At 44.8% G+C, this 72,089-nt stretch overlaps 1 protein-coding gene across 1 annotated transcript; it reads right to left on the bottom strand.

Moving 5' to 3' along the window:
• Nucleotides 1–7,305: 7,305 nt before the first annotated feature.
• LOC112251866 (serine/arginine repetitive matrix protein 4-like) lies at nt 7,306–52,073 on the bottom strand. Its single transcript, XM_024422795.2, has 11 exons — nt 51,930–52,073; nt 42,877–42,969; nt 38,894–38,986; nt 36,612–36,689; nt 24,170–24,256; nt 16,130–16,295; nt 12,959–13,290; nt 12,572–12,778; nt 12,366–12,458; nt 12,050–12,208; nt 7,306–9,759 (listed from the first exon to the last, which is right to left on the bottom strand). The coding sequence occupies exons 1-11, from the start codon at nt 51,968–51,970 to the stop codon at nt 9,477–9,479; spliced, it is 1,632 nt and encodes a 543-aa protein (XP_024278563.2). The 5' UTR covers nt 51,971–52,073; the 3' UTR covers nt 7,306–9,476.
• Nucleotides 52,074–72,089: the final 20,016 nt, after the last annotated feature.

Genomic DNA, 72,089 nt, shown 5'->3' on the forward strand with positions numbered 1-72,089 from the left:
AAATGTCTACCAAGTAATGTTTTGTTATGCTAACAAGCTAGAAAGAGGTTGAATAGCAACAGAATCAACTTGCGGTAGACAGGCGTAGCGCTAGTACGCTCAACTGAAATGATACCGTTCGTTTACAGTATACTAAAATGAACTAATAGTATATACTCATTAACTATGTAGTATACAGTATGAAAGTATGGGTATTTGAACACAGCTCGTTTGGACAATCTCACAGATAAATATGGCACAGAAACCTGAAGATTTATGTCAAACTGCAATCAAGATTAAAGACCAGTAAACTGGGGAACAGCATCTCTCCCGTGTCTCCGGAGCACAAACTCTGTATCTTTGCCTAATTACACCAGTGATAATTACCTGAGATTCTCAATCCCTTTAACACACCATCACAGTCTGGGATTCAAGGCTGCAAGTTCCTTTACACTACGATCAATAATCCTATCAGATTTCGGAACCAGTCATATTGGACTCCTATGGGGTTCTATCCTATAGGATAGGTTCCAAAATCCGTGTCACGCCTTGGTCTTAGTATTTTGTGTTTTCTTTATTTATTTGGTCAGGCCAGGGTGTGACATGTGTTTATTTTGTGGTGTGTTTTTGTATTGGGGTTTTAGTAGGTATTGGGATTGTGGTTGAGTAGGGTTGTCTAGGGAAGTCTATGGCTTCCTGAGGCGGTTCTCAATCAGAGTCAGGTGATTATCGTTGTCTCTGATTGGGAACCATATTTAGGTAGCCCGGGTTTCACTGTGTGGTCGTGGGTGATTGTTCATGTCTCTGTGTGTGTTAGCACAAGATAGACTGTTTAGGTTTTCACGTTACGTTTGTTGTTTTTGTTTTGTTCATTTTTTCTTCGCTATTAAATATGTATCTAACTTACCACGCTGCATTTTGGTCCGACTCTCTTTCGACGGAAGAAAACCGTTACAGAATCACCCACCACACCAGGACCAAGCAGCGTGGTGACAGGCAGCGACAGCAGAAGCAGCGAAAGGAGGAATGGACATGGGAAGAAGTTTTGGATGGCAAGGGTTGTTACACTTGGGAGGAGATACTGGCTGGAAGAGATCGCCTCCCATGGGAACAGGTGGAGGAACTTGGCAAGGAACACGGTTGGCAAGGAAGCCCGAAAGTCAGCCCCAAAAATGTATTGGGGGGGGGGGCTCAGCGAGAGTGTGGCAGAGTCAGGGTTCAGACCTGAGCCAACTCCCCCTGTTTATCGTGAGGAGCAGCGATCACAGGACTTCTGGACTTGGGAGGAAATATTGGACGGAAAAGGACCCTGGGCACAGCCTGGTGAATATCGACGCCCCAAAGAAGAACTGGAGGCGGCGAAAGCGGAGAGGCACTGGTATGAAGAGGCAGCACGGCGACGCAGATGGAAGCCCGAGAGTCAGCCCCAAAAATGTATTGGGGGGGGGGCTCACAGGGAGTATGGCTACGCCAGGTAGGAGACCTGAGCAAACTTCCTGTGCTTACCGGGGGGCTAAAGAGACCGGGCAGGCACCGTGTTATGCTGTGGAGCGCACGGTGTCTCCAGTGCGGGTGCATAGCCCGGTGCGGTACATACCAGCTCTTCGTATTGGCCGGGCTAGAGTGGGCATCGAGCCAGGTAAGGTTGGGCAGGCTCGGTGCTCAAGAGCTCCAGTGCGCCTGCACGGTCCGGTCTATCCAGTGCCACCTCCACACACCAGTCCTCCGGTGGCAGCTCCCCGCACCAGGCTTCCTGTGCATGTCCTCGGCCCAGTACCACCAGTTGCAGCACCACGCACCAGGCCTTCAGTGCGCCTCGCCTGTTCAGCGCTGCCAGAGCCTTTCTCCTCTCCAGCGCTGTCGGAGTCTCCCGCCTGTTTAGCGCTGCCAGGGCCTTCCTCCTCTCCAGCGCTGCCGGAGTCTCCCGCCTGTTCAGCGCAGCCAGAGCCTTCCTCCTCTACAGCGCTGCCGGAGTCTCCCGCCTGTCTAGCGCTATCAGAGTCTTCCTCCTCTCCAGCGCTGCCGGAGTCTCCCGCCTGTTTAACGCTGCCAGAGCCTTCCTCCTCTCCAGCACTGCCAGAGTCTCCTGCCTGTTCAGCACAGCCAGAGCTGCCAGTCTGCATGGAGCAGCCAGAGCTGCGAGTCTGCATGGAGCAGCCAGAGCTGCCAGTCTGCATGGAGCAGTCAGAGCTGCCAGTCTGCATGGAGCAGCCAGAGCTGCCAGTCTGCATGGAGCAGCCAGAGCTGCCAGTCTGCATGGAGCTGCTAGAGATGCCAGTCTGCATAGAGCAGCCAGAGCCGCCAGTCTGCATGGAGCAGCCAGAGCTGCCAGTCTGCATGGAGCAGCCAGTCTGTATGGAGCAGCCAGAGCTGCCAGTCTGCATGCAGCAGCCAGAGCTGCCAGTCTGCATGGAGCAGCCAGAGCTGCCAGTCTGCATGGAGCAGCCAGAGCTGCCAGTCTGCATGGAGCAGCCAGAGCTGCCAGTCTGCATGGAGCTGCCAGAGACGCCAGTCTGCATGGATCAGCCAGAGCTGTCAGTCTGCATGGAGCAGCCAGAGCAGCCAGAGCCACCAGTCAGCCAGGATCCGCCAGTCAGCCATGATCTTCCAAATCTGCCAGTCAGCCAGGATCTTCCAGATCCGCCAGTCAGCCAGGATTCGCCAGTCAGCCAGGATCTGCCAGAACCACCAGCTAGCCAGGATCTGCCAGAGCCTACTACCTGCCTGAGCTTCCTCTCAGTACTGGGCTTCCTCTCAGTACTGGGCTTCCTCTCAGTGCTGGGCTTCCCCTCAGTGCTGAGCTTCCCCTCAGTGCTGGGCTTCCCCTCAGTGCTGAGCTTCCCCTCAGTGCTGGGCTTCCCCTCAGTGCTGAGCTTCCCCTCAGTGCTGGGCTTCCCCTCAGTGCTGAGCTTCCCCTCAGTTCTGAGCTACCCCTCAGTCCCGAGCTACCCCTCAGTCCCGAGCTACCCCTCAGTCCCGAGCTACCCCTCAGTCCCGAGCTACCCCTCAGTCCCGAGCTTCCCCTCATTCCCGAGCTTCCACCTCAGTCCCGAGCTGCCCCTCAGTCCAGTGGGGTCCTTGGTGAGGGTTATTAGGCCAAGGTCGGCGGCGAGGGTCGCCAATCAAAGGACGCGTTACAGGGGGACTAAGACTTGGTTGGAGTGGGGTCCACGTCCCGAGCCGGAGCCGCCACCGTGGACAGACGCCCACCCGGACCCTTTTGACTAAAGGGCCCAACAGTATCACGTTTAAAAATTAAAATGAAAAATGATACTTTATGGAATTAAACTTTAAAAGGACAATCAGCAGTTGCGACATAGTTTTTCTTCGACACATAAAAAAATATATATATGTTTCACCTTTATTTAACCAGGTAGGCCAGTTGAGAACAAGTTCTCATTTACAACTGTGACCTGGCCAAGATAAAGCAAAGCAGTGCGACACAAACAACACAGAGTTACACATGGAATAAACATACGTACAGTCAATAACACAATAGAAAATATCTAGATACAGTGTGTGAAAATGTAGTATGATTAGGGAGGTAAAGGCAATAAATAGGCCATAGTGGCAAAAAATAAAAATTCAGCAATTAAACACTGGGGTGATAGATTTGCAGAAGATGAATGTGCAAGTAGAGATACTGGGGTGCAAAGGAGCAAAAAAATAAATAACAATATGGGGATGAGGTAGTTGGGTGGGCTATTTACAGATGGGCTATGTACAGGTACAGTGATCGGTAAGCTGCTCCGACAGATGATGCTTAAAGTTAGTGAGGGAGTTTTAAGACTCCAGCTTCAGTGATTTTTACAATTCGTTCCAGTCATTGGCAGCAGAGAACTGGAAGGAAAGGTGGCCAAAGGTGGAGTTGGCTTTGGGGATGACCAGTGAGATATATCTGCTGGAGTGCGTGCTATGGGTGGATGCTGCTATGCTGACCAGTGAGCTGAGATAAGGCGGGGCTTTACCTAGCAGAGACTTATAGATGACCTGGAGCCAGTGGGTTTGGTGACGAATATGAAGCATACATGTTGCAGTGGTGGGTAGTATCTGGGGCTTTGGTGACAAAACGGATGGCACATCCAATTTGCTGAGTAGAGTGCTGGAGGCTATTTTGTAAATGACATTGCCGAAGTCAAGGTTCAGTAGGATAGTCAGTTTTACTAGGGTATGTTTGGCAGCATGAGTGAAGGATGTTTTGTTGCGAAATAGGAAGCCAATTCTAGATTTAAGTTTGGATTGGAGATGCTTAATGTGAGTCTGGAAGGAGAGTTTACAGTCTAACCAGACACCTAGGTATTTGTGGTTGTCCACATATTCTAAGTCAGAACCGTCCAGAATAGTGATGCTAGTCGGGCGGGTGGGTACAGGCAGCGATCGGTTGAAGAGCGTGCATTTCGTTTTACTGGGATTTAAGAGCAGTTGGAGGCTGAGTGTTGTATGGCATAGAATGATATGTACCCATTGATTCTTATAGAGTCTAACTTATAAATGAATTATATGTACCCATTGATTCTTGAATGATATGTACCCTATTGATTCTTGAAGAGTATAAATTATAAATGCCTCATGAGCTTAGCTCAACTGTCTAACCACATCAGAACCCAACACATAAGCTTGTTTTACTCCAATGTTTGTAAACAAAGTAAATGTAAACAAATAATGTATATCCTCAAAACATGGTTAAAACTATACTTTTGATATCATGGATGGTCAGTCCTTGCATCCACATCTCTGTCTGTGAATCTGAGAGTGGTTACATTTCTCCAGCCCCGTCCCTCAGCTTTCTACCCAAACGATGGCGGGAAAACAGTTTGTTATTGTTTCTACTGCTGATTACCGCTTAAAGGAATTTGTATTTTTTATTTTTGTTTAGCTCACATAATAAAATGTAAAAGTATGTCTGTAAAGTGTCTGTAATATAATAAACATGTCAAAAACAAATGTACTGTAGACATTAATACATGCATTTCTATAGATTCCAGAATATTTCGTACAATGGTGGGGGAGTGCCAAGATGGAGGCATGGTGGCTTCTAAACAGCGCCTCCCTGTCAGTCATCTATTGTATATATAAATAATTGCTCACAATATATGGGAAGAGGGATAAGGGTTTATTTTAAGGGTTCAAGGGGAGGACAATCCGATTTCAACTGAAGCATTACAACAAGTCAAGCTCACACTGACACCCTGCTGTGTGCCAGTGGGAAAACGCATCCTAGCTCTCCATCTCCACATTATTGCTCGTTCACAGAGAAAATGAGAGACTGAATCATTTAACACACTGGAGCATCAGTCTTATCATGTGCCTTGTTATTTAACTTTCTGTTTTCAACATAATCAGGGATGGAGTTCAAACACAAAGACCTTTATAACCCACTGATATAGTTTCCAATATTTCTCAATTCCCCCCCAGTTTCCCAAATGTTTTCTTGGCTCGCTGTCACACCCTGATCTGTTTCAACTGTTCTCGTTATTGTCTCCACCCCCTCCAGGTGTCGCTTATTTTCCCCAGCGTATTTATCCCTGTGAATCCTGTCTCTCTTTGCTATTCTCCTTTTTCTAGTCTTCACGGTTTTGACCCTTGCCTGTTTCTGGACTCTGTACCCGCCTGCCTGACCATTCTGCCTGCCTTGACCACGAGCCTGCCTGCCACTCTGTACCCGCCTGCCTGACCATTCTGTCTGCCTTGACCACGAGCCTGCCTGACCATTCTGCCTGCCTTGACCACGAGCCTGCCTGACCATTCTGCCTGCCTTGACCACGAGCCTGTCTGCCACTCTGTACCCGCCTGCCTGACCATTCTGTCTGCCTTGACACGAGCCTGCCTGACCATTCTGCCTGCCTTGACCACGAGCCTGCCTGACCATTCTGCCTGCCTTGACCACGAGCCTGCCTGACCATTCTGCCTGCCTTGACCACGAGCCTGCCTGACCATTCTGCCTGCCTTGACCACGAGCCTGTCTGCCACTCTGTACCCGCCTGCCTGACCATTCTGTCTGCCTTGACACGAGCCTGCCTGACCATTCTGCCTGCCTTGACCACAAGCCTGCCTGACCATTCTGTCTGCCTTGACCACGAGCCTGCCTGACCATTCTGTCTGCCTTGACCACGAGCCTGTCTGCCACTCTGTACCTCTTTGACTCTGATCTGGTTTTGAACCTTTTTGCCTGTCCACGACCATTCTCTTGCCTACTCCTTTTGGATGAATAAACATTGTAAGACTCCAACCATCTTCCTCCTGTGTCTGCATCTGGGTCTCGCCTTGTGCCTTGTGCCTTGATACTCTATTATTTCTCTTTCAGAACTAGTTCAATGGCCATTATAGAAACACATCATATAATGTGATGGAAAATCAAAGAGCTTACAGCTGAGTTGACAACAGTGAGGCAGTGTATCTACACACAGTACATGTGAGAAAGTTTACCATACCAATACATGTGTAGATGCATTGATCATTTGATTGACTATTCCACAAATTCTAAATGAATTATACTTCATCCCTCATGTAATAAAGGTATACAGTGCCGATGCATATTTACACCACAGTAATTACATATTCATATACATTTCACAGTTTACACTTCACCTCATGGAATGGTATATTAGGGCCACGAGGGAGAGTGGTTCACCTCATGGAATGGTATATTAGGGCCACGAGGGAGAGTGGTTCACCTCATGGAATGGTATATTAGGGCCACGAGGGAGAGTGGTTCACCTCATGGAATGGTACATTAGGGCCACGAGGGAGAGTGGTTCACCTCATGGAATGGTATATTAGGGCCACGAGGGAGAGTGGTTCACCTCATGGAATGGTATATTAGGGCCACGAGGGAGAGTGGTTCACCTCAAAAGCATAATTACTATGTAAAACACTTGTCATCTTCCTCCCAATATCTCTATACTTTTGGACAAGTCGTTGAACATTCAGATAAAGGACCTCAGATGATTATACAGTACAATGCATAGAGAACAGACCCTCTTGCCTGGCGCACATACTGAACGAAGATATACAAGGTGACAGATTAGACATAATGCAGAAATAAAACCATACCATACCATAGATACTAATGTTATTCAAACAGTGCACTACGAGCCCACATAATATATCTTTTAAGAAATGCAGTAGACTATTCATTGAGGCTAAAAGTCATGGTTGGGGTTGTCTTCTCTGACACACAAGCTTTTACTTTCCTCTTTCTTCTTCCTGTCTCGGTTGTGGCTTTTTATAGGACATCCTCTGAAGAAAATAGCATTCCCTCAAAAGAGAAGAGGGGGATAGTTGAAAGTAACATTTCAAAAAAAGTGAAGTAGTATTGTCTGAATCTATATGCCATTACATTGTTTATTGTAGCCTGGTCCCAGATCTGTTTGGTCTCTTGCCAACTCCATTACTTTCAATGGGTGACATTGAGTTGGCGTGAAAGCACAAACAGACTGGCATTCAGACTGTCCATTGTAGAGTTTAAACTGGAACTTCTTCATTCAGACCCTAACATTACATCATAGACATAGTAGAACCCCAGTGGCATAATGGTGTTACATAGAAACAAACAGATACCATTACCGAGAGGTGACACAAATGCAGAAATATGATTGTAAACACGTTACAAGTATGCATGACACAAACATTTGTTTTATATTGTCCTTCGGACAGACAACAAAACAAGACTGAAGAGGTTCTGAAATACCAAACTCATTCAATTCAAGCAAATTATGTTACAGTGCTATTTCAGACCGTTAAAATAGTAGATTCATCCAATGTTTAATTTCCTCTCGGTCAAAAGGAAAAGTAAAACATTTCAACACTGTCTCTTATTCAAGTTTTAGTCAAAGGAATTGAACTCATAGAACACATAGAACACATAGAACCCATAGAACTTATTGAACTCATATAACTCATAGAACACATAGAACACATAGAACTCATAGAACTTACAGAACTCATAGAACACATAGAAGTTATTGAACTCATATAACTCATAGAACACATAGAACACATAAAGATCAACCATAAATAAATACATGAGTAGATAACCACCAAGATGAATGAAAAAAATATGACAACCTACATATTAATCAGTGTTTAATTAAATGGTCATTTAACCCCTACCCCAGGTGTTGCAATTTAGATATCCAAATTGTTCAGTGTCATTTGGGGTTGTTAGGGAAAATAATGCTTTCCTGGACATTTTCAGGATTTCTGGATCATGACAAAGCCATTTCTCAGTCTTGGCCTTCTGCAGAGTGATATGTTAATTCACCATCATTTTCCAAGGAATGACATTTCAAATGGTTTCCACTTGATCAGAGGATAAATAAAACTGGCATTTGAGCTGACAAGCAGTTTGTTTGCCACCGGGACCACCGACCACCTCCTCCTACCTCCTCCTACCTCCTCCTCCTCCTCCTCCTCCTCCATTTCTCAGAGGAGGAATGTTTGTGTTCTACATTCTGAAGAGCTGGGATCAGAGAAGGAACACACCTTTTCCTACTCTTCCTGAAAAACACGCCCTTTGAAAATACACACATTCACAAACCTACTGAAATTGTCCCAAAATACCTTTCTAGTGCACATCCCAGATCATAAATTAAACGTAAGAGTTGTTATGAAATGAAGAGTTGATCAGAGGGTAAAAATGAACGGTGCTCCTTCATCCTTCATTTCACTCATGGGCGTCAGAGGAAGAGAGTCACAAGACAAAACTGTCTCTGGACATTACAAATCCACTGGGGATGGACCAAACTGTCTCTGGACATTACAAATCCACTGGGGATGGACCAAACTGTCTCTGGACATTACAAATCCACTGGGGATGGACCAAACTGTCTCTGGACATTACAAATCCACTGGGGATGGACCAAACTGTCTCTGGACATTACAAATCCACTGGGGATGGACCAAACTGTCTCTGGACATTACAAATCCACTGGGGATGGACCAAACTGTCTCTGGACATTACAAATCCACTGGGGATGGACCAAACTGTCTCTGGACATTACAAATCCACTGGGGATGGATAAAACTGTCTCTGGACATTACAAATCCACTGGGGATGGACCAAACTGTCTCTGGACATTACAAATCCACTGGGGATGGATAAAACTGTCTCTGGACATTACAAATCCACTGGGGATGGACAAAAATGAACGAAAGACAAAATTCAATCAATCTATTTCCAGTGGTTTCTGTCTGGGTAATGTGAACAGCACTGCTACAATTCAAATGGTAATTCATCTGCCAAGCAATTCAATGTATGGTAAAAACAATTGCTTGAAGGTTCTGGCTCAGAGATCTAACATGGAATGATGCAAAGAGAGGAAAACATGTCCCCATACTTTCACTGTTCTCCTGTTGACTTGGGGAACCATAGTGCAGTCTCCTCCTCAGTCTGTTGATAACTCAGTCTGTTGCTAACTCAGTCTGTTGATAAGTCAGTTTCCTCTTCCTCAGTCTGTTGATAAGTCAGTCTCCTCTTCCTCAGTCTGTTTTATAACTCAGCGCCGGTTCTTGTTCTTGCTGTAACCATCCAACGAGTCATAGCTCCGACTCCGGCTTCGACTCCCAAAGATGGAGTTCCAAGACGAGCTGCGACTGTAGCTCCTGTAGGAGGAGTAACTCCTACTTCTTCCTCGGCTTCTACTCCTGGATCGGCTGAGGCAGAGGCCAGGGCTGGGGCTGCGACTCCTTGTGAAGAGGCTGCTCCAAGAGGATACGCTGGTAGAGCGACTGCTGGACGAAGGACTGGGACGGAAGTAGGGGATGGGTCTCTTCCTGGCACTGAGAGATGGTTAGCATGAGAGGGATTGGACTAAACACATAAAAAAATAAGAAAATAAAGTTGAAATTCAATCAACTGCAAAGATTTTGGAAAACATGCATTGCGGTTTCATTCTGAATGTTTATGCTGAAACGGAGGTGCTAACCCCATTCCTCTCATGGACATTGGAAATTGGATATTGTCATGAAATCATAGCTTGTTCTTAAAACATAAAGGGTGAACTCCACATTGATTGATACCGGCCTAAGTAATCATGCCTGGATTGTTATGTTACTCTTTCTTCAGAAAAGGATTTCAGCTTGTGTTCAGGTCAGGAGAAAGGTATTTTAGATACAGCTCTCACACCTTGAAACAACATTATACTGTGAATATTTCAATGCATAATCAGGAGCATAACTGTTTCATTTACACTGCTTTCGGAAAGTATTCAGACCCCTTGACTTTTTCCACATTTTGTTACGTTACAGCTTTATTCTAAAAATGGATTAAATAAAACATCTTCCTCATCAATCTACAAACAATACCCCATAATGACGTCACAATACCACATAATGACGTCACAATACCCCATAATGACATCACAACACCCGACAATGACAAAGCAAAAACTGAACTACCCTATTTACATAAGTATTCAGACCCTTTGCTATGAGACTCGAAATTGAGCTCAGGTGCATCCTGTTTCCATTGATCATCCTTAACACATTTCTACAACTTGATTGGAGTTCACTTGTGGTAAATTAAATTGATTGGGCATGATTTGGAAAGGCACACACCTGTCTATTTAAGGTCCCACAGTTGACAGTGCATGTCAGAGCAAAAACCAAGCCATGGCGTTGAAAGGAATTATCCTTAGAGCTCCGAGACAGGATTGTGTTGAGGCACAGATTTGGGGAAGGGTACTAAAAAAGGTCTGCAGCATAGAAGGTCCCCAAGAACACAGTGGCCTCAATTATTCTTAAATGAAAGGAGTTTGGAACCACCAAGACTCTTCCTAGAGCTGGCCGCTAGGCCAAACTGAGCAATCGGTGAGAAGGGCCTTGGTAAGAGAGGTGACCAAGAACCCGATGGTCACTCTGACAGAGCTCCAGTTCCTCTGTGAAGATGGGACAACCTTCCACAAGGACAACATCTCTGCAGCGCTCCACCAATCAGGCCTTTATGGTAGAGTGGCCAGATGGAAGCCACTCCTCAGTAAAAGGCACATGACAGTTCGCTTGGAGTTTGCCAAAAGGCACCTAAAGGACTCTCAGACCATGAGAAACAATATTCTCTGGTCTAATGAAACCAAGATCAAACTCTTTGGCCTGAATGCCAAGAGTCACATCTGGAGGACACCTGGCACCATCCCTACGGTGAAGCATGGTGGTGGCAGCATCATGCTGTGGGGATGTTTTCATCGGCATGGACTGGGAGACTAGTCAGGAATGAGGGAAATATGAAAGAAGCAAAGTACAGAGAGCTCCTTGATGAAAACCTGCTGCTCTGTGCTCAGAACCTCACACTGGGGCGAAAGTTCACCTTCCAACAGGACAACGACCCTAAGCACACAGCCAAAACAACGCAGGAGTGGCTTCGGGACAAGTCTCTGAATGTCCTTGTGGCCCAGTCAGTGCCCAGACTTGAACCCGATTGAACATCTCTGGAGACCTGAACATAGCTGTGCAGCGACGCTCCCCATCCAACCTGGGATCTGCAGAGAAGAATGGGAGAATCTCCCCAAATACAGGTGTGCCAAGCTTGTAGCGTCATACCCAAGAAGACTCGAGGCTGTAATCGCTGCCAAAGGTGCTTCAACAAAGTACTGAGTAAAGGGTCTGAATACTTATGTAAATGTGATATGTCCGTTTTTTATTTATTTATAAATTAGCAACAATTTTAAATAAAAACATCTGTTTTTCCTTTGTCATTATGGGGTATTGTGTGTAGGTTAATGATGGGGGGGGGAACGATTTAATCAATTTTACAATAAGGATGAAAAGTAACAAAATGTAGAAAAAGTCAAGAGGTCTGAATACTTTCCGAATGGACTGTCTCGCTTGATCCATTAGAGCTTGTTGAGACTAGTAGACAATGAATCAGGTTTATTGCCTTCCTTTTACAGCCCAGTCCTTCAACAGTCTCTGAGTTAAACTGGGGGCCATTGTTGATGATTAAAAGCAGAGGGACTCAGTTAGGAGCGAACCAGGCTTGAGTCTGTGGTTAGAATTATTACGTTTTTACCAAGTAAAATGAAAGAATAAAAGAATAAAAGCATGTGTCACAATGTGTGAAAGTGTATCAGCAGACCTGGTTATCCTCCTGGCTTCCAGGTGACTGGGTGAATCTCTCCTCCTTTTTCTCATGGGAGAGTAGGACCTGGGTTTTTGCCTCTTCCCGCTATGCTTCCGACTGCTGTGTTTCATATCCTTCTCACAGGAGCTGGGGTCCCTCTTCCTCTCTCGGACCCTACCAATGTCAGATGGCATCTCTCATTAGCAATTATATCATTTGGATATATTTTAAACCCACCATACTAGCACCTTCTGCTATCATCATGCTAGTACAATAGTAGTGCCAGAAGTCGTTATCTGAGCTAGAGTAGATAGGCAAAGCTTTTTATTACCTGTCTTCACTGTTCCTGGAGTATCTTCCTCTGGACCTACCACTTCCTTTCCTTCTCAAACCAGCTGAGTAGCTTGGTGAACGGGAGTACGACCTTAAGACAAAGCACAACACATTTACTTCAATGGAGTTCAGCGAAAGTACACATTATGTCAAGTGGCTGCTGGAGGTGTCAGTGAAGTGCATTAAAACCTAAATGAAACCAACCTGGCAGATGACAGTGATCGGCTTCGAGAGTAGCGTCCAGAGTGTCTGAAGCTCCCAGAGGATCTACTCCTGCTTCTGCTGCTGCTGCTGGAGGAGATGGCTTTAGTCCTCTTACGTGAAGAGGCAACCGTCCTCAACGGAGAGATGGAGGCAGTCTTCTGAGGTCTCCCCACCTTGGCCCCACATCCTGAAGTCTTCACCGGGTCACTGCAATGATAACAGTGGAATTCCATCAATGTCTGCTGCAATTGTGAAAATATACACTATGTATATGGATGGATTACATTTTGAGAAAACAGTAAATCAAGGAACATTTCTGGTCCTTTGACTTCAAGTAGCACTTTTCATCACCTATAGTACGATATTCTTCAAGGATGGGAAGCTCACCTCTTGCCATTCCCGTTGAAAGTAGCAGTAGGCAAGCCACCTTCCACATGCAGAGGTTTACACAGGGAAGCATAGCTGGTCACAGAGTTCCCAGAGTCGGACGCGTTGTCTCCGTCCCTGAACCTCAGTTTCTCTGGTGAAGCCGGAGCACGGCATAGGACCTTTTTGTCGCCGGTGACGTTTGACTGTGAAATGCTGGTTTTGGTCGATGGTGGGGAAGATGTGTCGTTCCCGGAATCGTAATCCTGTGGTCCTTTGCTCTGATTGGACAAAGTGTGATGGAGAATCACTGTTGTGTTTAAAACCTCACCGCCAGGTTTTGACTGTAAGACCTGTAAACAGACAAAAAGACCGTCTTTACTTCCAGAGATGTTTTTTCTTCTTTTTCGTTTAGTTCAATGAGCAACTACCTGTATGATGCATTGGGAATACTCTACAAAGGCACGTATTTCCCTTCCAAAACACAGAGAATATATATATATATATATTTTTTTTAGGGGGGGACAGAGAACTTGAAAAGATTATAGACGTCATGCAAATTTGTGTCATGCGAATAACTTGGAAAGTAAAACTAAACTGAACCAAATTGAAAGATTTATTTTATATATATTTTTTTTAATTAACTGAACTGAAACAAATATACGAAAGGAAGAACGAAATAACAGAACGAAGAGTTACTAGTGTGTGAATAGAAACTAGCAACGGCTTTAACTAAATCCAATGAGAGAAAGAGAGAAGTACAAGAGGAGGAACAACAACGGCCCCATTACAAAGCCTGTTTTTAACGAACAATAGAACAAACATCACAAAATGGGTATTATGTGGAAATGAAAAGGACTGTAGACAGAGATATCCCATCAGTCTAACTTAGAAAGTCCTCAGAATAGGACAGATTGTTTTCCCTGCAAGAAGAAAAGAATTAGCCTGCAGCGAACCCTAAGGTACAGTAAATCCCTACGTCTGCGGATAGCATCCACTTACCAATCAAGATTTCCTCCTTAAGTAGGTAAGGTGTAAGAAAAAAGGGAAGAGCGGGCAACATAAGTGCATCATTAGAGTCGTAAATTGCAAGAAAAAGACAATAACTTCTTCAAACCCAGAGCCAGTTACCGTTATTGGCATGTTCCTTTTCTTCCCATAATTGAGATTGTTTAAGAGTTTTCTCGGGGCTAGAAGCCCATAACAAGCTTTTATTGTGTAGTCAATCTTGAATACACGCTACATGTCTGTGAGGCCAAACTTAATGTACTTTAGAATAGGTATTCATACCAGTTTTGTAAACTAGACTAAGTTTTTTTTTAAAATTAGTTTTACTCTAAAAGAGTAAGAGTGGTTGCTAAGGACTATACAAGAATAAAATACATGTTTTTCCTGCTGAAGATAACTAAGAGATACCAAATGATTGAACGTTTGGCTAACTCAAATTCATTCCCTCCAAACAGATTATAATCTCTCTTTACCTATCGATTGCAAATCACTCATAGTAGATTGATTAAACTCTGCCCTCCCTAAGTCTTTTTCAGATAATCCAGTCCCCAGGCTGCAACATCAGACCATAACTAACACTGAAAACCCCAGGGGAAAACATCAAAACAAAACCACCCATCACAGGCCACTGACAAATATTCTTGAATCGATTCAATCTTGCTCCTCAAGTACTATCCTAACAGTCAGTGTTCTTCTGCTGGCTATCAGAACACTAGTTACCCAAAGTAACCAATAGTTACACTGAAAGCAACCCTAAACAGCCACCATTTTGTTAAGTCCATTTGGGATATGTAACAGTGGAGAAGCCGTTTTATTATTTGGTACATATTCAGTATTCAAACTACCTGGGAGTTAATCAGTGTGGTTGTTCTATTCATACCCACATTTCCCTTTGTGGGTTGCATTGATTGGGAGGAAATATCAAACATACCACAGAAATGAAACAGTTTCTAAACTATTGCTAACGTATCCGTATTAAAATTAGGACTAATCTACTTCCATTGACGGTTAATTTAATTAAAAACCCTTGAAAATGAACACAAAGTGGAAAAAACGTAGTAATATTGCCACGTTAGGTAACCAATTTTAGATAATCCTCTAAAAAAAGGGTTGCGTTTAGAATACAAAGCACCGTTGGTCTATAAGCTTATTGCATTTCAATTACCAACCCTGTGGTCTGTGATGAAAAACATCTGGGGAGTAATTAGCATAATTTAATGATCACTGGAGAGAAATTAAATGTATCTCACGCCTCAGCGAGCCTGAGACAATGAGTCAACGAACAAACGGAGCTGAGCTGTGTTTAAAATCACATACATTCCCAGTAATAAAGACCCTAGGAAATGCCACTTTCAAAAGAAAGTAAGTCTTTTAGATCTGACCGAATACTATCGCCTAAGTCTCTAATACTGCTGCAATGCTGGGCCAATAGCAATCTATAAACAGTCAATGAAATGTATTGTTTTGATGAAAAGAACTAGTACTTATATGCTTGAGCTCAAGAAATACAGCTGAATTGAAGACAAAATAAACTGATACAGTATGTGTTGGAATCGTGCCAGCGGTCATTGTGCTGATCATTTCAACTCATTCTTTACCCATTAGCTTTTCACAAAACACAGCTTGGCTGCATCCTCTGCACATTATCATTAGCTGCCTACCACCAGCAAGTTCCCCGGGTGCTGTTTCTGCTAAGTTTGTGATTATATAATGGTGTTAGATAAAAACAGAAAAACAAGAACAGATGACATCACTGCTCCATGAAGAGTTCATTAAAAAAAAGCATGTCAGGAAGCAACACGATTTTGGACAGGAAATGTAAAATGAGTTGGATTCAAAAGTGATTGAGATCGACCCTCGAAGGAATTGGAAAGACTATATTCCCAAAGATTTTGATGAAAGAAGATGTAGATAAGAAAAAAGCTAAAAAGCCATGACAGAATTAGATTGTATTTTTTTTACAGGATATCTGATGAAGATTGTTTGTAAAATAGTTTGATCTTGAGAGAGGATATGGGCTTATAAACAATCTGATATTCTATATGTAAATGTGTCAACAACAAAAAAACATTGCCCTGAACTTTCGGCTTCAGACACAGAAGCAAGAGGTCTCACATGACCTTAATAGAGAAATACCACCGGAAGGTATTTTAGTTTAGGCTCAAAGTCCCGAGGAGCACTTACGGTGCTGGTAGAAAGGACGGAGCGAAAGATTGGAGTTGTTTTACACACTGACTTGGCGGCCGGCTCCCACTCAAACCCTCCGTGGTCCAGTGATGTACCAGGGTCCTCCATCAGGGCTGCTAGGCCTCCCAACGCAGGGTGATCCACTGATTTGTGCAGATGACGTCTGTGGACACAAATATTAAGGAGTTAAAAACATCACTACATCAAAGTCTACAATTTAGTACAAACTTAGTTTTACTGAGAGCCTTTTCTGGCCCACAATCGTCCAGATATGCTGCCAACTGTGCTCGTTCGGGACAAAAACGATTTAGTCAAAATAGCACTAATTGTGCAGCCGTGAGAACACCTATTTGGGGTAATGTAATCACTGGGACAATGTTTACCGTTTGAACAGCTGTAGTTGAAGTTATGTCACAATATCATCCGAAGGACTTTATGACTGGTTATGATTGAACAGTGGCCTAGTTTCTGACAGTGGAAAAACTGTGGTGGACAGGGGGCACAGGCAGCCAGCTCAGGATGTGCCCCAGACTGTACAGGAGAACCAGACAGCAACCTCATAGTAAATGTCATCTACGGCTGAACAGGGATCAACCCTCAGCTGTTTACAGACTAATGCCTGCAACTCTGTCTGTGTGTGTGTCTTTGTCTATGTGTGTCTGTGTATGTGTGTGTGTGTGTGCGCGGCAAACCAGCTCGATATATAGCCTAACCCTCAGACACAGGCAAACACTACTGGCACAGACACCAGTCAACCAGCCAAGCTAGGGGAACGAGAATTTACACAGACACAGCCTTGCCAAGCTGTGGCATTTCACATTTCAAACTAGAGCTACAGCTGTGGACACGAGCCGGAGAGCTAAGTGGGTTTTTATGGCTAGGCTTGACGATTATACAACTCCAGAATGATTATACCGTCCCATAATGCAGTTGGGGTATAATCGTTTCAACGGAACAGTTGATGAAGAATCCCAGAGAATTGAAGATTATTCAGATTGTCCCCCTGTCGTCTTCCCCCCACGACATAGACTGAGTTCCATCTGGCACCCTAATCCCTATATAGTGGACTGACGCCGCTTTTCTAACGTAGTGCACTATGTGGTGAAGGGGACCATTTTGGGACGCAAACACTCTCGGCACGGTCGGTGGAGCGCAATCGGTCGGACGGGGTAAAGCCTGCTGCTGTTCAATTTCGGTAATGATTTCCTCTGCCGAATATCACAGGTAAACTCCCAATAATCGAGAGATCCAGAAGGGATTTTAATGCAATCATCTCTGGCTTTAGATTATTTCAGTTTGAAACATGGGCTCAGTTTGGTCGTCTCTCTGTCACCAGTGTGAATGAATAACACATGACTGATCAATTGGAGAAAAGACAGAATAATTTAATGAACAAACAAACAAATAAACGAAATGTCAGATGAGTGACACTATAGAGGTCTAATATAATGACACTATAGAGGTATAATATAATGACACTATAGAGGTCTAATATAATGACACTATAGAGGTCTAATATAATGACACTATAGAGGTCTAATATAATGACACTAGAGGTCTAATATAATGACACTATAGAGGTATAATATAATGACACTAGAGAGGTGTAATATAATGACACTATAGAGGTTTAATATAATGACACTAGAGAGGTTTAATATAATGTTACTATAGAGGTCTAATATAATGACAATAGAGGTCTAATATAATGACACTATAGAGGTTTAATATAATGACACTAGAGGTCTAATATAATGACACTATAGAGGTCTAATATAATGACACTAGCGGACTATTATAATGACACTAGATGAGTAATTTAATGACACTATAGAGGTCTAATATAATGACACTAGAGGTCTAATATAATGACTCTAGAGGTCTAATATAATGACACTATAGAGGTCTAATATAATGACACTATAGAGGTCTAATAAAATTGAGCTGTCTGTCTCTGAAGATGCAGATGTAAATTAAATGGTGTGTTTACGTTGTCAGAATGCATATTAACCAATGGAACAGTTGAACAGAAACAACTATGACTTCCGGCGCCGACAGAGATGGCCGCCTCGCTTCGCGTTTCTAGGAAACTATGCAGTTTTTTGTTTTTTTTACGTGTTATTTCTTACACTAGTACCCCAGGTCATCTTAGGTTTCATTACATACAGTCGAGAAGAACTACTGAATATAAAATCAGCGTCAACTCACCATCAGTACGACCAAGAATATGTTTTTCGCGACGCGGATCCTGTGTTCTGCCTTACAACCAGGACAACGGAGTGGATTCCATGCAGCGACCCAAAAAAACGACTCAGAAAAAGAGGGAAACGAAGCGGTCTTCTGGTCAGACTCCGGAGACGGGCACACCGTGCACCACTCCCTAGCATTCTTCTTGCCAATGTCCAGTCTCTTGACAACAAGGTTGATGAAATCCGAGCAAGGGTAGCATTCCAGAGGGACATCAGAGACTGTAACGTTCTCTGCTTCACGGAAACATGGCTCACTGGAGAGACGCTATCCGAAGCGGTGCAGCCAGCGGGTTTCTCCACGCATCGCGCCGACAGAAACAAACATCTTTCTGGTAAGAAGAGGGGCGGGGGCGTATGCCTTATGGCCAACGTGACATGGTGTGATGAAAGAAACATACAGGAACTCAAATCCTTCTGTTCACCTGATTTAGAATTCCTCACAATCAAATGTAGACCGCATTATCTACCAAGAGAATTCTCTTCGATTATAATCACAGCCGTATATATCCCCCCCCCCAAGCAGACACATCGATGGCTCTGAACAAACTTTATTTAACTCTCTGCAAACTGGAAACAATTTATCCGGAGGCTGCATTCATTGTAGCTGGGGATTTTAACAAGGCTAATATGAAAACAAGACTCCCTAAATTTTATCAGCATATCGATTGCGCAACCAGGGGTGGAAAGACCCTGGATCATTGTTACTCTAACTTCCGCGATGCATATAAGGCCCTGCCCCGCCCCCCTTTTGGAAAAGCTGACCACGACTCCATTTTGTTGATCCCTGCCTACAGACAGAAACTAAAACAAGAGGCTCCCACGCTGAGGTCTGTCCAACGCTGGTCCGACCAAGCTGACTCCACACTCCAAGACTGCTTCATTCACGTGGACTGGGAGATGTTTCGTATTGCGTCAGACAACAACATTGACGAATACGCTGATTCGGTGTGCGAGTTCATTAGAACGTGCGTTGAAGATGTCGTTCCCATAGCAACGATTAAAACATTCCCTAACCAGAAACCGTGGATTGATGGCAGCATTCGTGTGAAACTGAAAGCGCGAACCACTGCTTTTAATCAGGGCAAGGTGTCTGGTAACATGACTGAATACAAACAGTACAGCTATTCCCTCCGCAAGGCTATCAAACAAGCTAAGCGCCAGTACAGAGACAAAGTAGAATCTCAATTCAACGGCTCAGACACAAGAGGCATGTGGCAGGGTCTACAGTCAATCACGGACTACAGGAAGAAATCCAGCCCAGTCACGGACCAGGATGTCTTGCTCCCAGGCAGACTAAATAACTTTTTGCCCGCTTTGAGGACAATACAGTGCCACTGACACGGCCTGCAACGAAAACATGCGGTCTCTCCTTCACTGCAGCCGAGGTGAGTAAGACATTTAAACGTGTTAACCCTCGCAAGGCTGCAGGCCCAGACGGCATCCCCAGCCGCGCCCTCAGAGCATGCGCAGACCAGCTGGCCGGTGTGTTTACGGACATATTCAATCAATCCCTATACCAGTCTGCTGTTCCCACATGCTTCAAGAGGGCCACCATTGTTCCTGTTCCCAAGAAAGCTACAGTAACTGAGCTAAACGACTACCGCCCGTAGCACTCACATCCGTCATCATGAAGTGCTTTGAGAGACTAGTCAAGGACCATATCACCTCCACCCTACCTGACACCCTAGACCCACTCCAATTTGCTTACCGCCCAAATAGGTCCACAGACGATGCAATCTCAACCACACTGCACACTGCCCTAACCCATCTGGACAAGAGGAATACCTATGTGAGAATGCTGTTCATCGACTACAGCTCGGCATTCAACACCATAGTACCCTCCAAGCTCGTCATCAAGCTCGAGACCCTGGGTCTCGACCCCGCCCTGTGCAACTGGGTGCTGGACTTCCTGACGGGCCGCCCCCAGGTGGTGAGGGTAGGCAACAACATCTCCTCCCCGCTGATCCTCAACACTGGGGCCCCACAAGGGTGCGTTCTGAGCCCTCTCCTGTACTCCCTGTTCACCCACGACTGCGTGGCCACGCACGCCTCCAACTCAATCATCAAGTTTGCGGACGACACAACAGTGGTAGGCTTGATTACCAACAACGACGAGACGGCCTACAGGGAAGAGGTGAGGGCCCTCAGAGTGTGGTGTCAGGAAAATAACCTCACACTCAACGTCAACAAAACTAAGGAGATGATTGTGGACTTCAGGAAACAGCAGAGGGAACACCCCCCCCCATCCACATCGATGGAACAGTAGTGGAGAGGGCAGCAAGTTTTAAGTTCCTCGGCATACACATCACAGACAACCTGAATTGGTCCACTCACACAGACAGCATCGTGAAGAAGGCGCAGCAGCGCCTCTTCAACCTCAGGAGGCTGAAGAAATTCGGCTTGTCACCAAAAGCACTCACAAACTTCTACAGATGCACAATCGAGAGCATCCTGGCGGGCTGTATCACTGCCTGGTATGGCAACTGCACCGCCCTCAACCGTAAGGCTCTCCAGAGGGTAGTGAGGTCTGCACAATGCATCACCGGGGGCAAACTACCTGCCCTCCAGGACACCTACACCACCCGATGCTACAGGAAGGCCATAAAGATCCTCAAGGACATCAACCACCCGAGCCACTGCCTGTTCACCCCGCTGTCATCCAGAAGGCGAGGTCAGTACAGGTGCATCAAAGCTGGGACCGAGAGACTGAAAAACAGCTTCTATCTCAAGGCCATCAGACTGTTAAACAGCCACCACTAACATTGAGTGGCTGCTGCCAACACACTGTCAATGACACTGACTCAACTCCAGCCACTTTAATAATGGGAATTGATGGGAAATGATGTAAATATATCACTAGCCACTTTAAACAATGCTACCTTATATAATGTTACTTACCCTACATTATTCATCTCATATGCATACGTATATACTGTACTCTATATCATCGACTGCATCCTTATGTAATACATGTATCACTAGCCACTTTAACTATGCCACTTGGTTTACATACTCATCTCATATGTATATACTGTACTCGATATCATCTACTGTATCTTGCCTATGCTGCTCTGTACCATCACTCATTCATATATCCTTATGTACATATTCTTTATCCCCTTACACTGTGTATAAGACAGTAGTTTTTTGGAATTGTTAGTTAGAATACTTGTTCGTTATTACTGCATTGTCGGAACTAGAAGCACAAGCATTTCGCTACACTCGCATTAACATCTGCTAACCATGTGTATGTGACAAATAAAATTTGATTTGATTTGATTTGATTTGAACTACTGCAGACCTACTGAATTTAATCCCACCTAACCCATCACCTCAAACAACTACTGCAGACCTAATGAATTTAATCCCACCTAACCCATCACCTCAAACAACTACTGCAGACCTACTGAATTGAATCCCACCTAACCCATCACCTCAAACAACTACTGCAGACCTAATTAATTTAATCCCACCTAACCCATCACCTCAAACAACTACTGCAGACCTACTGAATTTAATCCCACCTAACGCATCACCTCAAACAACTACTGCAGACCTACTGAATTTAATCCCACCTAACGCATCACCTCAAACAACTACTGCAGACCTAATTAATTTAATCCAACCTAACCCATCACCTCAAACAACTACTTCAGACCTAATGTATTTAATCCCACCTAACCCATCACCTCAAACAACTACTGCAGACCTAATTAATTTAATCCAACCTAACCCATCACCTCAAACAACTACTGCAGACCTACTGAATTTAATCCCACCTAACCCATCACCTCAAACAACTACTGCAGACCTAATGTATTTAATCCCACCTAACCCATCACCTCAAACAACTACTGCAGACCTAATGAATTTAATCCCACCTAACCCATCACCTCAAACAACTACTGCAGACCTAATTAATTTAATCCCACCTAACCCATCACCTCAAACAACTACTGCAGACCTAATGTATTTAATCCCACCTAACCCATCACCTCAAACAACTACTGCAGACCTAATGAATTTAATCCAACCTAACCCATCACCTCAAATTCTAAATCTAGTCCAGACTGACTCAAAAAAGAATCCACCAAATCCGTCAATCTACATCTGTGCCACTGCGAAAAGAGCCTGTTCGTGTTGATCTGGCCATCTGTCATTGTAATTGAGGGTACATCTATCTGTGGACGGAGTTTTCCATCCATTTCCTGTGGACGGCGTTTCCAGCCATTTCCTGAGAAGCTGTGATAGGAGGGCTACCTCAATCTTTCCTATGATCACACAGTGGCCTATCAGTCACCTCTGGCCTATCAGTCACCTCTGGCCTATCAGTCACCTCTGGCCTATCAGTCACCTCTGGCCTATCAGTCAACTCTGGCCTATCACTCACCTCTGGCCTATCACTCACCTCTGGCCTATCACTCACCTCTGGCCTATCACTCACCTCTGGCCTATCAGTCAACTCTGGCCTATCATTCACCTTTGGCCTATCAGTCTCCTCTGGTCCATCATTCACCTCTGGTCCATCATTCACCTCTGGCCTATCAGTCACCTCTGGCCTATCAGTCTCCTCTGGCCTATCAGTCACCTCTGGCCTATCAGTCACCTCTGGCCCATCAGTCACCTCTGGCCTATCAGTCACCTCTGGCCTATCAGTCACCTCTGGCCCATCATTCACCTCTGGTCCATCATTCACCTCTGGCCCATCAGTCACCTCTGGCCTATCAGTCACCTCTGGCCTATCAGTCACCTCTGGCCTATCAGTCTCCTCTGGTCCATCATTCACCTCTGGTCCATCATTCACCTCTGGCCCATCAGTCACCTCTGGCCCATCATTCACCTCTGGTCTATCAGTCACCTCTGGCCTATCAGTCTCCTCTGGCCTATCATTCACCTCTGGCCTATCAGTCACCTCTGGTCCATCATTCACCTCTGGCCCATCATTCACCTCTGGCCTATCAGTCACCTCTGGTCTATCAGTCACCTCTGGTCTATCAGTCACCTCTGGCCTATCAGTCACCTCTGGCCTATCAGTCACCTCTGGTCTATCAGTCACCTCTGGCCTATCAGTCACCTCTGGTCTATCAATCACCTCTGGCCCATCAGTCACCTCTGGCCTATAAGTCACCTCTGGCCCATCATTCTCCTCTGGCCCATCATTCACCTCTGGCCTATCAGTCACCTCTGGCCTATCAGTCACCTCTGGCCTATCAGTCACCTCTGGCCTATCAGTCATCTCTGGCCTATCAGTCACCTCTGGTCCATCAGTCACCTCTGGCCCATCATTCACCTCTGGCATATCAGTCTCCTCTGGCCTATCAGTCACCTCTGGCCCATCATTCACCTCTGGTCCATCATTCACCTCTGGCCTATCAGTCACCTCTGGCCTATCAGTCTCCTCTGGTCCATCAGTCACCTCTGGTCTATCAATCACCTCTGGCCTATCAGTCTCCTCTGGCCTATCAGTCTCCTCTGGCCCATCATTCACCTCTGGCCCATCAGTCTCCTACGGCCTATCAGTCTCCTCTGGTCCATCAGTCTCCTCTGGCCTATCAGTCTCCTCTGGTCCATCAGTCACCTCTGGTCCATCAGTCTCCTCTGGCCTATCAGTCACCTCTGGCCTATCAGTCTCCTTTGGCCCATCATTCACCTCTGGTCCATCAGTCATCACTTTGTCGTGACCAGACCAGACTAGTCCAGACCAGATTGGGCCGAATGTCCGGGGCTGAAAAGAAAAACGGGGTTCTGTGTGTGTGTGTGTGCGCACGTCTCAGTGGCTAAGACTTACCCGCTCTCGGTGCTGGAGGAGCGCCAGGTGGAACTCTCAGACTCCGACCTCCGGTAGCTTCGTCTCCGGTGCATGTGCCTCCGTGAACTGGAAGAGCAAATGAGAGGAGAGAGAAAGAACAGGGGATGAGGATCTTCTAGGTGGGGAAGAAATAGCCAGATGTTGCTGTGATGGATATTGGACTTGCTTACCCTTATACCTGTATATGCTACTTTCCTGATAACTGCCACCAAATTAAATTAATATATATTTTTATAAAAATAAGACACAGTAATGGAAAAACAATGACAGAAAAAGAAAAGAGAAAGGAGGAGAAGAGAAAAAGGAGGAGAGGAGAGCAGAGGAGAGGAGAAGAGAGGAGGAGAGGAGAGCAGAGCAGAGGAGAGGAGAGGAGGAGAGAAGAGAGGAGGAGAGGAGAGGAGAGGAGAAGAGAGGAGGAGAGCAGAGGAGAGGAGAAGAGAGGAGGAGAGAAGAGAGGAGGAGAGAAGAGAGGAGGAGAGAGAGGAGAAGAGAGGAGGAGAGGAGAGCAGAGCAGAGGAGAGGAGAGGAGGAGAGAAGAGAGGAGGAGAGAAGAGAGGAGGAGAGGAGAAGAGAGGAGGAGAAGAGAAGAGAGGAGGAGAGAAGAGAGGAGGAGAGGAGAAGAGAGGAGGAGAGGAGAAGAGAGGAGGAGAGAAGAGAGGAGGAGAGAAGAGAGGAGGAGAGGAGAAGAGAGGAGGAGAGGAGAGCAGAGCAGAGGAGAGGAGAGGAGGAGAGAAGAGAGGAGGAGAGAAGAGAGGAGGAGAGGAGAAGAGAGGAGGAGAAGAGAAGAGAGCAGAGGAGAGGAGAAGAAAGCAAAGGAGAACGGTCTGACATTCTGCCTGACATTCAGTCTGACATTCTGTAGCAGTCACACTATGTTCAACAACAATGCGCTGCTCACGACAGAACAATTGGAAACATTGTTTATTCACAGTGTGAACTTGGATTCTCTTATTCTCTTTTGGTCCCTTTTTCTCTTTCATTGTAATTCTCGCTTTCAATAGTTTTTTTCTCTATCGGAGTGGGTGATTTCATGGTGCTTTCAGAACACAAAAGCAGTGTAGTTGTCCACACTGGTTGCTTCTCATCATGGATCGTTACTCTGGACCCTGATCTCATCATGGATCGTTACTCTGGACCCTGATCTCATCATGGATCGTTACTCTGGACCCTGATCTCATCATGGATTGTTACTCTGGACCCTGATCTCATCATGGATCGTTACTCTGGACCCTGATCTCTCTTTTGACGAACATATTAAGGATATTTTAAGGACAGCTTTTTTCCATCTTCGTAACATTGCAAAAAATCTGAAACTTTCTTTCCAAATATTATGCTGAAAAATCTATCCATGCTTTTGTCACTTCTAGATTAGACTACTGCAATGCTCTACATTCCGGCTACCCGAGTAAAACACTAAATAAACTTCAGTTAGTGCTTAACACGGTTACTAGAATCTTGACTAGAACCAAAAAATTTATCATATTAGTCCAGTGCTAGCCTCTCTACACTGGATTCCTGTTAAGGCCTCTCCTGCAGACGACACTACAGTGGTAGGCTGATTACCAACAACGACGAAACGGCCTACAGGGAGGAGGTGAGGGACCTCGGAGTGTGGTGTCAGGAAAATAACCTCACACTCAACGTCAACGCAACAAAGGAGATGATCGTGGACTTCAGGAAACAGCAGAGGGATCACCCCCCTATCCACATCGACGGGACAGTAGTGGAGAAGGTGGAACGTTTTAAGTTCCTCGGTGTACACAACACGGATAAACTGAAATGGTCCACCCACACAGACAGCATGGTGAAGAAGGCGCAACAGCGCCTCTTCAACCTCAGGAGGCTGAAGAAATTTGGCTTGTCACCAAAAACACTCACAAACCTTTACAGATGCACAATCGAGAGCATCCTGTCAGGCTGCCTGGTATGGCAACTGCTCCGCCCACAACCGTAAGGCTTTCCAGAGGGTAGTGAGGTCTGCAGAACACATAACCAGGGGCAAACTACCTGCTCTCAAGGAAACCTACACCTCCCGATGTCACAGGAAGGCCAAAAAGATCATGAAGGACAACAACCACCCGAGCCACTGCCTGTTCACCCCACAATCATCCAGAATGCGAGGTCAGTACAGGTGCATCAAAGCTGCAACCGAGAGACTGAAAAAACGCTTCTATCTCAAGGCCATCAGTTAAACAGCCATCACTAACACAGAGAGGCTGCTGCCAACATACTGACTCAAATCTCTAGCCATATATTGTTTTATGTACATATTCATATTCATTCCTTTACAGGTAGTTGTTGTGAAATTGTTAGGTTAGATTGCCCGTTATTACTGCATGGTCGGAACTAGAAGCAAGCATTTCACTACACTCATATTAACAACTGCTAACCATGTGTATGTGACAAATAAAATGTGATTTGATTTGATTATCGAGCTCCATTCAAAATGGAATGATCTGCCGATCCATGTGAGAGACGCAGACTCGGTCTCGACCTTTAAGTCTTTACTGAAGACTCATCTCTTCAGATGGTCCTATGATTGAGTGTAGTCTGGCCCAGGAGTGTGAAGGTGAACGGAAAGACACTGGAGCTACAAACCGCCCTTGCTGTCTCTGCCTGGCCGGTTCCCCTCTCGCCACTGGGATTCTCTGCCTCTAACCCTATTACAGGGGCTGAGTCACTGGCTTACTGGTGCTCTTCCATGCCGTCCCTAGGAGGGGTGCGTCACTTGAGTGGGTTGAGTCACTGACGTGATCTTCCTGTCTGGGTAGGTGCCGTAGGGGAGATCTTCGTGGGCTATACTCAGCCTTGTCTCAGGGTAGTAGGTTGGTGGTTGAAGATATCCCTCTAGTTGTGTTGGGGCTGTGCCTTGGCAAAGTGGGTGGGGTTATATCCTGCCCTGTTGGCCCTGTCTGGGGGAATGGACGGGGCCACAGTGTCCCCCAACCCCTCCTGTCTAAGCCTCCAGTATTTATGCTGCAATAGTTCATGTGTTGGGGGGCTAGGATCAGTCTGTTACATCTGGAGTATTTCTCATGTCTCATCCGGTGTCCTGTGTGAATCTAAGTAAGCTCCCTCTCATTCTCTCTCTCTATTTCTCTCTCTCTCTCTATTTCTCTCTCTCTCTCTCTCTCTCTCTCTCTCTCTCTCTCTTCCTCTCTCTCTTCTCTCGGAGGACCTGAGCCCTGGGACCACGCCTCAGGACTACCTGTCCTGATGAATCCTTGCAGTCCCCAGTCCACCTGGTCATGCTGCTGCTCCGGTTTCAACTGTTCTGCCTGCGGCTGTGGAACCCTGACCTGTTCACCGGATGTGCTACCTTGTCCTGGACCTGCTGTTTTGGACTCTCTCTCTACCGCACCTGCTGTCTCTAACTCTGAATGATCGGCTATGAAAAGCCAACTGACATTTACTCCTGAGGTGCTGATCTGTTGCACCCTCTACAACCACCGATTATTATTTGACCCTGCTGGTCATCTATGAACGTTTGAACATCTTGGCCATGTTCTGTTATGATCTCCACCCTGCACAGCCAGAAGAGGACTGGCCACCCCTCAGAGCCTGGTTCCTCTAGGTTCTGGCCTTTCTAGGGAGTTTTTCCTAGCCACTGTGCTTCTACACCTGCATTGCTTGCTATTTGGGGTTTTAGGCTGGGTTTCTGTATAGCACTTTGTGACATCGGCTGATGTAAAAAGAGCTTTATAAATAAATGTGATTGATTGATCTAAAGAAAGACTCTCTCAAGCAGGGGTGCACAATTTGAATTAAAAAATGTCCAGTGACTAACATTTTCTCCTCCCAAAAGTTCAAACCATTAAAATGTCTAATGTGCGCTATTATTTGGGGGCATATGTAGTTCTTGTATATGTATACGTAGCTAATAAACAAAGTACTACATTTCAATAACATTTCAACAATATTTATTGCACATTTTCATTGCAGACACATTAAACATGAGGTAAAATAAATATGCAGCGAAATCATAAATAAAAGTAGGCCTATCACAAATGTTCTCATTTCAAGCAAAATAAGACTGCATCTTCACAAAAAAATTACCAAAGTGCCTGTTTCTGAAAAAAGTGCTTTGATTTCTGAACAAATTAGAAGCCACATGTTTAATATTTATCTTTCCTACTCTCTCCCACTTCTCCATCTCTCTTCGTTAGTGAGAGAAATGGGCTGTTTCTTGCCCTGCCAGTAATTTGAACCTTGGCTGGAGTGGAGTCGATGCCATTCTACACTTGAGCCAAATACATTCAAACTCAGTTTTTCACAATTCCTGACATTTAATCCTAGTAAAAAAAATCCCTGTTTTAGGTCAGTTAGGATCCCCAATTTATTTTAAGAATGTGAAATGTCCGAATTATAGTAGAGAGAATGATTTATTTGAGCTTTTATTTCTTTCTTCACATTCGCAGTGGGTCAGAAGTTTACATATACTCAATTAGTATTTGTTAGCATTGCCTTTAAATTGGGTCAAATGTTTCGGGTTGCCTTCCACAAACTTTACACAATAAGTTGGGTGAATTTTGGCCCATTCCTCCTGACAGAGCTGGTGTAACTGAGTCAGGTTTTTAGTTCTCCATGCTCGCACACGCTTTTTCAGTTCTGCCCACAAATTTTCTTTTGGATTGAAGTCAGGGCTTTGTGATGGTCACTCCAATACCTTGAATTTGTTGTCCTTAAGCCGTTTTTGCCTCAACTTTGGAAGTATGCTTGGGGTCATTGTCCATTTGGAAGACCCATTTGTGACTAAGCTTTAACTTCCTGACTGATGTCTTGAGATGTTGCTTCAATATATCCACCTAATTTTCTCACCTCATGATGCCATCTATTTTGTGAAGTGCACCAGTCCCTCCTGCACCAAAGCACCCCCACAACATGATGCTGCCACCCTCGTGCTTCACGGTTGGGATGGTGTTCTTCAGCTTGTACGCCTCCCGCTTATTCCTCCAAACACAATGATGGTCATTATGGCCAAACAGTTCTATTTTTGTTTCATCAGACTAGAGGACATTTCTCCAAAAAACTACGATCTTTGTCCCCATGTGCAGTTGCAAACCGTAGTCTGGCTTTTTTTATGGTGGTTTTGGAGCAGTGGCTTCTTCCTTGCTGAGCAGCCTTTCAGGCTATGTCGATATAGAACTTGTAGAACTCAAATCAAATCAAATTTATTTATATAGCCCTTCTTACATCAGCCGATATATCAAAGTGCTGTTCAGAAACCCAGCCTAAACCCCCAAACAGCAAGCAATGCAGGTGTAGAAGCACCTGCATTGCAGGTGTGGATATAGATACTTTTGTACCTGTTTCCTCCAGCATCTTCACAAGATACTTTGCTGTTGTTCTGGGATTGATTTTCACTTTTCGCACCAAGTACGTTCATCTCTAGGAGACAGAACACGTCTCCTTCCTGAGAGGTATGACGGCTGCATAGTCCCATGGTGTTTATACTTGCATACTATTGTTTGTACAGATGAACGTGGTACCTTAAGGCATTTGAAAATTGCTCCCAAGGATGAACCAGACTTGTGGAGGTCTGAATTTTGTTTCTTAGGCCTTGGCTGATTTCTTTTGATTTTCCCATGATGTCAAGCAAAGAGTGACTGAGTTTGAAGGTAGGCCTTGAACTACATCCACAGGTACACCTCCAATTGACTCAAATTATGTCAATTAGCATATCAGAAGCTTCGAAAGCCATAACATCGTTTTCTGGAATATTCCAAGCTGTTTATAGGCACAGTCAATTTAGTGTATTTAAACTTCTGACCCACTGGAATTGTGAAATAGTGAATTATAAGTGAAATAATCTGTCTGTAAACAAAACGACTTGTGTCATGCACAAAGTAGATGTCCTAACCGACTTGCCAAAACTATAGTTTGTTATTAACAATAAATTTGTGGAGTGGTTTAAAAACGTGTTTTAATGACTCCAACCTAAGTGTATGTACATTTCCGACTTCAACTGTATGTAGGTGCTCAGTTTTTATTTATTTTTATTTTTTTATTTCACCTTTATTTAACCAGGTAAGCTAGTTGAGAACAAGTTCTCATTTGCAACTGCGACCTGGCCAAGATAAAGCATAGCAGTTCGACACAAACAACAACAGAGTTACACATGGAATGAACAAAACATACAGTCAATAATACAGTAGAAAAAAAGAAAACAAAGTCTATATAGAGTGAGTGCAAATTAGGTCAAAGGCAATAAATAGGCCATGGTGGCAAATTCCAATTACACACTGGAATGGTAGATGTGCAAAAGATGGATGTGCAAGTAGAGATACTGTGGTGCAAAAGGAGCAAAATAAATAAATACAGTTTGGGGATGAGGTAAATAGATGGGCTATGAACAGGTGCAGTGATCTGTGAGCTGCTCTGACAGCTAGTGAGGGAGATGGGAATCTCCAGCTTCAGTGATCTTTGTAGTTCGTTCCAGTCAGTGGCAGCAGAGAACTGGAAGGAAAGGCGACCAAGGTAGGAATTGGCTTTGGGAGTGACCAGTGAGATATACCTGCTGGAGCGCGTGCTACGAGTGGGTGCTGCTATGGTGACCAGCGAGCTGAGATAGGGCGGGGCTTTACCTAGCAGAGACTTGTAGATAACCTGTAGCCAGTGGGTTTGGCGACGAGTATGAAGCGGGGGACAGCCAACGAGAGCGTATATGTCGCAATGGTGAGTAGTGTATGGGGTTTTGGTGGCAAAACGGATGGCATTGTGATAGACTACATCCAGTTTGCTGAGTAGAGTGTTGGAGGCTATTTTATAGATGACATTGCCGAAGTCAAGGATAGGTAGGATGGTCAGTTTTACGAGGGTATGTTTGGCAGCATGAGTGAAGGAAGCTTTGTTGCGAAATAGGAAGCCGATTCTATGTTTAATTGTTGATTGGAGATGCTAATGTGAGTCTGGAAGGAGAGTTTACAGTCTAGCGGGACACCTAGGTATTTGTAGTTATCCACGTATTCTAAGTCAGAGCCGTCCAGAGTAGTGATGCTGGATGGGCGGGCAGGTGCGTGCAATGATCGGTTGAATAGCATGCATATTGTTTTATTTGCGTTTAAGAGCAGTTGGAGGCCACGGAAGGAGAGTTGTATGGCATTGAAGCTCGTTTGGAGGTTAGTTAAACACAGTGTCCAAAGAAGGGCCAGAATTATACAGAATGGTGTCGTCTGCGTAGAGGTGGATCAGAGAATCACCAGCAGCAAGAGCGACATCTTTGTTGTATACAGAGAAGAGAGTCGGCCTGAGAATTGAACCCTGTGGCACCCCCATAGAGACTGCCAGAGGTCCGGACAACAGGCCCTCCGGTTTGACACACTGAGCTCTATCAGAGAAGTAATTGGTGAACCAGGTGAGGCTACCATTTGAGAAACCAAGGCTGTTGAATCTCCTGATAAGAATGTGGTGATTGACAGAGTCGGAAGCCTTGGCCAGGTCGATGAATACAGCTGCACAGTAATGTATCTTATCGATGGCGGTTATGATATCGTTTAGGACCTTGAGCATGGCTGAGGTGCACCCATGACCAGCTCGGAAACCAGATTGCATAGCGGAAAAGGTATGATGTGATTCAAAATGATCATTAATCTGTTTGTTAACTTGGCTTTCGAAGACCTTAGAGATGCAGGGGAGGATAGATATAGGCCTGTAGCTGTTTGGGTCTAGAGTGTCTCCCCCTTTGAAGAGGGGGATGACCGCGGCAGCTTTCCAATCTTTGGGAATCTCAGACGATACGAAAGAGAGGTTGAACAGGCTAGTAATAGGGGTTGCAACAATTTCGGCAGATAATTTTAGAAAGAGAGGTTCCAGATTGTCTAGCCCAGCTGATTTGTAGGGGTCCAGATTTTGCAGCACTTTCAGACCATCAGCTATCTGGATGTGGGTGAAGGAGAAATGGTGGGGGCTTGGGCAGGTTGCTGTGGAGGGTACCGGGCAGTTGACCGGGGTAGGGGTAGCCAGGTGGAAAGCATGGCCAGCTGTAGAGAAATGCTTATTGAAATTCTCAATTATAGTGTATTTGTCAGTTGTAACAGTGTTTCCTAGCCTCAGAGCAGTGGGTAGCTGGGAGTAGGTGCTCTTATTCTCCATGGACTTTACAGTGTCCCAGAACTCTTTTGAGTTTGTACTGCAGGATGCAAATTTCTGTTTAAAAAAGCTAGCCTTAGCTTTCCTAACTGCCTGTGTATATTGGTTCCTAACTTCCCTGAAAAGTTGCATATCACGGGGGCTATTTGATGCTAATGCAGAACGCCACAGGATGTTTTTGTGCTGGTCAAGGGCAGACAGTTCTGGAGTGAACCAAGGGCTATATCTATTCCTGGTTCTACATTTTTTGAATGGGGAATGCCTATTTAAGATGGACGAGGAAGGCACTTTTAAAGAATAACCAGGCATCCTCTACTGTCGGGATGAGGTCAATGTCATTCCAGGATACCCCGGCCAGGTCGATTAGAAAGGCCTGCTCGCATAAGTGTTTTAGGGTGCGTTTGACAGTGATGAGGGGTGGTCGTTTGCTCGCAGACTCATTACGGATGCAGGCAATGAGGCAGTGATCGCTGAGATCTTGGTTGAAAACATCAGAGGTGTATTTGGAGGGCGAGTTAGTTAGGATGATATCTATGAGGGTGCCTGTGTTTACGGATTTGGGGTTATATCTGGTAGGTTCATTGATAAGTTGTGTGAGATTGAGGGCATCAAGCTTAGATTGTAGGATGGCCGGGGCATTAAGCATGTCCCAGTTTAGGTCACCTAGCAGCACGAGCTCAGAAGATAGATGGGGGGCAATCAAATCACATATGGTGTCAAGGACACAGCTGGGGGCAGAGGGTGGTCTATAGTAAGCTGCAACGGTGAGAGTCTTGTTTCTAGAAAGGTTCATTTTTAGAAGTAGAAGCTCAAATTGTTTGGGTACAGACCTGGATAGTAAGACAGAACTCTGCAGGTTATCTTTGCAGTAAATTGCAACACCGCCCCCGTTGGCAGTTCTATCTTGTCGGGGCTCCATGTGGTAAACCAGGCCAATTGGCAAAATATGTTTAGTGGCCGAAGAAATATGACCGAAGGGCCTCTTAAGCCAGCAGTCCAATGTGCTTTAGATAGCTAGCAGGCCGCAGATTAGCGGCTGTGCGTTTAGGGGTCGTTAGCTGCTATAATTCCAGGTGGGAAAAAATATATATAATAAAAATGTTTAAAAAAAATAAAATAAAAAAATAGGTTCAGAGATTGCAGTAGGAATCCGGAGATATGGAGAAGAATAATTCAGACTAGCTCTGGTTTGAGTCGCACTGTGCAGACTGGCGAGAGTTGTCTGGGATAAAGGTAGCTGATGACCGCTAGCAAAGGATTGCTGACTGCTAGCTAGTGGCTTCTGAATGTATTCGTTGGGACTCGTAACCCAACAGTCCGTTGTGCTCTAGACAGCTAGCGTTAGCTGCAGAGGACGGAGGGTGAAAAGGTTCAGAGCTTGCGATAGGAATCCGGGGATATGGAGAGAAAAATAGGTCCGGTATGCTCTGGTTGAATTGCGTTGTACAAACTGGTGAGAGCTTTCCGAGCTAGAGGTCAGCTGATGACCGTTAGCTGGCTAGTTTATGTTGGAGAGATTCCAGTAATAGAGGCAGAGAAAAATACTTTAGAGGAAAAGCAGGTCCACACCACATTGGGTGAGGCGGGTTGCAGGAGAGTATTTTGAAGCAAGGGTTTAGAAAAATATAAAAATATATGCGAAGAAAAATATATAAAAATATATATACATGGGACACGACAAGACGAAGGACAAATACGTCTGACTGCTACGCCATCTTGGAATCCACCATCCTAGACTCATTGGTGAGTCTGGAAAGGTACTTATTGTTAATGATGTTCATAGTGGAGACAGAAGACTAACAACTGTATGTGGAGCCAAACATGGTCAAGGTGTGTAGTGCTTTTGGTTTTGGTTAGACCAGGGAAAACATTCTCAGACATTCTCAGACACAGCCTGCAGCCAGAAAGTGCAGTTAGTTGAAAGTGCAACATTTGCTTGCAGATCAATCAGTTCCATCTGTAGAGATCCAGAAAGTGCCCACATGAAGGTCTGAGTCACCTCCTTTGAAAATCCCCTGACATCTGTTATGAGGAATGGATTCTCAATTAGAAGAAGGGGCTGCTGTCCAAGGCTGAAGCTGTCAAAGCGATTTCTGAAGTTTCCAATCAGAGTATCTATGAAGTCAACATGAGGAGAAACATCTCTCTCACCCTGAATCTGTTTCTGCACTTTTGTGAAGTGTGCTCAGTCTCCTTGAAGATCTTCCTTGAACACTTCCAGTTTCCTCTGGAAGGAGTGGACAGATGTCATCAAATCACAAACGGAGTTGTTCTTTCCCTGTAGTTTCATTTGGAGCTCATTAAGGTGTGATGTCTACTAAAATCACAAACGGAGTTGTTCTTTCCCTGTAGTTTCATTTGGAGCTCATTAAGGTGTGATGTCTACTAAAATCACAAACGGAGTTGTTCTTTCCCTGTAGTTTCATTTGGAGCTCATTAAGGTGTGATGTCTACTAAAATCACAAACGGAGTTGTTATTTCCCTGTAGTTTCATTTGGAGCTCATTAAGGTGTGACCAAAATTGAAAACTGTGTTGCCTTCTGACTCTTGAGCTGTACAAGGAAAGCTGTTATTTCCATTTATGGACCAAAAGCGTTCCAACACTCTACATTTACTGAGCCATCTTACGCTGTTGTGCAGCAGTAGGTCATTTGCATTTGCCTCAACTTCTTTCAGGAATTGTCTCAGCAGGCGATGTTGATGAGGATGCCCTGAGGAAGTTGATGAGTTTCATCATTGTATTCACACTTCAGCATACTCTTCTGACAGATTGGCGCACAGGACAGGCTGATGAATGACGAGGTGGTAGGCTGTGAGATCAGGGTTGTCCTCTTTCAGCCGTGCCACAGCTCCTCTCTCTCTCTTTCTGTCATGGCAGGGGCCCCGTCTGAGGTGATAGGGACCACTTGTTTTAGATCTATCCCCCTCTTTCTCATCATCTCCTTTATGACCATGTCTATGTCCTTTCCTCTTGTATGTGTCTCGAGTGGTGTTGCACCTAACAGGTCTTCACAGAATTCCTTCTTCTCTGTGTGGTAAGCTGAGCATTATCACTCACATCAGTAGATTCATCAACAGCATAATGCTCTGCATGGTGCACTCCGAGTAGCTCCATCACGCTGTGTTAATACATCCTCTGTTAGTATTTCACTCTTTCTTGCTGCTGTTGTACGTGACATTGTGATTTGCTTGATCTTTTCACACAGCTCGTCTCTTTGTTTATCGTCAAGTAAAGTTTCAACAGCATTCGTTACACTCCATCACCACTCCCCCGTCAGTAAATGGCTTCTGCTGTTGACCCAAAATCAAAGCAGTTTTTTTGGGAACATTCGTTTGCACGTTGTTGAGCAGTGAATGCATGGGAGAGGACTCTGGTGGACCGATCACACTGGGCTTTGAGTTAGTTTATTTTGCCTGTCCTCACGTCAGACTGCTGTGGATATGTTTGCTCAAAAGATCTGTGCTTCGTCTCGTAGTGGCACTTCACGTTGGCACTTTTTATTAGAGCCACGGTCTTTGAACATATCAGGCAGAGTGGTTTGACACTCGCTGCGGGAAGGATAAAGGCATATTTGTCTGTCCACTTCTCTTTGAAAGCTACATTTTCTGTATCGACTTTCCTCATTTTTGTGCATAGCATTCTATAATTTCTCCTTTCGCTTCCGTTTTTGCTTCTCTTGCTGTCTCTCTCTCTCTAACAACATCAGTCTCCTAACATGCATTGTAAACATTGCTTTGATTGGCTGAGTTTCATGAAGTGATTTAAATAACGCACGTGATTGGACAACACACAGTAGTATGGGGCGCTGTCTTGGACCTTCCCAGCTGCGCTGAGCCAGCACAGTATGTGTACATTGAAAAAAAGGGTTGCTTCATCAGTATTTAATTTAACAATTATTCATGACAAATGTGTCGAGGTCCAGATAGAACCTTCTGCCAATTGTGCTCCTCTGCTTTAAAGGATCATGTTTATCTTTCCTCGCAGCTTCTGGTCGTAGCAGAAGGATGGCTTTACTACAGTGGTTCCCAACCTTTTTCAGGTAATGTACCACCAACGGAATTTTGCTCTTAATGAGTACCCCTAAAGTACCCCGTCATGTGCATTTTACCAGTAGGCCTATGGTAAAATGCAGTCTTCTGACGTATGCCCTGTGAATAGGCCAAGAACCCCCATGGGTCCTTGAAGAACCCCCATGGGTCCCCACTTGGGAGCCACTGGTTTATAATAGCAGGAGAGGGAAACGGATGGCTAGAAGAGAGATTGGGCTGTGGAAAATGTACTGTGATGGAAAGATATATGTTCCTGAATTGATGAGAAATCACATTGACCAACCTTTTCTTATGCTTTCGATCATCCTTCCTCTTATGTTTCAAACTAGAAGAGCTGTGCTTTGTCTTTTTAGAGGTGTACCTGGAAAATAAAAAATAATTGGTTATTGTTGCTGACACTTCCACTAGTTCTTTTCCATTTATTTGAGGGAGAGGCCTGCTATTAAAACTAACTCAGCCACTGCCCTCCGACATCATACATTAGTGATGTAGTAGATCAGTTGGAGTATAATATAAAGTCTATAATATATGTTTTTGTTATTGCCAAAGTAATCTTGCGTGGCAGACCCATAGGGTGTCTTCTGGTGAAATAAATTTTTCTTCAAAGTAACTCATTTCAATACTGATCAACAACAACATTACGATGTAGGAAGTAGCTACCTGTGGAATTTGACATTATGACATGATACAGCAAGTAGCTACCAGTTACGTTTGACAGTATTTTTATTTTTTTTATTTATTTCACCTTTATTTAACCAGGTAGGCCAGTTGAGAACAAGTTATCATTTACAAATGTGACCTGGCCAAGATAAAGCAAAGCAGTGCGACACAAACAACAACACAGAGTTATACATGGGATAAACAAACGTAAAGTCGATAATACAATAGAAAAATCTATATACAGTGTGTGCAAATGTAGTAAGATTAGGGAGGTAAGGCAATAAATAGGTCATAGTGGTGAAATAATTACATTTTAGCATTAACACTGGAGTGATAGATGTACAAATGATGAGGTGAAAGTAGAGATACTGGGGTGCAAAGAGAAAAACATAATATTATGGGGGTGAGGTAGTTGGATGGTCTATTTACAGATGGGCTATGTACAGGTGTAATGATCGGTAGCTGCTCTGACAGCTGATGCTTAAAGTTAGTGAGGGAGATATAAGTCTCCAGCTTCAGTGAATTTTGTAATTCGTTCCAGTCATTGGCAGCAGACAACTGGATGGAAAGGCGGCCATATGAGGAGTTGGCTTTGGGGATGACCAGTGAAATATACCTGCTGGAACGTGAGTTACGGGTGGGTGTTGCTATGATGACCAGTGAGCTGAGATACGGTGAGGCTTTACCTAGCAGAGGCTTATAGATGACCTGGAGCCAGTGGGTTTGGCGACGAATATGGAGCGAGAGCCAACCAACAAGAGCATGCAGGTTGAAGTGGTGGGTAGTATATGGGGCTTTGGTGACAAAATGGATGGCACTGTGATAGACTACATCCAATTTGCTGAGTAGAGTGTTGGAGGCTATTTTGTAAATGACATCGCCGAAGTCAAGGATCGGTAGGATAGTCAGTTCTACGAGGGTATGTTTGGCAGCATGAGTGAAGGAGGCTTTGTTGCAAAATAGGAAGCCAATTCTAGATTTAATTTTGGATTGGAGATGCTTAATGTGAGTCTGGAAGGAGAGTTTACAGTCTAACCAGATACCTAGGTGTTTGTAGTTGTGCACATATTCTAAGTCAGAACTGTCCAGAGTAGTGATGTTAGTCGGGCAGGCAGGTGCGAGCAATGGTCGGTTGAGGAGCATGCATTTAGTTTTACTTGCATTTAAAAGCAGTTGGAGGCCACGGAAGGAGAGTTGTATGGCATTGAAGCTCGTTTGGAGGTTAGTTAACACAGTGTCCAAAGAAGGGCCAGAATTATACAGAATGGTGTCGTCTGCGTAGAGTTGGATCAGAGAATCACCAGCAGCAAGAGCGACATCATTGATATATACAGAAAAGAGTCAGCCCGAGAATTGAAACCTGTGGCATTGAGACTGCCAGAGGTCCGGACAACAGGCCCTCCGATTTGACACACTGAACTCTGTCTAAGAAGTAGTTGGGGATCCAGGCGAGGCAGTCATTTGAGAAACCAAGGCTATTGAGTCTGCTGATAAGAATACAGTGATTGACAGAGTCGAAAGCCTTGGCCAGGTCGATGAAAACGGCCTCACAGTATTGTCTTTTATCGATGGCGGTTATGATATCAGTTAGGACCTTGAGCGTGGCTGAGGTGCACCCATGACCAGCTCGGAAACCGGATTGCACAGTGGAGAAGGGGTTGATTGGTCGGATTATGTCATCGGATTTGAAATGGTCGGTAATCTGTTTGTTTAATTGGCTTTTGAAGACTTTAGAAAGGCAGGGCCGGATGGATATAGGTCTGTAACAGTTTGGGTCTAGTGTGTCTCCCCCTTTGAAGACAGGATACAGGAAGTAGCTACCTGTTGCATTTGACAGAATGATATGATACAGGAAGTAGGTACCTGTGGAGTTTCACATTATGACATGAAACAGGAAGCAGCTACCTGTGGCGTTTGCTTTTCTTAGAGCTCTTGCTTTTCTTAGAGCTCTTCTTCTTTTTCTTCTTCCTCACCGGAGACAGACTGTAGTACGGAGACCTATGACAGAAACCCCCAAAAACATTATCACCACGCACGCACACACACACACACACACACACACACACACACACACACACACACACACACACCACCATGATCTAAAAGCACTCTTCTATCAAAGCTGATAATATCCCTCTCTCTCTCTGTGTGCGTCTCTAAAATGTCAGTTTGCTCAGAGAACAGTTAGAACATGTCTAGAAATAGACCCATCACACCGGGCCACCATAGTGCTGGTTTCACTAGGCCACCATAGTGCTGGTTCCACTAGGCCACCATAGTGCTGGTTTCACTAGGCCACCATAGTGCTGGTTCCACTAGGCCACCATAGTGCTGGTTCCACTAGGCCACCATAGTGCTGGTTCCACTAGGCCACCATAGTGCTGCTTCCACTAGGCCACCATAGTGCTGGTTCCACTAGGCCACCATAGTGCTGGTTCCACTAGGCCACCAGAATGCTGGCTTCACCTGGCCACCATAGTGCTGGTTTCACTAGGCCACCATAGTGCTGGTTTCACTAGGCCACCATAGTGCTGGTTTCACTAGGCCACCATAGTGCTGGTTTCACTAGGCCACCATAGTGCTGGTTTCACTAGGCCACCAGAGTGCTGGTTTCACTAGGCCACCATAGTGCTGGTTTCACTAGACCACCATAGTGCTGGTTTCACTAGGCCATCATAGTGCTGGTTTCACTAGGCCATCATAGTGATGGTTTCACGAGGCCATCATAGTGCTGGTTTCAAAAGACCATCATAGTGCTGGTTTCAATATGCCATAATAGTGCTGGATTCACTAGGCCATCATAGTGATGGTTTCACTAGGCCATCATAGTGATGGTTTCACTAGGCCATCATAGTGATGGTTTCACTAGGCCACCATAGTGCTGGTTTCACTAGGCCACCATAGTGCTGGTTTCACTAGACCACCATAGTGCTGGTTTCACTAGGCCATCATAGTGCTGGTTTCACTAGGCCATCATAGTGATGGTTTCACGAGGCCATCATAGTGCTGGTTTCACTAGGCCATCATAGTGCTGGTTTCAAAAGACCATCATAGTGCTGGTTTCAATATGCCATAATAGTGATGGTTTCACTAGGCCATCATAGTGATGGTTTCACTAGGCCATCATAGTGCTGGTTTCACTAGGCCATCATAGTGCTGGTTTCACTAGGCCATCATAGTGATGGTTTCACTAGGCCATCATAGTGATGGTTTCACTAGGCCATCATAGTGCTGGTTTCACTAGGCCATCATAGTGCTGGTTTCAAAAGGCCATCATAGTGCTGGTTTCACTAGTCCCTCATAGTGCTGGTTTCACTAGTCCACCACATCATAGTGATGGTTTCAATAGGCCACCACAGTGCTGGTTTCACTAGGCCACCACATCATAGTGATGGTTTCAATAGGCCATCACAGTGCTGGTTTCAATAGGCCACCATAGTGCTGATTTCACTAGGCCACCACATCATAGTGATGGTTTCAATAGGCCACCACATCATACTGATGGTTTCAATAGGCCACCAAATCATAGTGATGGTTTCAATAGGCCACCACAGTGCTGGTTTCAATAGGCCATCATAGTGCTGGTTTCACTAGGCCATCATAGTGATGGTTTCACGAGGCCATCATAGTGCTGGTTTCAAAAGACCATCATAGTGCTGGTTTCAATATGCCATAATAGTGCTGGATTCACTAGGCCATCATAGTGATGGTTTCACTAGGCCATCATAGTGATGGTTTCACTAGGCCATCATAGTGATGGTTTCACTAGGCCACCATAGTGCTGGTTTCACTAGGCCACCATAGTGCTGGTTTCACTAGACCACCATAGTGCTGGTTTCACTAGGCCATCATAGTGCTGGTTTCACTAGGCCATCATAGTGATAGTTTCACGAGGCCATCATAGTGCTGGTTTCACTAGGCCATCATAGTGCTGGTTTCAAAAGACCATCATAGTGCTGGTTTCAATATGCCATAATAGTGATGGTTTCACTAGGCCATCATAGTGATGGTTTCACTAGGCCATCATAGTGCTGGTTTCACTAGGCCATCATAGTGCTGGTTTCACTAGGCCATCATAGTGATGGTTTCACTAGGCCATCATAGTGATGGTTTCACTAGGCCATCATAGTGCTGGTTTCACTAGGCCATCATAGTGCTGGTTTCAAAAGGCCATCATAGTGCTGGTTTCACTAGTCCCTCATAGTGCTGGTTTCACTAGTCCACCACATCATAGTGATGGTTTCAATAGGCCACCACAGTGCTGGTTTCACTAGGCCACCACATCATAGTGATGGTTTCAATAGGCCATGACAGTGCTGGTTTCAATAGGCCACCATAGTGCTGATTTCACTAGGCCACCACATCATAGTGATGGTTTCAATAGGCCACCACATCATACTGATGGTTTCAATAGGCCACCAAATCATAGTGATGGTTTCAATAGGCCACCACAGTGCTGGTTTCAATAGGCCATCATAGTGCTGGTTTCACTAGGCCATCATAGTGCTGGTTTCACTAGGCCATCATAGTGCTGGTTTTACTAGGCCATCATAGTGATGGTTTCACTAGGCCATCATAGTGATGGTTTCACTAGGCCATCATAGTGCTGGTTTCACTAGGCCATCATAGTGCTGGTTTCAAAAGGCCATCATAGTGCTGGTTTCACTAGGCCATCATAGTGATGGTTTCACTAGGCCACCATAGTGCTGGTTTCACTAGGCCACCACATCATAGTGATGGTTTCAATAGGCCATCACAGTGCTGGTTACAATAGGCCACCATAGTGCTGGTTTCACTAGGCCACCACATCATAGTGATGGTTTCAATAGGCCACCACATCATAGTGATGGTTTCAATAGGCCACCACAGTGCTGGTTTCACTAGGCCACCACATCATAGTGATGGTTTCAATAGTCCACCACATCATAGTGATGGTTTCAATAGGCCACCACAGTGCTGGTTTCAATAGGCCATCATTGTGCTGGTTTCAATAGGCCATTATAGTGCTGGTTTCACTAGGCCATCATAGTGCTGGTTTCAATAGGCCATCATAGTGATGGTTTCACTAAGCCATCACAGTACTGGTTTCACTAGGCCACCCGAGTGCTGGTTTCACTAAGCCATCATAGTGATGGTTTCACTAGGCCATCTTAGTGCTGGTTTCAATAGACCACCACAGTGCTGGTTTCAATAGGCCACCATAGTGCTGGTTTCACTAGGCCACCACATCATAGTGATGGTTTCAATAGGCCATCATAGTGCTGGTTTCAATAGGCCACCATAGTGCTGGTTTCACTAAGCCATCACAGTACTGGTTTCACTAGGCCACCCGAGTGCTGGTTTCACTAGGCCATCATTGTGCTGGTTTCAATAGGCCATTATAGTGCTGGTTTCACTAGGCCATCATAGTGCTGGTTTCAATAGGCCATCATAGTGATGGTTTCACTAAGCCATCACAGTACTGGTTTCACTAGGCCACCCGAGTGATGGTTTCACTAGGCCATCTTAGTGCTGGTTTCAATAGGCCACCACAGTGCTGGTTTCAATAGGCCACCATAGTGCTGGTTTCACTAGGCCACCACATCATAGTGATGGTTTCAATAGGCCATCATAGTGCTGGTTTCAATAGGCCACCATAGTGCTGGTTTCACTAAGCCATCACAGTACTGGTTTCACTAGGCCACCCGAGTGCTGGTTTCACTAGGCCATCATAGTGATGGTTTCACTAGGCCATCAAAGTGATGGTTTCACTAGGCCATCATAGTGACGGTTTCACTAGGCCATCATAGTGCTGGTTTCAATAGGCCATCATTGTGATGGTTTCAGTAGGCCATCATAGTGCTGGTTTCACTAGGCCAACAGAGTGCTGGTTTAATTTATGAACTGACCTTTCCCTCTTCCTCTTTCTCTCCGATTTCCTCCTCTTCTTCTTCCCCTTGGAAGCGTGGGGCCGAGGGGAAAGATCGTCATCAAACAACACACTGCAACAGGAGAGAGACAGGGATGGACAGGGTTACCAATGTGTTCTCCTCAGGGAGACTAAGGTTTCTGCAGTACTGTATGAGACTCCTGCAGGACACCTGTATACAGGGACTCTGTATGCTAACAGCATTGCCGATCAACTATATTTGGGGCCACACAGGAATGTTTATAAAATAAATCCAACGTGAAAAATAGAAAATAGTTCCAACGTGACCAACTGACAAAAATGTTTGATACATGTTCACTTAAAGCTCAGACACCAATAAGTTTGCCTGTCGAGAGTACTTAGCACCTCTGAACGGTGTCGGCAATCAAACTCTTTTGTGTTCACACAGCAAAGACCTTGAAGTCGTCAGACACTCGACCTTGTTAAAATACTCCAAACCAGAAGATGGCAATAGCGTTGTTTTGCAATGCATATCCATGCGTATTGCTTGTGGTCTAGATTCCAAGCTATCTGCCCTGTATCTATTTTATACAAAGCCCTTGTTGTTACTAGCCAGATGGCCACAGCTAGATAACTACTAATTTATTTCACTCTCCATAATCCTATACTGCCAGTGCCAGCCCATAGCCAAATGTTTAGCTAGCTAGCGAACATTAGCATATTCGCTAGCTAGCACAACATAGCTAGGTAGACAGCTAAGACACTGCACAAACGCAGCAGCCAACACAGGAGCTGTTTCATGAAAACTAGCTAATCCATTGTGATTGAATTATAATGTCTATACTAGCTAAAGTGGGTAGCTATCTTGGAGGAAGTATTTAGTGTTGTGTGCATTGCGTCTGTGCACTTAGCTAGCCACCATTCCATAGCCTACAATGCAAATTACATGTAATGGTTCATGTATGGATGTACGGAGAAAATGCCCTCTTATATCCTATTTTATTTTTTGGGGCTCTTCCAACATGGGGGATCGTGCTCTCTGATTGGCTCAAAGTCAAGTTGTTGGCCACTGACGAGCATCAGCAGTCAAGAACAGTTGCACATAATCGAAAAGGCAGTGAACGGGCTATTACAGCTTCACAACAGCCAGGGCCCTCAGCTAACTTCACAGCAATTAGATCAGGGAGTAGTGGAAATGTAGCCATGATGAATTTACATTCCTGCTTAGAGCTTATGGCAAGGTGCTCTTTATTTTAATTCATTTTTAAATTTCTCCGTTATTTACCAAGGTAGGCAAGTTTAGAACAAGTTCTCATTTACAAATGCGACCTGGCCAAGATAAAGCAATGCAGTGTGACACAAACAACACAGAGTTACACATGGGATAAACAAACCTACAGTCGATAACGCAATAGAAAAGTATATATACAGTGTGTGCAAATGTAGTAAGATTAGGGAGGTAAGGCAATAAATAGGCCATAGTGGTGAAATAATTACAATTTAGCAATTAAACACTGGAGTGATAGATGTGCAGAAGATGAATGTACAAGCAGAGATACTGGGGTGCAAAGGAGCAATAAATAAATAACAATATGGGAATGAGGTAGTTGGGTGGGCTATTTACAGATGGGCTATGTACAGGTGCAATGATCGGTAAGCTGCTCTGACAGATGATGCTTAAAGTTAGCGAGGGAGATATAAGACTCCAGCTTCAGTGATTTTTGCAATTCGTTCCAGTCATTGGCAGCAGGGAAGGAAAGGAGGCCATGTGAGGAGTTGGCTTTGGGGATGACCAGTGAAATATACCTGCTGGAACGTGTGCTACGGGTGGGTGCTGCTATGGTGACCAGTGAGCTGAGATAAGGTGGGACTTCACCTAGCAAAGACTTATAGATGACTTAGAGCCAGTGGGTTTGGTGACGAATATGAAGCGAGGGCCAGCCAACGAGAGCATAGAGGTCGCAGTGGTGGGTAGTATATGGGGCTTTGGTGACGAAACGGATGGCACTGTGATTGACGACATCCAATTTGCTGAGTAGAGTGTCGGAGGCTATTTTGTAAATAACATCGCCGAAGTCAAGGATCAGTAGGATGGTCAGATCTACGAGGGTATGTTTGGCAGTATGAGTGAAGGATGCTTTGTTGCAAAATAGAAAGCCGATTCTAGATTTAATTTTGGATTGGAGATGCTTAATGTGAGTCTGGAAGGAGAGTTTACAGTCTAACCAGACACCTAGGTATTTTTAGTTGTCCACACAATTTTTAGTTGTCCACAAGTCAGAACCGTCCAGGGTAGTGATGCTGGACGGGTGGGCGGGTGCAGGCAGCGATCGGTTGAAGAGCATGCATTTAGTTTTACTTGCATTTAAGAGCAGTTGGAGGCCACGGACGGAGTGTTGTATGGCATTGAAGATTGTCTGGAGGTTTGTTAACACAGTGTCCAAAGAAGGGCCAGAAGTATACAGAATGGTGTCGTCTGCGTAGAGGTGGATCAGAGAATCACCAGCAGCAAGACCGACATCATTGATGTAGACAGAGAAAAGAGTCGGTCCAATAATTGAACCCTGTGGCACCCCTATAAAGACTGCCAGAGGTCCGGACAACAGGCCTTCCGATTTGACACACTAAACTCTATCTGAGAAGTAGTTGGTGAACCAGGCGAGGCAGTCATTTGAGAAGCCAAGGCTATTGAGTCTGCCGTTAAGAATGCGGTGATTGACAGAGTGGAAAACCTTGGCCAGGTCGATGAAGACGGCTGCACAGTATTGTCTTTTATCAATGGTGGTTATGATATCGTTTAGGACCTTGAGCGTGGCTGAGGTGTACCCATGACCAGCTCGGAAACCAGATTGCATAGTGGAGAAGGTATGGTGGGATTCAAAATGGCCGGTGATCTGTTCATTAACTTGGCTTTCGAAGACCTTAGAGATGCAGGGTAGGATAGATATAGGTCTGTAAAAGTTTGGGTCTAGAGTGTCTCCCCCTTTGAGGAGGGGGATGACTGGGGCAGATTTCCAATCTTTAGGGATCTCAGACGATACGAAAGAGTGGTTAAACAGGCTAGTAATAGGGGTTGCAACAATTGCGATGGATATTTTTAGAAAGAGAGGGTCCAGATTGTCTAGCCCAGCTGATTTGTACAGATTTTGCAACTCTTTCAGAACATCAGCTATCTGGATTTTGGTGAAGGAGAAATGGGGAGGCTTGAGCAAGTTGCTGTGGGGGGTGCAGAGCTGTTGACCGGGGTAGGGGTACCCAGCCAGGTGGAAAGCATGGGCAGCCGTAGAAAAATGCTTATTGAAATTCTCAATTATCATAGATTTATCGGTGGTGACAATGTTTCCTTGCCTCAGTGCAGTGGGCAGTGGGCAGTGGGCAGTGGTCTTATTCTCCATGGACTTTACAGTGTCCAGTAACTTTTGGGAGTTTGTGCTACAAGATGCAAATTTCTGTTTGAAGCTAGCCTTTGCTTTCCTAACTGCCTGTGTATATTGGTTCCTAACTTCCCTGAAAAGTTGCATATCGCGGGGGCTATTCCATGCGAATGCAGTACGCCACATGATGTTTTTATGCTGGTCAAGGGCAGTCACTTTTTTTTTTTTTTGGGGGGGGGTCATCTCAGTCCGCCCCTCCCAGACATTGCCTTTCCACCCGTAGAATGTTAATTTGTCAATATAAAGATGTAACTCTTGTCGAAGCCCATCTGTCTCTCAAGATGAACGCTCATGAAAGGTCCACTTAATTTTCTCTCTGCAAATGGCTGATGCGTCGTGGCGACGAGGCCCTTTGAAGCACCAACAGACTGGTGGGAGTGAGAAAGAGAGGGAGTAAGTGAGACAAAGAGAGTGAGAAAGGAACAGAGAGATGTATGTGCAAGAAAGGGTGTTTTATCTGCGATTCATTTGGACAGCTTTGCATTGGTTTCTATAATGAGGTATTAAATGAGCGTTCTATGAAAAAGTGGAGAGTGTGTCATGGAGGAGATCAATTGGGTTGGACTCGCTGTGTGTTTATATCACTGGTGGTTGAGGTGTAAATATGTTTGGCAAGCGAAGTGATGCTGAGAGAGAGAGCAGTCACAGGTTTGTCATACACACAGTACAGAGAGGTACACACACACACACACACACACACACACACGGGTACAGTATGCATACAGTACATGCCCGCCTGCCCACACAAACATAAACATGCACTTGTACTAGTGAATGCAGATATTGTCTACATTTGGTTGCTGGCAGAGCACTTTGTGCATATAGATGTCAAACATTTCAAATGTGTAATCAGAGCCGTCAATACAGAGCAGGTAAAACACTGTTGATTTACAAATTAGCATCGTCCCTGAAAACTGTAAACACACGTAGTCTCTAACAGTGTCTGAGTGGCTCTAAGCATCATGCTGTGATGCAACAGGGTTCTCAGTGCACACAGGCAGGGCAAGGTTTTTCTTCAAATATATATTTGTTATCATTTGTTTCCCTGAGCCTCCGTTTGCCATTGAAATGCTCAGTCTGATCGTATGGGCATGTTGATACAAATGTACATATATTTACATACACAGCCCTGATTGGCGGATAGGATCGTAGACTCTAGAGCCTACCCCGCTTACCCCTTCAAAGTAGGAGGATACATATGCAAATAAAATATGACTGGTCATTGGTCAGAATAATCAGATTGTGATGTCATGCCGTCATTCGGATGGGACGTTAAACGGGTGTCCTGACTTTCTGTGGTCACTAAAGATCCTATGGCACTTATCGTTAGAGTAGGGGTGGTAACCCTGGTATCCTGGCTAAATTCCCAATCTGGCCCTCATACCATCACGGTCACCTAAATCATCCCCAGTTTTCAAATGGCTCAGCCATCCCCCTCCTCTCCCCTGTAGCTATTCCCCAGGTCGTTGCTAAAAATGACAATGTGTTACCTGGTAAAATAAGGTTGAAATACAAATTTAAAATAAAAATGGTGTGGGTCAAAAAGTCCATCCCACCTGAACAGGCTGAAACTCCAGGTGTTTCTGTCCTTACGCTAAAAGGGTATTGTCCTCATTTTCACCATTTCAGTGTTATTTCAACCTCATAGTCTGGAAATATGTTTTGTTTTTTTTGTTCTTATTTTTATTTTATTTTACAGGAAAATCTCGTTTTTGACTGTACTGTACATATTAAAGGTTAGGATTGGGGACTGGTAATCTAATCCTAGATCTGTAGTTAAGAGTCATTTCTGGTTAGGCAATAAAGCATGATATGGTGATTGAATAAAATAAAGATGGATGAAACAGTCATAGAGATTTGTTGTATTTGCTCCAACTGTAGTAACCTTGTCCTTGAAGATCAACTGCTAATCAAAAAGGTAGCTAGCTATATGTACAACATTAGCTAGACATCTACAGAAACGACTGCAGTCAGAGACAATTTCCATAGATCACAAGAGATGAATCTGAGGTGAGTCGGTTGATGTCAGTGGTTTCGCCATCATAGCCCTCTATCTTTCAATGAGCGGTTTGGTTTTAGCTCCTGTCCTCTCTCCTTAGCTCTCTGACCTTCAGGGAACAGCCATGATAAACAGACCTCTGATGGAGGCCATTACTTCAAGCTGTCAGCTAGTGGTGCACAGAGATAGGACAAGGTTAAGTGGCTTGCTCAAGGTCACATTGGCAGATTTTTCAACACGTTGTCTCTGGGTTTCAAACCATCAACCTTTCAGTTATTTTGCCCAACACTTTTAACCGATAGACTACCTACCACCCCGCAGGTTTACTACTTCCTTCCCACTAGCATCCCCTGATTGTCCAATGAAAACACTCAAAACAGAATCAGGCAAGGATGGGCATAGGTGTTTTTCCTCACTATGTGACCTGCCCCCCAAAAAACTACTGGCCTTAGTCATTGATCAAAACACTTTTTTTTTTACTTCTCAGAAATTAAAAGTTCTCCACCATGAATAATTGATTTTATCCAGATTCTTATCATGTGTAAAATATGTTATAATAATCATCAGAAAAACATCAGACTGTTTCATGTTGCTCATTTGCTCTCTCTTGCTCTCCTCTCTCTCCCCTGCTCCCCTGTTCCTCTCTCCTGCTCCCTCCTCTCTCCCCTACCCTCCTCACTCTCCCCCCTCTCTCCCCTGTCCTCCTCACTCTCCCCCTGACACTCCTCTCTCTCTCCCCCTGATCTCCTCTCTCTCCCCTGCTCTCCTCTCTCCCCTACCCTCCTCACTCTCCCCCTGACACTGCTCTCTCTCTCCCCTGCTCTCCTCTCTCTCCCCTGCTCTCCTCTCTCTCCCCTGCTCTCCTCTCTCTCCCCTGCTCGCCTGTTCCTCTCTCCTGGTCTCTTCTCTCTCCCCTGCCCTCCTCACTCTCCCCCTGACACTCCTCTCTCTCTCCCCCCTGATCTCCTCTCTCCCCGGCTCTCCTCTCTCCCCCCTGATCTCCTCTCTCCCCTGCTCTCCTCTCTCTCTCTGCTAATCAAATAAAATAAAATAAAATGAAAGTTTATTGGTTGCTGTCACACCCTGACCATAGAGAGCTGTGGGGTGGCAGGGTAGCCTAGTGGTTAGAGCGTTGGACTAGTAACCGGAAGGTTGCAAGTTCAAACCCCCAAGTTGACAAAGTACAAATCTGTCATTCTGCCCCTGAACAGGTAGTTAACCCACTGTTCTTTGGCTGTTGTTGTAAATAAGAATTTGTTCTTAACTGACTTGCCTGGTAAAATAAAATAAAAATGTAATTAAAAAAATCTGTTGTTTGGGGCGTGACAGTGACTAGGGTGGTTTATCTAGGTGATTTTTACATCTATGTTGGCCTGGTATGGTTCCCAAACAGAGGCAGCTGTTTATCGTTGGGCAGCCATTACCCCTTTGTACTTTGTGGGATCTTGACTATGTTATAGTCTGTGAGCATATTAGCAGCTTCACGTTTCGTTTTGTTCGTTTATTATTTTGTTTTGAGGTCCACATAGCAATAAAGATGTGGAACCAAGATCACGCTGCACTTTGGTCCAGTTATTATGATGATTGTGACAGTTGCGTACACAGATTTGCAGATGTTATTGCAGGTGAAGCGAAATGCTTGTGTTTCTAGCTCCAACAGTGCTGTAATACATAGCAATAAAAAATACACACATAAACCCCCCCGCCCAAAAGAAAATAAGTTCTATATGATGTGCCATGCCAAGAATACAGTATTTATACCGAATACAAATATTATGTATGTAAAGTGTTGGTCCCATGTTTCACCATCAAAATGGCGCCGGAGGAGATGCTGCCATTATGAGTTTTTTTCACGATATTTGAAAATGATTTTCTATGTAATGTTTCTGCAACCGTATCTTATGGAAGAAAAGAGCTTCTGGATATCAGGACAGCCATCACTCACCTCGGATTAGACGTAGATTTCTTCAACAACAACAACAACAAGCAGGACTCACAAGAGGGCAGACATCCCAATTATTCGCAAAAGAAAAAAGACGCAGAGTATGAAGAGTTGTATGTCTCGTCCGGACGCGCAGAAGGCAACTAGGAAAGCTGTCGTTACCGTCAATATTACTGGCCAACGTGCTGGGCAATAAACTAGACGAGGTACGATCACAAACATCTCCTACACATTTCCTGATGAACTTAGTCACCATGTCCGTGTATTCGTTGATGTTATTTTCAGAGACTACCCAGAACATATCCCAGTCTGCGTGATCAAAACAATTTTGAAGCATGGATTCCAATTGGTCAGACCAGCATTGAATAGACCTTAGCACAGGTACTTCCTGTTTGAGTTTCTGCCTATAGGAAGGGTGGAGCAAAATGGAGTGGTGATCAGATTTGCTAAAGGGAGGGCGGGGGAGGGCCTTGTAGACATTTTGATGAGTTGAGTAGCAGTGGTCCAATGTTTTTCCAGTTCCAGTACGACAGTTAATGTGTTGGTAGCGTTTTCCTCAGATTTGCTTTGTTAAAATCACCAGCTACAATGAATGCGGCTTCAAGATAGTAGTAGTTCTTTAAGGGCCGTCGTGGTATCGGCTTGAGGGGGAATATACACTGCTGTGACTACAACCGAAGATAATTCTCTTGGGAGGAAATAGGGTCGGCATTTGATTGTGAGGTATTCTAGGTCGGGTGAACAAAAGGACTTGAGTTTCTGTATGTTATCACAATCAACCATGAGTAGTTAATCATGGAACATACACCCACGCCCTTCTTCTTCCTGGAGAGTTCTTATTCTTGTCTGCACAATGAACCCAGCTGGCTGTATGGACGGGGACAGTATATCCCGAGAGAGCCATGTTTCCGTGAAACAGTATGCTACAATCCCTGATGTCTCTTTGGAAGGAGATCCTCACCCTGAGCTCATCTACTTTATTATCCAGAGGCTGAACATTAGCGAGTAATACACTCAGGAGCGGTGGCTGGTGTGCACGCCTCCTGAGTCCGACTAGAAGTCCACTCCGAATGCCTCTTTACCACCGGCGGGGTTTTGGATCAGCCTCTGGAATAAGTTTAATTGCCCTGGGGGGTACGAACAAAGGATCCAATTCAGGAAGGTCGTATTCCCGCTCTGATATCCAAAAGTTCTTTCAAGGTTGTATGTAATAACACAAAAACATTTCTGGGCTAATAATGGAAGAAATAACACACAAAAAAACGAAATACTGCAAAGTTTCTGAGGAGCTAGAAGCAGATTTTCCATATCTGTTGACGCCATCTTGATAACTTGCACAGTTGCACAATTGAATGCATTCAACTGAATTGTGTCTCCCACATTTAACCCAACCCCATCTGAATTCGAGATGAGGGGGTGGCTGCCTTAACCTGTAAACCCATGTCATCAGCGCATAGGGAGCAGTTGTTGAGGGTTAAATGCCTTACTCAATTGCAGAACGGCAGATTGTTGGTTACTGGCCCAACGCTCTTAACTGCTAGGTCTGTTCGAACAGTCGTGCCAAAGAAAGCTGGGTAACTTTGTGTTAGAAAAAAAAACAGAAGACAAATGTTAAATTCTCAAACCCACTTATCTGCAACGACTGCTCACCTTCACTATTTGAAAAATAGTGAATACATGTAGTCAAAGGCACTCACCTCCGCGTCCGATGAGAGCTGCCATGTTTGCGTCTTCCCATGTCTCTAATGCATCCATTTCTGTCTGTGGTTGTGTCCAACTTGGTGTCTGCTGCCTCGGCATTCCTCCCATCAGCCTTGAGTGGCTGGCATGTTGTTGTCTCAGTGCTGTGGATAGATAGAAAAAAAAAATAAGAAAAAGGATTCTCTCTCTCTCTCTCTCTCTCTCTCTCTCTCTCTCTCTCTCAAAGAATTCATATGCCTTGACTTATTCCACATTTTGCTAAATATATTTTCGTTTCACCCATCTACACACAATACCCCATAATGATGAAGTTACATTTTAGAAATGTTTGCTAATATATTCCAAATTCCAAGTTAAATACAGAAATCAAATTTGTATAAGTATTCACACCCCTGAGTCAGTACATTGTAGAAGCACCTTTGCCTGCGATTACAGCTGTGAGTCTTTCTGGGTAAATCTTTAAGAGCTTTCCACACCTGGATTGTGCAACATTGCCATTATTATTTTCAAAATTCATGATGATGCATTTGTTCTTTGCCAAGATAATCCATCCACCTGACAGGTGTGGCATATCAAGAAGCTAAACAGCATGATAATTACACAGGTGCACCTTGTGCTGGGGGCAATGAACAGATGTTTCAGGTTTTGAGGGAGCGCACAATTGGTATGCTGACTGCAGGAATGTCCTCTGAGGATGGATCAACATCATTGTAGTTATTCTAGAATGTTAACCTAATTGACAGACTCAAATGAAGGAAGTGTGGCAAAGCAATTCCCTTTTGTTCTGAATACAAAGTGCTAGGTTTGGGGCAAATCCAAACCAGCGCATTATTGACAACCACATTCCATATCTTCAAGCATAATGGTGGCTTGAAAATTCAATTTTCAATTCACTTCCCTCCGGCTAAAGACATCTTCCTCTCCCTCTACTAAAGACAGCCTCCTCTCCCTCTACTAAAGACAGCTTCCTCTCCCTCTACTAAAGACAGCCTCCTCTCCCTCTACTAAAGACAGCTTCCTCTTCCTCTACTAAAGACAGCTTCCTCTTCCTCTACTAAAGACAGCCCCCTCTTCCTCTAGTAAAGTCAGCCTCCTCTCCCTCTACTAAAGACAGCCTCCTCTCCCTCTACTAAAGACAGCCTCCTCTCCCTCTACTAAAGACAGCTTCCTCTTCCTCTACTAAAGACAGCTTCCTCTTCCTCTACTAAAGACAGCCCCCTCTTCCTCTAGTAAAGTCAGCCTCCTCTCCCTCTAGTAAAGTCAGCCTCCTCAGACATGGGCGAGAACCCACAGAAATGCATCCCAAATGGCACCCTATACCCTATGTAGTTCACTACTTTTGACCAGAGCCCTATAAAGTACACTACTTTTGACCAGATCCCTGTAGTGCACTAACTAAATAGGGTGCCGTTTGGGATGCAGATCCTAGATAACACCAGCGATCAGCTATTCCTCATTCAAATGAGCTGTCAGTTGAAATGCAGTTATTTACATGCTTCAGTTGTCCTGACATCTTCTGAAATTATTTTTTGCATCTCAAAGTCTCAAGGTTGGCAGGCGTAGCAATGGGGAGGATTTGGCAAGTTTAACAGTCAAAGCCCAGACAGAGTTCCTTGAGTTTGTCCTTCTGTGGAGAAACCACAGCTTATATTTATTGCAAAGCTACTACCATCAGATGACCCACATACTAAAACTATTAGGCCAAAAGTAGTGCACTATATAGGGAATAGGGTGCCTTTTGGGATGCATGCTCTGACTTCTCTGTGCCCTCTCCTTATTACCTTATTGTGTTTTAGTCATGGAATATTGGAGCTTAATTACACATCCTTTACGGTGTCTCTGTCCGATTGTAATGAGAAGATAACCAGGAGTTGTTTGCCTCCTCTCTCTCTCTCTGGTAAGAACAGCCTCCTCCTCTCCCTCTGCTAACAACAGCCTCCTCTCTCTCTCTGCTAAGAACAGCCTCCTCCTCTCCCTCTGCTAAGAACAGCCTCCTCCTCTTCCTCTGCTAAGAACAGCGGCCTCCTCTCCCTCTGCTAAGGACAGCCTCCTCATCTTCCTCTGCTAAGAACAGCCTCCTCCTCTCCCTCTGCAGCCAGTGTCAGACGCTCAGAGCTTTCCTTTCTCTCCCACCTCGGTATTATAGACTGAGGGCCACACACACACACGTCTGCAAGGGCCTGCAGTGTCAAAGGAATTATGTAAAAGTTCAGCCTGGCTGCGCTCCAACACGACGGCTCATTTTAAAGGTGATGGGTTCAATGAAGACAGCTAATGCGCGCTAGACTGGCTGGTTAAAATGATCAAAGCACAGGGACTGAGGCTGAGAGAGGAGAGGAATATTTACACGTGAACATGATTTTTATTCTCTTTCTTTTGTTCCAGGTAGAACCCTTTTGGGTTCCATGAAGGACTCTTTCCACAGAGGGTTCTACATGGAACCCAAAATAATTATACCTGGAACTATAAACCCTTCTGAAAGCCCTTTTTCTATGAGTGTACATTGCTATTTGCAGTGGCAGTTGCATGGACAGTTTTTTTTTTTGGGATGGGTGCTGATGGCAAAGTTAAATATCTTTGCAGATTTGTCTTGTCTCTTGTTATAATATCTTTGCAGATTTGTCTTGACTCTTGTTATAATATCTTTGCAGATTTGTCTTGACTCTTGTTATAATATCTTTGCAGATTTGTCTTGACTCTTGTTATAATATCTTTGCAGATTTGTCTTGACTCTTGTTATAATATCTTTGCAGATTTGTCTTGACTCTTGTTATAATATCTTTGCAGATTTGTCTTGACTCTTGTTATAATATCTTTGCAGATTTGTCTTGACTCTGGTTATCTTGAAAATGTATCAATTTGTTTTTCATTCTGACGAACAGTGCACACTTAAGCTCTGAAGCATCTTTTATATCATTCTCGCTGTCCTTGGCCATCTATCATGCTAGCATAATTCCCACATCCCTTCACATGAAAAGATCCTGAAATATGACTATAATCAGCACTAACAAGCAGAACAAGAATAAAATGTTGATTTCTTGTGTTAGCTCCTGTTGTTATTGTTAGTTCCCTGTGTGCTCTTGATAAAGGAGTGCTAGAGGTGAACTGGGCACAGGGCTCTCGTTACCTAGAAGGCCGTGGTTGTTTGTTATTCCCTGTCAGAGCTGAGAGCTGGGGCTGATGAGAATTCTAAATAAAATCGATTCTGTCATCACCAATGCACTCTCCCTTGATCCTGCCTGGCCCAGCCAGGAATTTATGGGAGAAACTTTCTAAGCGCTTCGATTTACCGCAGCCCGTGTATACCTGTGAGCTCCCTCTCTCCGTCTTTCTCTTCTACCTCTCTCTAAGTTTCAGAGCCATATGAAATCCTTTTGTAATAGTAATCCATAACCACTGGCTGCTGGGAGTGCCTGGGAGGGAGTGTTTGAAGGTACTCAAGGGGGACTATTCAAAGCATAGTCTCATCGACAAAAGCCTTTAAATGAACACCAACAGAGAAAGGATTTAGTGCGTGTAAAAGGAAAGTCGATGTGGAGACGTTATGCGGACTGTAATCGCCAGGAATCCTGGCAGAACCTGTGACATGTGGAAAGCATGTGAAAAGACAGCTAAAATAAGTCATAGGTTGAGGAGGACTCTGTCAGAGCCTGCACTAAGGTGAAACTCTCTGTAGGGAAATAACATGCTTTCTATGCCATGAAGACATGTGTTCTTGTTAATATAGCAATATCCAACATGACCAACACTCATAATGAGATAGAATGTACATAAAGAGTTGGTTTAAATTCACAGGGTTTCCAAAGGTGTACCAGTTCTATTCCATTCCAGTCTTACAGTAAGCCAGTCCTCCCATACCTCCTCCAAAACCAGCCCCCTCTGAAACATACCATCATGCTATTTGTTTTCCCGAATCAAGATGAGCACTGTCACTACAGTCATAGTAATATCATACTCTGGTTCTCTGGTTAACCACTTCCTGCTGTTGTGGGAACGCTAATAGTGGAAACATCAGCAGTACAATCTGGGTTGTGTGTATCAGAGTGACTCCTGGCACAGTGGCACAGGCTCTGCTCGGCTCTGTTGCTCTGTCATGTGGCACTGCTGCTCTTTTGCCACTGAACAGACAAACCATCTGGACATCTGTTGAACTCCACTGAACCAAACCATCTGGACATCTGTTGAACTCCACTGAACCAAACCATCTGGACATCTGTTGAACTCCACTGAACCAAACCATCTGGACATCTGTTGAACTCAACTGAACCAAACCATCTGGACATCTGTTGAACTCCACTGAACCAAACCATCTGGACATCTGTTGAACTCCACTGAACCAAACCATCTGGACATCTGTTGAACTCCACTGAACCAAACCATCTGGACATCTGTTGAACTCCACTGAACCAAACCATCTGGACATCTGTTGAACTCCACTGAACCAAACCATCTGGACATCTGTTGAACTCCACTGAACCAAACCATCTGGACATCAGTTGAACTCAACTGAACAAAACCATCTGGACATCTGTTGAACTCAACTGATTCAGACTCATCAAGGACTGTAACACGGTGTTTCTTTAATGTGGTGTACTGTACACAGACAAACCACACACACACACACACACACCCTCTGATGACAGTGTAAACATTTTATTTTAAAATCAAATGGGAGATTTGCATCCCCTGTGAATGTAAAGCTGCCATACTTGCCTCCTGCATGGTAGTGTCTATATTTATCATTCCTACTCTCTGTACAGACACTTCCAAATGGAGTGTTAACCCAAAACGTGTGGGGGAAAACGTCAAACTATTTGCATGTGATTTGATGACAGCCAGACCATCTAGGGAGATGGAGATGATAGATGGAAGCGTCATGGAGCAGAGTGTTGAATGGAGCCTCCAAATTGATGTAACAGAGGGATTCTGATTCTAGAACAGGCTTTATGTTCCATCTTCCATTCCTTCCAATACTGATGAACTGCTGTGACCAGATATGTTCTTACAAGTATATTAGGACAAATAGCAGTTGTGTGCCCCTCAGGCATTGTGAGTACTGTATATGAGGAGTTTATTTCCAAAATGCTACATTTTTCACATTTGTGTGTATTCACCAGAAATTATTACTTATGGTAACCTTCATGTGTGTGGAAAATTATTATGTCAGATTTCTTATTCGTAGATTTTAGGTGTGTATTAAAATGGATTTTTGGGAAACGTCATATTTTTTTGTCATATTTCTAATTTGTACAGTTGTTTATTAAACATGTAGTTATTTGTTACATTTGACTGTGTAAAACCTAGCAGAACTACTTATTTCTCTGAGTGTGAGTTGGATATAGCGTTTTGCAAAAAAACAGGAATTCAAACAGACATGTCTGTCATTGAACAGACCCAAGCCATGATTAGACAGTGAAAAAACACACCAATCTCTTTCACAAGCAACCTAATTTACCAACATTTCTGAAAATGTATATATATATATATATATATATAACATTTTGGAAATAATATTTGAATATTTTTCTTTTTTAGGCCCACCCTTAACTGGTATGGTGTGAAGAGATGAATTATGAATGTAAGATTCCATTCAGTCCTTCTCATACACTTTACCTGGTCACTGTGAATGGGTGTTTTCTGTTTTGCAAGATGTGGGTAATTTTGGTTGCCATGCCAGCCACATGCTCAGGATAGATCCTGCCAATGTCAAGAAGTCTAATAGAACTTGTGAATGACAAGAAGCCCTATTGGAGGAGATACTAGGAAAGATCAATACATCTAGCGCCAAAACAGGAAGGAAAAGCAAAAAACAAGATGGTAGATCAATACATTAAACAACAACATGACCCCAGCTGGTCAGGGAGATGGCAGTAGGCCAACATACAGTATATAGGCCTACTGTTGTAGCAACTGGTCCCAATGCATGGATTATGGTCCTCCTCGTTGACATTGACACATTACATAGTACATTTATACAGTCGATAGGCAGAGAAGACAAACATGGTGAGAATGGAACCAGTCCTGAATACAAAATGGTGGCTTGCCAGGTCTGAGAATGAGCAGTAACTTTTGGTGAAACCTTGGTATAGGCAGTGGGCTTCTAAACGCATCACTAAGACAGAGTCAGTAATGGCAACTCAGGGTGATAGGTCCACTGTCAATGTACAGTACTATTACCCTGAAACCACAGGGAAGATGGTTGTAAGGTAGTAGAAGTGCACTGAAATAAAATCAAAATGTATTTGTCACTTGCACAGAAAACCGCAGGTGGTAATGGTACAGTGAAGCACTTACTTGCATGCTCTTTCCTCAACAGTGCAGTATCAATATTAAAATATTAAAATATTTACACCTGCGAATATATACCTGGCCTTCTTTAGACATCCAGGATGCTGGCCTTGTAGGCAGAGTTCCTCTGTCCAGTGTCTGTGTTCTTTAGTCCATCTTAATATTTTCTTTTTATTGGTCAGTCTGAGATATTACATTTTCTTTGCAGCTCTGCCTAGAAGGCCAGCATCCTGGAGTCGCCTCTTCACTGTTGACGTTGAGACTGGTGTTTGCAAGTACTATTTAATGAAGCTGCCAGGTGATGACTTGTGAGGTGTCTGTTTCTCAAACTAGACACTCTAATGTACTTGCCCTCTTGCTCAGTTGTGCACCGGGGCCTCCCGCTCCTCTTTCTATCCTGGTTAGGGCTAGTTTGCTCTGTTCTGTGAAGGGAGTAGTACACAGCGTTGTATGAGATCTTCAGTGTCTTGGCAATTTCTCACATGGAATAGCCTTCATTTCTCAGAACAAGAATAGACTGACAAGTTTCAGAAGAAAGTTCTTTGTTTCTGGCCATTTTGAGCCTGTAATCGAACTCACAAACGCTGATGCTCCAGATACTCAACTAGTCTAAAGAAGGCCAGTTTTATTGCTTCTTTAATCAGACAACTGTTTTCAGCTGTGCTAACATAATTGCAAGAGGGTTTTTTAATGATCAACTAGCCAAGAAGTTAAAATTATACACTTGGAGTAGCTAACACAACGTGCCATTGGAACACAGGAGTGATGGTTGCTGATAATGGGCCTCTGTACGCCTATGTAGATATTCCATAAAAAACCTGCCGTTTCCAGCTACAATAGTCATTTTACAACATTAACAACGTCTACAATGTATTTCTGATCAATTTGATGTTATTTTAATGATCAAAAAGTGGCTTTTCTTTCTAAAACAAGGACATTTCTAAGTGACTCCACATTTTTTAACAGTAGTATACGTATATATTGTGCTTCTACAAAGCATTGACTCAGGGGTGCGAATACTTGTGTAAATAATATATTTCTGTATTTAATTTTCAATAAATTAGCAAACATTTCTAAAAACGTTTTCACTTTGTCATTATGGGGGGTTATTGTGTGTAAATGGGTGATATATATATATATATATATATATATATATATATATATATATATATTTAAAATCCATTTTAAATTCAAGGGGTATGAATACTTTCTGAAGGCACTGTAGGTAAATATAATCAGGGGTAAAGTGGCTGAGCAGCAGGATCAGTATACAGTTATGCTTTAATATACATACCACTTAGCATACCACTTGGAATGCATGCCCAACACTTTGCTTCATTCTGTGGAATTCTACAAGTGGCATACTAAATGGGCCGAAGTCAAGGAAGCTTGCGCGTGTGTGTGTGTGTGTGTGTGTATGTGTGTGTGTGTGTGTGTGTGTGTGTGTGTGTGTGTGTGTGTGTGTGTGTGTGTGTGTGTGTGTGTGTGTGTGTGTGTGTGTGTGTGTGTGTGTGTGTGTGTGTGTGTGTGTGTGTGTGTGAGTGTATGTGGGATCTTCCTTCCCCAGTTGCAGTGGGTGATTTGAGCATTGGTTAGGTCCCTAGCCAGTCCTCTGAAGTTCAGCAAGGCTAATACGCTGTTCATTACCCCTGTCAGTGCTAGCAGGAACAATAGGTCATCGTTATTATAGGAGATGATAGCCATGCTAATTAGGAGTGGAAAAGACTTGTTGTATTGCCACCCGATAGAGTACTTCCTGGGCACTTTGTTTTAAATTAAGGCTTATATTTTTGATCTGTTTTATATTCTAGTTAAAGGACAACTTAATTGTCATCCAAAGACTTTCCAAGACAGCAATTAGATGAATGATGTTAATGCCTTGGACTCGCGGTAGGCTACACTAGATTCCAATAAGGAACATTTCGACTCTTCATGTAGCTGGAGTTGGATTTCACAGCATTGTTCCAGAAACTACGATGGATGCAGAACCAGGCTAGCCCAGCTCAGACTATGATTGATGCAGAACCAGGCTAGCCCAGCTCAGACTATGCTGGATGCAGAACCAGGCTAGCCCAGCTCAGACTATGATGGATGCAGAACCAGGCTAGCCCAGCTCAGACTACGATGGATGCAGAACCAGGCTAGCCCAGCTCAGACTATGATTGATGCAGAACCAGGCTAGCCCAGCTCAGACTATGATGAATGCAGAACCAGGCTAGCCCAGCTCAGACTACGATGGATGCAGAACCAAGCTAGCCCAGCTCAGACTACGATGGACGCACAACCAGGCTAGCTCAGCTTAGACCTGGTTCAGCTCAGTTCAGTAGTATGATATAGGTACAGCAATGCTACTGTATTTCCCTGGATGAGCCCCAAATGGCACCCTATATAGTGCAGGATCCTATGGGTCCTGGTCAAAAGTTGTGCACTACGAAGGGAATATGATGCCATATAGGACACACCCTCTGTCTCTATGTGAACCTTCACACGTCTGTCCTATTTTGCAAAATTCAGTGCCTCATATATCTCAAGAAGAGGTAAACACTCGCTGTGCTGCAATTAGGTCAGTGTCTGATGAGAACGAAAGCGGAGGAGGAGAAGGAGAGGTGCAGCGATGATTACAGAGGTCAACTCTCCTCTCTGTCAACACACACCTGTAAGAGCCTCCACGTGGCTCCTATTCAACAATCCCACCCACACACATTCATGACCCACAGTTAATATTTAAACATCCATATACATACACATAAGCACCTGCTTGTATATAGGGAAAATGTCATCAAAAAAAGCAGGAAGATCAAGTGGAAGGTGGAGGCACTAGATTTTGCAAATGGATGAGATCAACCACAGCCAGTGTATTCACAAATAGAGCAACATGCTTAAGAACAAGACCCACACAAAGTGTTTAGACTGTTTTGTCTCATAATGAGAAAATGTAGCATTTAGATATGAAAATCAATCTTTAAATTCATTTTTACTGTTCTGTCGGAACACCCCATAGCTTCCGGCTCTGTTCCACTAAAATCTCTATTTCACTGCCATTGTCTCAGGGAGAGAAACATCCCACACTCCCTGGTCCTCTCCTGTAGTAGACACTCCCTGGCCCTCTCCTGTAGAAGACACTCCCTGGCCCTCTCCTATAGTAGACACTCCCTGGCCCTCTCCTGTAGAAGACACTCCCTGGCCCTCTCCTGTAGAAGACACTCCCTGGCCCACTCCTGTAGAAGACACTCCCTGGTTCTCTCCTGTAGAAGACACTCCCTGGCCCTCTCCTGTAGAAGACACTCCCTGGGCCTCTCCTGTAGAAGACACTCCCTGGTCCTCTCCTGTAGAAGACACTCTCTGGTCCTCTCCTGTAGGTCCTCGCCTATAGAAGACACTCCCTGGTTCTCTCCTGTAGAAGACACTCCCTGGCCCTCTCCTGTAGAAAACACTCCCTGGGCCTCTCCTGTAGAAGACACTCCCTGGGCTTCTCCTGTAGAAGACACTCCCTGGTCCTCTCCTGTAGAAGACACTCTCTGGTCCTCTCCTGTAGGTCCTCGCCTATAGAAGACACTCCCTGGTTCTCTCCGGTAGAAGACACTCCCTGGCCCTCTCCTGTAGAAGACACTCCCTGGGCCTCTGCTGTAGAAGACACTCCCTGGCCCTCTCCTATAGTAGACACTCCCTGGCCCTCTCCTGTAGAAGACACTCCCTGGCCCTCTCCTGTAGAAGACACTCCCTGGCCCACTCCTGTAGAAGACACTCCCTGGTTCTCTCCTGTAGAAGACACTCCCTGGTCCTCTCCTGTAGAAGACACTCTCTGGTCCTCTCCTGTAGGTCCTCGCCTATAGAAGACACTCCCTGGTTCTCTCCTGTAGAAGACACTCCCTGGCCCTCTCCTGTAGAAGACACTCCCTGGGCCTCTCCTGTAGAAGACACTCCCTGGGCCTCTCCTGTAGAAGACACTCCCTGGTCCTCTCCTGTAGAAGACACTCTCTGGTCCTCTCCTGTAGGTCCTCGCCTATAGAAGACACTCCCTGGTTCTCTCCTGTAGAAGACACTCCCTGGCCCTCTCCTGTAGAAGACACTCCCTGGGCCTCTCCTGCAAGAGATCGTTTCTCACTGAAAATCCCAAATGTTGGGTGATTTTTTGTGACATTTCCAGCTGCCGGAGTGAATCGCGACTCACAGCGAAAGATGCAAATCCTTATGGGCAGCTGAGACTAGCTCAAATTGGCCACCGCCTTCTCCTGGGTTGTGTCTCAAATAATACCCTTTTCCCTATATAGTGCCCTGCCTTTGACCAGGGCCTATAGTACTCTGGTCAAATCAAAAGTAGTGTACTATATAGGGAATAGGGCCCTGGTTTAAAGTAGTGCACTATATAGTGAATAGGGGACCACTTGGGATGCACACCTACATTGCCTGACAGGAAGGCATGGTGATAGAAGTTGACGTCAAGTACTTAATCAGACACAATTAGGAGATATCGCTGATCACCGGTCTCGAGTCGATGATCACCAATCTTGGGTCGCTGATCACCAATCTTGGGTCGCTGATCACCGGCCTCTGGTCGCTGATCACCGGTCTCTGGTTGCTGATCACCGGTCTCTGGTCGCTGATCACCGGTCTCTGGTCGCTGATCACCGGTCTTTTTTCACCGGTCTCTGGTCGCTGATCACCTGTCTTTGATCACCGGTCTCTGGTCGCTGATCACTGGTCTCTGGTCGCAGATCACCGGTCTCTGGTCGCTGATCACCAGTCTCTGGTCGCTGATCACCGGTCTCTGGTCGCTGATCACCGGTCTCTGGTCGCTGATCACCGGTCTCTGGTCGCTGATCACCAGTCTCTGGTCGCTGATCACCAATCTTGGGTCGCTGATCACCAATCTTGGGTCGCTGATCACCAATCTCGGGTCACAGATCACCAATCTCGGGTCACCGATCACCAATCTTGGGTCACTGATCACCAATCTCGGGTCACTGATCACCAATCTTGGGTCGCTGATCACCAATCTTGGGTCGCTGATCACCAGTCTCTGTTCGCTGATCACCGGTCTTTGATCACCAGTCTCTGGTCGCTGATCACCAGTCTCTGGTCGCTGATCACCGGTCTCTGGTCGCTGATCACCGGTCTTTGATCACCGGTCTCTGATCACCGGTCTCTGGTCGCTGATCACCGGTCTCTGGTTGCTGATCACCGGTCTCTGGTCGCTGATCACCGGTCTCTGGTCGCTGATCACCAGTCTTTTTCACCGGTCTCTGGTCGCTGATCACCGGTCTTTGATCACCGGTCTCTGGTCGCTGATCACTGGTCTCTGGTCGCAGATCACCGGTCTCTGGTCGCAGATCACCGGTCTCTGGTCGCTGATCACCGGTCTCTGGTCGCTGATCACCGGTCTCTGGTCGCTGATCACCGGTCTCTGGTCGCTGATCACCGGTCTCTGGTCGCGGATCTCCAATCTTGGGTCGCTGATAACCAATCTTGGGTCGCTGATCACCAATCTTGGGTCACTGATCACCAATCTCGGGTCACCGATCACCAATCTTGGGTCACTGATCACCAATCTCGGGTCACTGATCACCAATCTCGGGTCGCTGATCACCAATCTCGGGTCACTGATCACCAATCTCGAGTCGCTGATCACCAATCTTGGGTCGCTGATCACCAATCTTGGGTCGCTGATCACCAGTCTCTGTTCGCTGATCACCGGTCTTTGATCACCAGTCTCTGGTCGCTGATCACCAGTCTCTGGTCGCTGATCACCGGTCTCTGGTCGCTGATCACCGGTCTTTTTCACCGGTCTCTGGTCGCTGATTACCGGCCTTTGATCACCGGTCTCTGGTCGCTGATCACTGGTCTCTGGTCGCAGATCACCGGTCTCTGGTCTTTGATCACCGGTCTCTGGTCGCTGATCACCGGTCTTTGATCACCGGTCTCGGGTCGCTGATCACCGGTCTTTGATCAGCGGTCTTTGATCACCAGTCTCTGGTCGCTGATCACCAGTCACTGGTCGCTGATCACCGGTCTCTGGTCGCTGATCACCGGTCTTTGATCACCGGTCTCTGGTCGCTGATTACCAGTCACTGGTCGCTGATCACCGGTTTCTGGTCGCTGATCACCAGTCACTGGTCGCTGATCACCGGTCTCTGGTCGCTGATCATCGGTCTTTGATCACCGGTCTCTGGTCGCTGATCACCGGTCGCTGATCACCAGTCTCTGGTCGCTGATCACCAATCTTTGATCACCGGTCTCTGGTCGCTGATCACCGGTCGCTGATCACCAGTCTCTGGTCGCTGATCACCGGTCTTTGATCACCGGTCTTTGATCACCGGTCTTTGATCACCGGTCTCTGGTCGCTGATCACCAGTCTCTGGTCGCTGATCACCAGTCTCTGGTCGCTGATCACCAATCTTGGGTCGCTGATCACCAATCTCGGGTCACCGATCACCAATCTTGGGTCACTGATCACCAATCTCGGGTCACTGATCACCAATCTCGAGTCGCTGATCACCAATCTTGGGTCGCTGATCACCAATCTTGGGTCGCTGATCACCAGTCTCTGTTCGCTGATCACCGGTCTTTGATCACCAGTCTCTGGTCGCTGATCACCAGTCTCTGGTCGCTGATCACCGGTCTCTGGTCGCTGATCACCGGTCTTTGATCACCGGTCTTTGATCACCGGTCTCTGGTCGCTGATCACCGGTCGCTGATCACCAGTCTCTGGTCGCTGATCACCGGTCTTTGATCACCGGTCTTTGATCACCGGTCTTTGATCACCGGTCTTTGGTAGCTGATCAACAGTTTCTGGTCACCAGTCGCTGGTCACTGGTTATACTGGGTCTCTTTGAGTTTGCTCCAATCCTCTCAAGATTGTTTTTATAGGAGATCCAGTGATGTCTACACAGGGTTTTTATTAAGATATTCAGTGAGATTTTAATCTCCTATTTAAGACCCAAACAAACATACACACACTCGCGCACACACACACACACACACACACACACACACACACGTATAATGAATCTCCTGTCAAAAACCCAGTGTAGTGATCAAATCAAAACTAGTTGTATTTATCTGAGTAACCTTTCCAAATGATGCAAAAAAAAGTACTCAATTGTCATTTTTGAGTAAAAGTAAGATACCTTAATAGAAAATTACTCAAGTAAAAGTGAAAGTCAACCAGTAAAATATTACTTGAGTAAAAGTATAAAAGTTTTTGGTTTTAAATATGCTTAAGTATCAAAAGTAAATGTAATTGATAAAATGTACTTCAGGAATAAAAAGTTAAAGTATAAGTAATTTAAAATTTCTGATATTAAGCAAACCAGACTGTATCATTCATCTCTGTTTAGTGAGTCCACCAGATCAGAGGCAGTAAAGATGACCAGGGATGGTCTCTGTTTAGTGAGTCCTCTATATCAGAGGCAGTAGGGAAAACCAGGGATGTTCTCTGTTTAGTGAGTCCTCCAGATCAGAGACAGTAAGGATGACCAGGGATGTTCTCTGTTTAGTGAGTCCTCCAGATCAGAGGCAGTAGGGATGACCAGGGATGTTCTCTGTTTAGTGAGTCCTCCAGATCAGAGGCAGTAGGGATGATCAGGGATGTTCTCTGTTCAGTGAGTCCTCCAGATCAGAGGCAGTAAGGATGACCAGGGTTGTTCTCTGTTTAGTGCTTGAATTGGACCATTTTGCTGTTCTGCTAATCATTCAAAATGTAAGTTCTTTGGGTGTCAGGGAAAATGTATCGGTAAAAAGTACATTATTTTCTTTAGGAATGTAGTGAAGTAAAAGTAAAAGTTGTCAAAAAATAAAAAATAGTAAAGTTTAAAAAATGACCCGATATGTATTTTATACTTAAGTCACTACAGTGACTGGGTGATAAGAATTGTTTGCTTTATCGTCGAGGGCATGGCTGTATATTTTATGAACTAAATCACAATAGAGGATTCACCTTGGAGGATGTAGAGCATGCAGTGGATTCTAACATCTCTCATTTCTCCACTCATAGTATTCTGTGTCAGAACTGCAGGAAAATATAATAATGTAATGAAACATACTGCACTGACCCCAGTAATGACAGATTACTACTTAGTTACTGGCTACGTCTGAAATGGCATCCTGTTCCCTGTAGGGCAGGGAACATCAACTAGATTCAGCCGCAGGCTGATTATTTTCTTGAGCGAATGGTCAGGGGGCCGGTACATAATTACAAATGGTTAGTAGACTGCGAATTGACCGCAAGAAGCCCTTTACAGATATAACATTAGACTTTTTGGGGGGCTCAGAGAACTTGGGGGGGTCAAATAAAATCACACGTGCGCCAAATTCGGCCCGTGCACCGCCAGTTGGGGAACCCTGCCGTTGGGCTCTAATCAAAGTAGTACACCATATAATGAGAAGAAGAGGAGTGTTGTTCCCGTTTGAAACAGATCTGTTCTCTCGTTTTCCTTTCCCATGCAGCCACATTGAACACTACCCCTTTTCTAGACCTTTAAACACCCAAGATTATCCAGTGAAGCGCGAGGCAGCGAGGAAGCGAAGTACATTTGAAGACAGGTGAGGTTGGTTTATTAAATGATTGCAGCCTGGAGAAACATAATGGTTTGATTCATTAAAAGAGTAATTACAACACAGTCCACCGCTCCATGAACCACACATCAATCAAATGAAGGCAAGTGTCCTCCACTCTCCTGTACTGCATCTCAAATGGCCCCCTATTCCCTATGTAGTGCACTACTTTTGAACCGGACCCACAGGGGAATAAGCTGCCATTTAAGGACAGATCCCTGCAATCTCTTCCTCTGGCTAAAGAGAACAAATGGGTTGGTTTTCTCCTCAGAACCCCATCTAGCTTCGGGGACTTCGGACATGGAAGTGTCGTTTAGTCAAGAACGGTGATCCAGCTACGCGCCAAACAAACGTCAGGAAGGAAGGACGAATGGGAATGTCGCCATGATTGGAGAATGTTGTGTTTAATTAACTCTAAGGAAGGCTTTTGGACAACTCAAGGTAGCTTGCTGCAGCTCAAGCGATTCTGTCCTAGCATATAGTCTTAGAAATGTTGGTTGGCTGCTGCAATACTCTATCACAGCATAGCAAACACTACTCACTTTGGCCTGGTATCCATCCATGCTCCTGCTGTTGACATTTTACCTACAGATGGTGTAGTGGAAGGCTGTTTACATAAACACACTTTATTTTTATTTATCCACCTTTTGTGGAAAAATGAACTGAAAGCACAGGGAGCGTTATTTTACTCACCATGACCAGCAATCAGCATTTACCCACATATTTCTCTCCAAGCTACCCAAGGGCCCTCCAAGGTCCCTAAATTCAATTAACAGGGGCTGTTATATCTCTGATATCTCTTATTACAAACCAACCAGGCAGGAAAGAGAAATCACTTCGGAGAAGAATTACATTTGGGAAACTGTTATAGCCTATGCTTTGCAGATTCATCTCTCCTGACATGATTTTACCAAACACTCAATTGCATTAAACCTCAGATGGGACGTCAACCTCTCTCTGTGCCCTAGAGCCAGACATCTCTCGAAATGGCCCTTCCCCTAAACTCTAACATTCCGTTAGGATAACAAAAGAGCTACCGTGACTTCTAAGCCACTTTATCGGCAGAGACAGTTTCTGATTCCAACAGGACAGGACCAACAGACAGAACACACTGCAGAAGTTCCAGGTTCTGCTTCCAAGCAGGAAGAACAAAAGGATTCTATTGCTACGGAATTACAACTATCAAAATAGATTTTGAACAATCTAAAATGAACTATGCTAATTTTCAGGATCCAAAAAGATCAGAGTGAGCTGTATGTATGTGTAGTTGTTGGTTAGATTGTTTACATGGGTAAATTACAGTGTTTCTGCTCTTTTCCAGATTATAAACTATAGGACAGCATGTTGATTAGTTTCCCCCAAAATCAAGTTAGTTAGAAGTGATTATGTAATATATTGTGCCAAGGAGGAGGGAAAGAGAGGGGACAGGAGAGGTGAGAGAAGAGGGTGGGAGGGGAGGGGATAGGAGAGGAGAAGAGAGGAGTGGAGAGGAAAGGAAAGGAGGGAGGAGAGGAGGAGTGTAAGGGAAGCAGGGAAAGGGAGAATCACAGTGTTTAATTAGCAGGATATACGACTTGTGATTATGCGTTTCGTGATGGCTCTTCCTGTCTACCTGTCTGGTTGCAATCGTCGCTAAGGGCCTGTGTGTGTGTGTGTCTGTGTGTGTGTTTGTGTTTGTGTGTCGGTGCCAGTGCCCATGTGTGTCTGCGTATGCTAATGTCTGTGGAGGAGAGAGCAGCAATCACTGCTCCATGCTGTACCCAGACTCTAATTATGACACTGTGGCACCAGAGACAAACTCCTGAACAACGACACATCAAGAGCCAGCTGTCTGGCAAATGAGAGAAGAGGAGAGGACCTTTAGTGTGATTGGAGGAGTGTGTTGATCAGGACAGCAGTGTTGGTTGGTTCAGGGCTGAAATATATGGCCAGTGACTGTGCCAAACAGGTGCTAAGGGGTTAGGGAGGTGACTAGGGAGTGGGACTAGGGAGCCACTGGGCTCTTGTTCTGGCAGAGAGTTAGGACTCAACAGCAGGCAGATGGCTGAACTTGAGATGGACCGCTGTGCTTGTCAGCTGCTTCTTTGTAAGAAAAAAAAATGATTCTGTGACACTATTTACACTTGGATGTTTGGGGGATAGTTGGCTGTAGTTGGCTGTAGTTGGCTGTAGTTGGCCCTAGTTGGCTGTACTTGGCCCTAGTTGTCTGTACTTGGCCGTAGTTGGCTGTACTTGGCTGTAGTTGGCTGTAGTTGGCCATAGTTGGCTGTACTTGGCTGAAGTGGGCTGTACTTGGCTGTACTTGGCTGTAGTTGGCTGTACATGGCCCTAGTTGGCTGTAGTTGGCTGTAGTTGGCTGTACTTGGCTGTACTTGGCTGTAGTTGGCTATAGTTGGCTGTACTTGGCTGTAGTTGGCTGTACTTGGCTGTAGTTGGAGAGGGTTGGAGAGGGTTGGGAATACTTTTGGATGCTAAACTTAATTTGGAAGGTGAAAAAAATAATGAATGCTTCTCTTTTAGTGTACGGTGCATGAAATACTGTTATATTAGAGAGGACGGTCAGAGATAATACTACATAGCTATCTGAGTAAAACTTTCGGCCTCCATTAGATAAGTAACGTTCTGTCAGCAGCTGTATAAGAGAGGAATAAATAAAAGTTTTTCATGCATTGAAAAACAGTATCCAGTATCCAATTTAAAATGTGACAGACCATCAACTGCAAACCGCAGCATTAGGAGTGTGCGAAAGAGACCTCCTATTTCTCTTTCTCTTTCTTATATTCTCATCCAATGATGCCCTATTATGTTTCCTTGTATCCACTCTGCGGGTAACCATACCCCCTAACAGTTTCCACAATGTCAAAGCTTGTCTCCACACAGACTACCATGTGGGGGGAACAGAACAGCTTCGGACACAGCACATCTCTGCAGTAATGAGCTGCCTGGGTAACGCGCTAATTTGTGACAGTAAACATATCAGGTTTGCAGAGGCGAGTCATGGCAGGGAGAGGGGAGAGTGTGACCCAATGGGCCAATGGACGGCTGTGGTGTGCGTATGAGAGTTAGAGATTCTGGCTGTGAGCTGGGTGTACTGAGGTAATTAGATAACAATAACTTCAGTACAAACTACCTCTAACTTCCTTCATACTGGATACAGAGACATAAAAATGGTATTCACAAGTTCAACTGACTCTGGGGAAGTAGATAAAGGGCCTCATTGCATAAAGGGCCTCATTGCCAAAATCCTGAAGTATCCCTTTAAGAGGAGCAGGTCAATCTGGTGGCGCCAGTGAGAGCTGTGAATGATGTGATGAGTAACATGTTGAGATGTTGATGCTGGGGGGGTTTCTTTATCAGTCAGTCTCTTATAAAAGTTTCTGGTTTAAAGCTGTAATCTTTAATGGTGAAACTGCCACGTCCGTTTGCCATGTTACAACATCAAAGTTACAGCAAACAACAAACACTGTTTTTCCCCTCAGACATCGTTGCTCAGACAATAGAACAGCAGCGGCTGTACTGCAGTTCTATTTGATGAGCGACATTCCCCCAGCGCTCACTACCTTGTAAACAAAACAGTGACAGACAGGAACAGACAGTAGACAGTGACAGAGAGTAACAGACAGTGATAGACAGTAGACAGTGACAGACAGTAACAGACAGTAACAGACAGTAGACAGTGACAGACAGTAACAGAGAGTAACAGACAGTTGACAGTGACAGACAGTAACAGACAGTAGACAGTGACAGACAGTAACAGACAGTGATAGACAGTGACAGACAGTAATAGACAATAGACAGTAACAGACAGTAACAGCCAGTAGCAGACAGTGACAGATAGTCACAGACAGTAACAGAGAGTGATAGACAGCAACAGACAGTAACAGACAGTGACAGATAGTAACAGACCGCAACAGACAGTAACAGACAGTAACAGATAGTGACAGACAGTAACAAACAGTAGCAGACAGTGACAGACAGTAACAGATAGTGATAGACAGTAACAGACAGTAACAGACAGTGACAGATAGTAACAGATAGTAATAGACAGTAACAGATAGTGATAGACAGTAACAGATAGTGACAGACAGTAACAGATAGTGATAAACAGTAACAGACAGTAACAGTCAGTGACAGATAGTGATAGACAGTAACAGACAGTAACAGACAGTAACAGACAGAAGGCAATGACAGACAGTAACAGACAGTAGCAGACAGTAGGCAGTGACAGACAGTAGACAGTGACAGACAGTAACAGATAGTGATAGACAGTAAGAGACAGTAACAGACAGTAGACAGTGACAGAGAGTAACGGACAGTAACAGACAGTGACAGACAGTAACAGAGAGTGACAGACAGTAGACAGCGACAGACAGTAACAGACAGTGACAGACAGTAACAGACAGTGACAGACAGTGACAGACAGTAGACAGTGACCAACTGTAATTGATAGTGACAGACAGTAACAGGCAGTAGACAGACAGTAACAGACAGTAACGGGCAGTGACAGACAGTGACAGACAGTAACTGATAGTGATAGACCGTAACAGACAGTAACAGACAGTGACAGACAGTGACAGACAGTAACAGACAGTAGATAGTGGCAGACAGTAACAGACAGTGACAGACAGTGACAGACAGTAACAGACAGTGACAGACAGTGACAGACAGTAACAGACAGTAGATAGTGACAGACAGTGACAGACAGTGACAGACAGTGACAGACAGTGACAGACAGTGACAGACAGTAGACAGTGACAGACAGTAGACAGTGACCAACTGTAATTGATAGTGACAGACAGTAACAGACAGTAGACAGACAGTAACAGACAGTAACAGACAGTGAGAGACAGTGACAGACAGTGACAGACAGTGACAGACAGTGACAGACAGTGACTGACAGTCATAGACAGTAACAGACAATAGACAGTAACTGATAGTCATAGACAGTCACGGGCAGTGACAGACAGTGGCAGACAGTGGCAGACAGTTACAGACAGTAACTGTGATAGACAGTAATAGGCAGTGACAGGCAGTGACAGGCAGTGACAGACAGTGACAGACAGTTACAGACAATAGACAGTGACAGACAGTAACTGATAGTGATAGACAGTAACAGGCAGTAACCGACAGTGACAGACAGTTACAGACAGTAGATAGTGACAGACAGTGACAGGCAGTGACAGGCAGTGACAGACAGTGATAGACAGTGACAGACAGTAGACAGTGACAGAGAGTAACTGACAGTGAGAGACAGTAACTGATAGTGATAGACAGTAACAGACAGTAGACAGTGACAGACAGTAGATAGTGACAGG

The sequence above is a fragment of the Oncorhynchus tshawytscha genome, linkage group LG12 (genome assembly GCF_018296145.1).
Source record: "Oncorhynchus tshawytscha isolate Ot180627B linkage group LG12, Otsh_v2.0, whole genome shotgun sequence".
NCBI classification, from domain to species: Eukaryota; Metazoa; Chordata; class Actinopteri; order Salmoniformes; family Salmonidae; genus Oncorhynchus; species Oncorhynchus tshawytscha.

Bases quoted from the DNA above. Each gene is read 5' to 3' on its own strand.
- LOC112251866 (XM_024422795.2), bottom strand. From the start codon at position 51,970: ATGGGAAGACGCAAACATGGCAGCTCTCATCGGACGCGGAG. The intron at 42,970-51,929 runs GTGAGTGCCTTT...CTCCTGTTGCAG, and splicing joins AGCTCTCATCGGACGCGGAG to TGTGTTGTTTGATGACGATC. The intron at 9,760-12,049 runs GTCTGCTGATAC...ACCATCTCTCAG, and splicing joins GAAGCCAGGAGGATAACCAG to TGCCAGGAAGAGACCCATCC.